Genomic DNA, 72089 nt, shown 5'->3' on the forward strand with positions numbered 1-72089 from the left:
CATTCCTGAGCAGCAGTGTGAAGACTCTTGCGTTTTGGGTTGTGGGTGTCTGTTTTTCTAGAACCTATGTGTAAGGAGAACCATGACAGGAGAACGTCGTGCCTTTGGGTGGCGTTACCGGAAGACTTTGTATTTAATAACTAAGTCTGTGCCATCTTGTAGACACAGGATTTTACATGTATTTGATGCAATAATATATATACATAGACCAGTATCCCCTGGATGAGCCCCTAAGTTCTTTTTCCCAGACGCAGTGTCTAGCACCAGCTTGAGAGATGATCGTTTAATTCATGGGATTTGGTCATGGTCACTGGTTAAGAATCTCCAGGACTGCAAATATTTTCTCTACCCTTCCCATATTTTTGACCATCACAAAGACTCTATAATGAATAGAAGACACAAAATCTGGAGATCGTTTGCTGATTTTTTTTTTTTTAAGATTTTCTTTGAGAGAGAGTAAGAGAGCACAAGCAAGTCCAGTCTCAGACTTTATCACATCTATGGGGAGAACTTACAAATCTTTAAGTCTAGCACTGACTTTTCCTCTTGAGAACCCCCTGAAACTACATAAAATGGAATGCTGAACATCTCCACTTGGAAATCTCACACATACCTCAAATTAGCATTTTCAAAACTTACCTTATTTTCACGCTGTGTAATCCCAAACCCCTTCGATTCTAGAAAACAAACCCTGGGGTGCTCTCCCCCTCTGTTTCATATGTGAATTCATGATACTGCCATCCACTTGAACACCCAAACCAGAATGTGGGTATCCCTCCTAGCCTTCTATCTCCCTTAACGAAGCTTCCTTTTGACATCGTGTGTCCGAACATTAAATCCTGATGCTATTTGAATCTGAAATGTTTCTTTTGCACTACAGTAATTCATAATTATCTTTTCTTTTGGACTATAACCTCCTACCTGCCTCTGGATTAGTTCCTTCTTGAAATCATACTGATTTCAGAAATCATGCTGGAGTGGCAAAACCAAATTTGCCCTGTCATTCTCTTGCTTTAAAAACTCAGATGACTCCCTTTTACCCAGGAGATTCAAGGTTCTCCTTGATGTAACCCTTATCTATTTCTCCAGCCATCCCGTAACTTAAATGTGTTATTCCCACAACCCAGCATGCTAATTCTCTTCTCTGTGCCCTGGGTTATGCTGGGAATGTTCTGCACATCTCTGTTTATCTGCAAAACTTTACTCAGCCTTTTAAGATATGACACAGTTGTTATCCTCTCTGAGTATCCTCCTCTGGACCCTCAGGGTGGGCTGTGGCTCCCTAGTGTCATACCCGGTTACCACGTGTCCTGGGGAATAACGGGAAAGATTAGTGGTCTCCGGGGATGTCCCTTTGGTGAGGGTACCAGTCCCAGCTCTGGTAGGAGTCCTCGACCCAGCAGATCCTGAAACCTGATTTTTATCAGCATGTTGAGAACAGAGCCATCGCTAAGTGGCTGAGTCGAATTAACTAACTTCCTGAAAAATGCATAAAGTCAAAGTATCAACAGATCAACTACAATAAGAACTAGAATGTTCGTAAGGAATGGTTTCCCCGGAGTGTGAGAGACCAGTGTCTTCTTTCCCTGCAAAGACACCTGCCCCTGGAGGTGCATGAGAATCGGAACAACGGCAGCTGGATAAATCAAGCAACTCATGGAATCAGGCTAAAAAAAAAAAAAATGCCATGCCTCTATCCCCACATCAGGAATGAGCTTGCCAGCAAGAAGTCTGTTCATGATTCCATGATTCCATGATTCCATGGAATGGAATCATGTTCAGTCTGTTCATTAATGTTCGCTCTCCCCAGGCCGAAACCAGGGTAGTCACTGCCCAAGCTAGTCTCTGTCATTCCCTTTTAACTTTCCTGGCTGACCACCCCCCACCCCCCACCCCCGCCTCCTGGTCTGGGTGCTTTCTCTCATTAAGCTTTTAATGAAGTGACTGAAGAGGGCTGTTAGCAAAGGCCATCCTTTTAGCTTCGGCGTTGATCCTTTAAGTGCGGATTTCAGACTTTCAGAACGCAACCTTATTTCCAGGTACTTGAGGAGGCCTCCCTATAGCAGCCAAATAGAAACTGGAAATCTTTATCTGTCATCATGAGAAGCAGGGGCCCAGGCCTGGCATAGGAGGCAGGCGAGGGGATAAAGAGACTGGGGAGAGATGGGGGGGGCTCCCCTCCTCCACCTCTCTTCTGGCACCATATCAGAAGCCCCGCAGACTTTCAGACCATGTTTTAGAGTTAGAAGCTGCAACAGCAGTTGTTAACATTATGGTGAGAAGCCTAGAGAGCAAGTGATGGAACGTTCACCCACGGTCAGGCCTAGGGAATCATAGAGCAGGAAGGAGAAGGGGAGCACTGGTTTTCCCATGCTCCTACACCGCCAGCCCCACACCATCGCCTCAGGCCGTAGTTCTCAGTCCCGGAACCAGCAGCATCAGCATCACCTGGAGCTTCCTAGAAACGCAGATTCCCAGGCCCGGCTTTGCTAAGTCAAACTCTAGGGGTGTGGCCCAGGAATAGGAGTTTTAACAAGCCCTCGGAATTTGAGAACTCCTGTCCTGTGGCCCTCTGGCCAGCAGCCGCCCACGCCCACCCCACCTGCCCATTTCCTGGACGGATTCCCCAACATTAGAAAGTAGGTGGCCTGGGGATAGCCTCAGGCTATCTCTGTTCTGTGGGTCTAGGACACCAGGGATGTTTAATACGGGGCTGATGAACTACGCTGAGCTGAGTAAACCGGATCAGATATGTTGGGATCATTTCATTGATTCTTAGGTCTCTGCAGTTAGGCACTCTCCCAGATCTCCTCTCTCTCAGGCCATTTCTCTCCATTTTCCTCAGAGGTCCTTCTCCCTTCCCCCATCTCACTCAGCCATGCAGAACTCTCAAAGTCCCATGCAGCAGTCTGTTCTGTCCTCTCCAGGTTCTCTCCCTCAGAAGCATTCACACCATCTCCCACCCCATCGCTGGGCCATCTCCTCAGGCTGCAGCCCTCCCCTCTGAAGGCTCCAGACTCGACTCGACCACCCCACGCTCTCTACGCCCTTCATTCCTTCCTGCACAGCCACCCCCCAATTGTTTGACCTCCTTCTGTCTGTGCATGGTCTCACCGGCCTTTCTCAGTTTGGCTCCCACTTCTGCTCTTATAGGCACCCCTGAGTCTCTCATGCTTCTCCTGCTTCCATCCATTCCAGTCAACACCTCACTCGTGTTTAACATCTCTGTTCCTGGGTGGTTGGGATGGGCTCCCAACTCTTCTCTACCTCAGTCTCTCCTAGCTCTGATCCACCACAGCTCAGGTTAATTCTCCTGGACAGCACTAGGGTCCTGACCGAGGAGAACGCCGCAGAAGGATCTGCCGAGAACATCACATCTCCCTGTTCCACTGGTCCAGGCACTATTCCCAATGACGGGGAGTTTTCACAGGCCTCTCCCCACAGGGTCCGCCCACCCACCTCGTCCTTACCCTTGAGCTCAGCTCCTCTCTCTCCATTTGCCTTGATTTTTCTCTCCTCCCCTCTCAGGCTGCCTTCTGGAATTCAAGTTTTATTCTTCATAGGTCATGTCAAGCCATTTGACTCCTAATTCATTCTTGCTATGCCGTCAGGGCTACCTTTTGACACTCAAAATTGCCTGAGAAAGTGCTGTGCTGAGTCCAGGTCTTTAGCCAGAGGCAGTTTTTTCTCCTAAAAGAAGTTCTGTTGACTGCTTTTAATCTTAACTATGTATTTTTTCTTCCCACTACAGGGTGATGAAAGATCAAAGAGGTTCAGACAGGAGTGGGTTATCAAGGAGAGCAGGCCTGGTGCAGGCCTATAGGCAGGAGGTTAGGGCCTCCAGACACTCCCTGGGTACGTGGGAATCCTGAGAGAGGGAAAGCACCAGCTTTGAAGCAGGTGGCAAGAAGAAAGCATATAGAACTGAAATCTGGCTGGCTGCCCTCCCAGAGTGAAAGCTGAACCCTGCCTTTTGGGTGCCACTAGAGAGAACGCATGAATTGAAGACCCAGAGAACAAGAGACACTCTGATCATAGAGAACCCTCCCAACTAAGAAGGTAAACCCAGACATTTCTTGGGAAAGTATTCCTAGATTTGCTTGGGATAACATAATTGTTTTCTTAATGAATGCATCTCTCAATCCTGGAGAAATTTCAAATTAAATAGAGAAATGATGAAGGAAATAATATGTGTGTGTGTGTGTATGTGTGTCTATTAATCTGCATATTTGGTATTTTAAATGTCTCTAATGTTTGATGTTTTAATTACTCCTTATATTTAATAGAATTTAATAGAAACATTCTTAATGTTTAATAAAGTATCTGAAAATTAACCTTGCAACATGGATTTAAAGGGTGTAACTAATTTATTAAGACTTCTGATTTTAAGTTAAAAATCCTTTTAAAGTTTATACACCTTAAGAAAACTTACCACTTACCGGATGTGTTTATTAGTTTTGTGAGAATTACTTAAGAATTTGGGAGGCTTTGTTAATCAGAAAATTGATGTGCTTGGAAAAAAATATTCAAATTATTAAATTAATAAGTGTAGTTTAAAATGATTAACAAAGTGAGGCAGACATCAATTTACTAGCTTTAAAAATCAAATAATAAATGGGTATATTTAGGGGTGCCTGGGTGGCTCGGTGTGTTAAAGCCTCTGCCTTGGGCTCGGGTCATGATCTCAGGATCCTGGGATCAAGCCCCGCATCGCATCGGGCTTTCTGCTCAGCAGGGAGCCTGCTTCCCCCTCTCTCTCTGCCTGCCTCTCTGCCACTTGTGATCTCTCTTTCTCTGTGTCAAATAAATAAATAAAATAAAATAAAAAAGAAGTTACTTTGTTTTTTTAAAATTTAATATTCATTACTTTCAAATTCAAAATTTGTGCTTAAGCTTTCACATTAAATATACCCATTTATTTTTTTTAAAGATTTTATTTATTTATTTGACAGACAGAGATCACAAGTAGACAGAGAGGCAGGCAGAGGGAGAGGGGGAAGCAGGCTCCCTGCTGAACAGAGAGCCCGATGCGGGGCTCAATCCCAGGACCCTGAGATCATGACCCGAGCTGAAGGCAGAGGCTTAACCCACTGAACCACCCAGGTACCCTACCAAAGTAACTTCTAAATAATCATTTCAGGGTAAAAAGTCTTAATGCATTTTTAAAGTCCTTTCCTTTTCCTTTTCCTTTGTTGTGAACTTTCCTTTTCTTTTGTTAAGATACCCATAGAGAAAGTTCACAAAGAAATATTCCAATCTATAAATGTGAACTTTTCTCCATAGTGAATTGCCAAGGAAAGAGCCCTCGAGGCCATAGGAGTAGGCAGCCAGGGTACAGTTTGGGAAATGGTCAGGGGTCAATAAAAATGACACAACATGCATCCTGACTTCTCACCTTCTTTCCAGACTTGTTTCTTGGGTTGTCTACAGGCCTTCAGCTAAACTTCCTTGCACCACCTTTATTCAACTTTGCATTTCCAGAATTAGCTCATCCTTTCTTTATCCTCTCTTGCCTACTCTTGGCCTCAGCCAAAAGGCTTCCCTTCAGGAATAACATGTTAATTGCACCACCAACAGTCCAGCTCAGCAGGCTAGAAACCTCGCAATAGCTTCTCATTCTTTCCACTCCTTCCCGGCTTCTCTAATCAACCATTCAGTCCCAATAACCCTTTCTCTGCAAGGTCCACTTTTCCTTCCCATTTCCTCAGCCACCACTTCAGTCTCTGACTCTTGTCACCTCATGACAGGATTACCATGCTGGCCTTCAGTCAGTTTCCCCTGCTGCAATTCATGCTACACACAACTGCCAGAAGAGTCATCAGGCTTTGTTTTCATCCTGAATATTTTGTTTGCATGAGCTTTTGCCAGTTTCTCAATATCTGTCAAATAAAATCCAAGTTCTCCTTGACACCTGTCTTCTAACAACTGGGAATACTCCTCTTCCTAGCATCCTTGGCTTTCCTGGTTTCTGGATGGGACGACTTATTTTTGTCCGGCTAATTTGCTTGCCATGTTGCCCACACAACGTTGTGTCTATAGGCATATCTTTGCATGCATAGCTCATTGCCTCTGTATGGAAGGCTAAGATCCCTCCTGTTTTCTCACCCCGTGAATCTGATTTCTTCTTCTCCTTCCAAATCCAGTCAGCACCCACCTATATACAATTCTCAATCTCCTTGGCATCTGTATGCATTTCCATAATTAATTTCCATGTCTTTATGTTACTTTATACCAATGTCTTCAGTTTTGCATGTGTAGCATTTTCTTAAAGATACTCCATAAGTTCCCCAGGGCAAGAATTTTACCAGCCTGTCAACCATGGAGGATTAAATGAGATACATGATGCAGAAGTACTTTTTAAACTACCAAGTTTTATCAAATATAGTGTTAGGATAGCTGTGCTATGGCTGAAAAAGCCAGAGATTCCAACTTGGAAGTTTGACTTAGAAGAGTTGAGTGCACTTAACTAGCTCTAGCTTTCGCCAGTCATGTTGTTTTAAGCAAAATGTAATCTTTTCTGAGTTCTGGTAACCTCGCCAGTAAAAATGGACATAGGATGCCTTACGGGGTAGAGGTAGTTGTAAAGATCAAATAAACTGGCATCAATAAAAAATGTTTTGCAAACTTTAAAGCCCCACATGAATGTGGATTTTTCAGTAATGACAAGTTAACACTAATAAATGTTGACATAATGACCAATACATGTTGATGTAGTGACTCAAACAGATTGTCAGATGGGGAACACGTACCACTTTGGCATAAGCAGTAACACTTCATAGATGACATGTCATAGCAGATGCAAATGGCTTTAGTAATTAAAACATAGTAAACATCTCTGACTTACAAAAGAAGTAAGTAGGACTACAGATAGGTATTAATGGAATCAAAAGCGTATAAAAACGTATTTGTTTTAGAGTAATTTACTATGTTTATTCAATTACAAGGGACTGTTTGGAAGACATGACACTTGTCCAAATGCTCTCAAGTTCTGGATACTATGTTTGAAGTGTATTCAGTACCTGCTTACTCAACATATTTTGTTTTAGCAGGTATTAATTGTATACCAACTGTATGCCACACACTGTTTTAGGTCCTGGAGATATATCTGTGAAGACAGTTCAAGTTCCTGTTCTCAGGGATCTTACCTTCCAATGGTAGAGAGATAAAATGCAAATCAACAAAATAATTATAGATTATAGTAAGGGCCATGATGAAAGTAATGTGGGGGAGGGAGTGAAGGAGTGCTATAGATAGCTTACTGGGAAAAGACATCAAGAAAACAATGACATTTAAGCTGAGGCTGGAGAATGAAGTAGAGAGCCACAAGAGCCCAGAAAAGAGCATGTTAGACTGAGAGAAGAGTGAGAGCAAAGGCCCTGAGGCAGGAAAGGACTGGCCCTGTTAAGAGGCCAGTGATTAAGAAGTCTGGCATCAGATCACACAGAGCCTGGCAGGCCTTGGTGTGGAGTTTGGATTTTATTCTATATGCAATGGAAAGTCACTAAAGAAGCTTATGTATGATTAACATTGTAATCATACTATCTAAAAAATATCATAGTCCGTGTTTTTCATAATATAACATCTTGGGTCCCTTCACAAAATTTACCATGATTTGGCTCGAAGTATAGGTTTAAAAAGAAAAGGACTAGGCATTTTAAAATTTGGGACTCCTCTACATGGTTGGGGTGCACTCACTAGGGGCTGCCATAGGTTCTACCTGCTGTTATCCTCATCTGTCTTGTGAAATTAAGATTCTTCACATTCCAAATGCAAGTTGTCTGATCATTTGTCAAGATAGCAGACAGGCCACCTTCTGGGATTCTCTAAAATAGATTGTTAAAACCATGTCATAAGGAGGCTGTTGATATACTGATACAGAATGACCCCTAAAATATGTTAAGAGGAAAAAGCCTTGTATACAACAAAAGCGTGCTATCATTATTCTTGTATGTATAAGATATCTCTGAGATACATAAGAAACTGACATTAGTCTTACCAATGGGGAAGAGACCCCAGTAGCTGGAGGATAGAATGGGAGAGAATTCTTGCTGTATACCTTTTTATATTTTTTAATGGTTTAACCAACATTTATGAATGCATCATTACTTATTCAAAAAAATTAAAATCCTACTTTTTTGCCATATAGATGCTTATCTTAAAGAAAATGGACAGTGTTCCAGAACTGGTGAGAATGAATTTGCCTTGTTGGGTACACATAAAGTTATTCTATGTAACTACAAGGAGATTTAAAATCTAGACCTAAAATCTAGTCATCACAAGCCACAGGTCTATTTAATTTTAAACTTAAATTAATTTAAACAAAATCACATTTCAAAGTCAATACCTTGGTTACACTAGCCACATTTCAAGTGCTCAGTAGACATTAGTTGTGTGGGACTAATGGCCATATGGACAGCACAGACATAGAACATTTCCACATCATGGAAAGTTCTTTCAGATGGGCTGCTGTAGACTTATGCAAGAGGCCACCAGGGTTATGAACTAGCTCTTCAAACTTAGCTGATCAAGACAAAGAGACTCAGTAGTACAATAACACCAATATATTCCAATGCTAATTTTCCCAAGATGACTCAGTAGAACAGCACTTAGAGGTGTAATCAAAACTCCCTGCATTAGGTTTCTAAGGCAGACTGGTATATAATTTTGTCACAGAAAAATCAGTCTGCCCTAGGATAGCACGGGCAGTTACTGTGTAAGAGTCAAGAATTATTTTTCTAAATGTAAACTGAGATTAAATAAAACTAATATAGTTGATATTTACTGAATTTGATATTGCGCATTGATTCAGCGAATGAGTCAACAGCACTAGCACGATAAGAGTGAGTAATGAGATTCAATTATTTTCAACTTCTTTAGTACAATTTATCAACTTTTGTCATCTTTGCTATCATTATGAACTCAGCTTTTCACAAATAAACACATTTTAACTAACCCTAGTCATCATTTTCCTTTTGAAATTCAAATTGACAGAATTTAGCCAGTGAGTGCCCCCGTGTTCTTCCTTGCAACACCATTGTTTTTTAAAGCATTCTCGCTTTCTGGCCTAATAAAATATTCCAAGACTTACCTGTATCTTCCCAGACCCAGACATGAATCAGCCATTTTTCCAAGTTATACTATGTTTCTTTTGAGTGGAAAACAGTATTAAATCCAAGAATGTAGGCCTTAGGAGTGTTTATCATCAGGCTGAGTGGTGGAGTAATATTTTTCCTTGGCCATTTCATTGAACACAGCTAGAAAAGACATATTTATTATATGGTATTAGTTTATATTGATATTTCCAACTTCATTCTCACATTACAATATGACTATTTCAATTTCTTAAAATCCTTCATCCAAATTATATCCCTTTTTTACAATTCAATGAAACATTCAATTATCGCTCTAAATAAAGATGTTGGATTCTTGACAAAGTTAGCATAATCACTCATTTCTCTTATCTGATGTTAAAAGGATCCAATAGTAATGTGAATATTAATATTAACAGTGAAACTACTACATAACTTTCAATTTTTTTCTTGCTTTTCTCTTAGAATGCTTCTCACAAAAGCTATCCAGACCAATTATTTTGCCACTGAATAGAACTTCATTTTGCTTGCTTGGGTAATACTTAGGAGTGTACAGTTTGGTCCTCGTGTCTTTGCCCATGAACAGGCAGGCAACTCACTCTTCTGAGTTCTCAGTGATAGTGGTTTTCAGCTTCTTACTTTTTCCTCTTGGGAAGCTAGGATTTTTGTTTTGAAATGCAAGTTGCTTAGCTTAGCAATAGTTAAATGCAGATAGGCTCTCTTCATGTTATCTTTTAAAAATAGGTTTTTGTATGGAAAGAAATGGACAGTGTTCCAAAATTATTAGTGAAAAGGAAATGGTATCATCTGGCTATCCTAAAGTAATTCTAACCGATTAAAATCCAGACTTACAACTATAGGGTTTCCAAGTCAGAGACACACCGGACAGGTACCCACACTCAATATTCTGTAACTATGATCATTCAGAGTATACTTATGAAGACATAAGCAGTTATCCATCAGTTAGCCAAAGTATATTTTCTTGCTGAACCTACAAATGAGCCCAAAAGAAGATTTCTAGAGGGAAGTTGTTTATAACTTGTTGGTATCCTTGAAGAAAAAGCAAACCAGTGAACCATTGTTACAGGAGCTGCCTAATGATGAACAATACAAACCTGGAATGGAATTTATTTAATCTGACAGGTAGGTGACTTATGACTCAGAGGAGAGCTGCCACAGTGCTCTATCAGGGCCTAACCCAGAAGAAGTGGCACCATCACGAGTACATTGCTCATAGGCCTGGACATAGGGTTTAGCTGCAGGCTCTGAGTCTCCCTTTGCCCTCCCTTTGACCTGTGTGTTGAGTTTTTGGGCTTGCTAAATGGTGGCTATTATTAAATTAGGGAAACTCAGCCTGATTGCTCTTCTCACCTCTAGTCTCAAGCACCCAAAGCTGAGTTTAATGCACTTGCTTTGTGTACCCAGAGTACCTTGTGCTCACCCTACCAGTATACCATGAATTGTGTTGCATTGTCATGGGTGGTCATTATGTCTGTCACCCCATTAGACTATCTACATCCTTTATGTAATATTTTACAATTATAGAAGTCTCCAGAAAGTATAAGTCTTCAGTTGGGGGTTGCTATAGTCTCTCACTATTCACATCAAGCCAGGGCTTTTAATAGTAGACTTAAAACCCTCATGAAACCAGCCAACTCTAATTTATCTAATATAATGAGATATAAATTATTCTATGTATATCCTAGATAACTGTACCCTGAAATTATTTATAAATCTCTAGGAAAGTTCAAATGGTCAGGTTTTCCAGAGAACCTTGCAATTCATTCACTGAGATTAAAAGTACATCCATACACAGCGGTGAAGTCAATGGTGTTAACGTTGTTACATATTCTTAAAGGTAGAGATTTCTCTTGCCCAGTTCTATACCTGCAGCGTTTCAAGGTTCTTAACATACCACTCAGTAAATATATACTGAATGAGTAAAGTACATACATGGAAATATATACACACTTTTGTAATCACCAACACAAATACCTCTCCTTTAGTCACCTACCAGAGAACCTCAGTTTGGCAGTGACTTCAGATCTACCTATTTTAAAAAGTCCACTGATATTTGAGATACGTTGGCTAAAAGCTACCCAACGACCCTCAAGAAGTTTGGCAAGTTTAATGCCAAATTTAGCTCTCAACAGACATAATCTTGTCAAATGGTAATTAGTCATTGTGAAGAGTTGACGAAAGAAAAACATCCACATAAAAATTGTTCCTGCAGTTTTTGTAAAATCACTAAGACAGTTGCCTGATTTTCTAGAAAGTTAAGCTCCAGGAAGGCAGAGAGTTTACTGGTTTTGATGACCTTAAACAATACATGCTATAGGCCTAAATGAATACTTGACTTGTAGTGAATGAATGAATGAATGAATTCTATAATCTGATGTCTTTTATATAAAGAGTTATACAGTAAATTCTTTCTAGGATTGACTCCAGGAATGAAGTTTGTCTTCCTGAATAAACTGGTGTGCTTTTTTTCATTGGACCATAAGAGCACGTTTTCTTCCACCTCACTTCCAGGAAGATTAAAGTAGGACCCTTCCAAGAATATCCTTGGTCTGTCCTCTTTCAAATTTAACATCTTTACTCCCCCATGCAAGTTGCCTTCTGATAAACCACAAGGTCACAAGATTGGATCCTGCGCTCCTTTTTCATCTAAGCCTCAGTCTCTATTTCCTCATACTTGCTCCCCTCTCTCATGCTCTCACTTGCCTTTACCCACCTCTGTCTGCCATGTTTCAGCCATTGGATTTTGTCATATCCTCAGCACCTCTTGTCATCCCGCCTCATGGCATTCTTGATGTTATTTCCTCCACTGGCAATGCTCCTTCCTGTCATTATTCCAAGTACTGGCCCCTTGAATTCCCAGATCAGAGACCTCGCCGTTTGAACTTGCACTGCCTGTGTTTGAATCAAAGTTGTTCTTTAAGCCTTAGTTTCTTCATTGACAGTACTGTTGCCTTCTCATACCTCAAAGGGTGATTGTGAAGAGGCATGTAAGTACTCAATGTATATTAGTGCTTAGTATTAACATAACTTCTTTATTTTCCTAAAATGCATTTTTCTCATGCTTTATACCTGAATTTACATACTTAGGTTATTTGTGCCTTAGGAACCAAGGTCCATTTCAAAATTCTCACATTGACCCTCCCCACAAAATCCACAACCTGGATAGGCAATAGATAGGTTTTTTGGCTGCTCATCTAATAGTTAGCATGGTCTCGATGTAGCCATTGTACTTTTCTGCTCTGCGCTAGTTTTAGGACAGTGACAGTTGTATTTTTTGTATGTCTGTCTACGTGTGTCCGTCTCTGTTTAAGAGTTACATTTATAGAGACAAGAGTTGCTCCGTAAATGGTAGCACTGAACATTCTGTAATTTAGACTCACAAGTAACACTTTCTGCAGGTGTCACCCAAATCCTATTAGGTGGGTAGTGGTATTGCTGTTGTGGTAGCGTCCCTGCTGTTAGAACTGGCTTAACACAGAGGCTATGCCTTGGAAGGGCACTTTGTAAGGAGACCTAAATATCCTGAGATTTCTCTGAGTTTCTTCTTCTTTCCTACAACAAAGCCATTAATTGCCTTTTTCTCCCAATATTATGTTGGTGTTTCTGAGCCTGTGTTTATGACCCTAAGTGGGTCTATGTCAGAATCTACCGACTTGGCAGCATTTCCTCACAATGAACGTCATGTACATCATCTGACACACAACGTCAGAACCAATTTCAAACTCTTTTATAAATCTTTTTCTGTATTTTTGATTGGCATCAGGGAAACAGGTAATGCCTGTGGAAGAAAACATAAAATCATGATAATTTACAAATCTGAGTAGGTGTTATGCCCCTCACCAACCCAGCAAAGCAAGGAAGCACATAGCTAATCCTCTTAAACATTATAGAATGTGTAAGTCAGTCATATGGTATAATGTCCTCAGCTTTGGAGGTCCAGAAAGTTCTTTGGGTCTTATCATGGACGTTGGTTAATATTTTTCTCTTTCAAGGATCTACAGAAAACTATCCCTGCAGTTGGGAAAGGGCTGCTGTACATCCTTCTTATTCATTTCAACTATATCTCTCAGTAATACCTAAAGACATTATAAGGCCAGTCAACTTTAATTGGTCATATGTTACATGGAATACTATAAATTATTCTGGATATATTCTGAATATATCTTGGACATAGCTGAAAATTATTTATGAATTTCTGGTGTAGTTCAAGTGAACCAGTTCTCTGGAGTACTTTATATTTTATTTTATTTTATTTTTATAGGTTAATTGAATGATGTTGATGTCATTAGACATTCTCAGGCATCCACAGTGAGATGCTGCACATATAAAGACATTATTCTGTCCTACAGCTTGCAATCTAAAATTAGATATACACAGGCAAGCCAGATAAACATAGCACATTTTTTTAAGACCAAAAAGAAATGATGGGAGAGAAAAATGAGAGTAGTGAATCAAAGAGTCAAAGGGAATTGACAAATATGCTATCTTCTGCCCTTCACTCGTAGCCATAATTTCCTCTATCAGAAGCGATCATACTGTTAAAAGTCAGTCATACCGTATAATGTCCTCAGCTTTGGAGGTCCAGAAAGTTCTTTCATCTAGTAATCATTGTTTGTCCCCACTTGCCTGACTCTGGGTACTAAAAGTCTACTGCCTTAAGCTCAGCCCTGGACACGAGTACCCAGCCAGTATGTTAGGATATATTGCCTCTAGTAGCCTATGGAGTTTGAAAGTGGCTCACTGCAGGAGGCCAAATGATCTGGACTTGAACACAGCCCTAGGTGTCCATGCCATGTGAACTTCAGGGTGAGATCTCCCTATTAGCCTCCATCCTACGTGCTCTGTCCACAAACCTGGCTGGTCTTTTCCCTGAATTTAGGATATAAAAAACACCCCCCACAAACCCAAAAAGTCACCTCCAATGTGCCTGGCTTCCTGCTCCCTGATAGGAATATGGATTAATAGAACATAGGCTCTCTTTTGGAACTTACAACTTATTTTGGAGTGTACAACTTATTTGGGGAGACAGCTCATAGAAAGGCTCTTTTTAATAGAACATGTAGTGTTCTAGTACTATTACTATTAGAACATGTAATAGATCAATGTAGTGGCAGAGCGCTGGTCAGGCGAAAGTCTAGAGGAAGAGTATCCAACCCAATCTGGTGGTCAGGGAAGGGTAATGATGAGATGAGAGATGAGTGAGAGCAGGGAAAATCTCCTGAGAACCAGGAGAGTTGCAGCCCAGGAGCCAAGAGAGTGTGTTTACAAAAAGAGAGGGAGGAAAATAAGGTCAGATTCTGCAGATGTCAAGCAAAATGGGACTTGAAGAGAGTCCGCTGGATTTGTCAAATAGAGGAGAAATCATCCGCAGGTCAGTTTAAGTAGAGGTAGAGGTGGGAGAAATATCACAGCGGATTAAACAATTGAAAAACAAGAAGTAGAAATATGAAGCTTGGCTGTGAAAAGAGTGAATTAGAGAGGAATAGGTCATTAAGGGAAAGTTTATTTTGATTTTTGATCTGAAAAACAGGTTTCTAATCTGAGAGAAAGGAGCTTCACAGAAGTCCTGACTGACCAGCTTCCTTCTCACAGTATTTATTAAGCCACAAAGCATTGATATATTTTTCCAGTGACTAGAATACTTCTGCCTACCATCTAAGGGTATCCATTTCCTATGTCAGAGTGCCCTGGAGGCTCAGCTGTTAATTGGACTTATCAATTAGGAAGTTGCTTGTTCAAAATAGCTTTGTAACAAAGAGAAGTCTTTTCAGAGTTATTTAATCCAGGCTCTAGTGAAACCAGAGAGTGAGCCCTTTCTAATGACTAAGGTACTCAAACCTAACCTCGACAAACTCCACTCATGTCAAACTATTGTTCTCTGACAAAATTTTCTAGACTCCAAGCAGACCATTTTTATCATCTTTGTTATTTACAATCATGTTTTAGTGAGTTCTACCAAACAGTACCCTCATCTTCCTCCACCAGAAATATATGTAAGCCCCTGGATAATCTTGGTAACTATGTTTGGTTTTGGATAGTTTTAATTCTTGCTGTAATTTCCAAGTTATTGGAGGTGATCTCCCTTCACTCTCCTTTACTGAGTATACCTCTTCTTTACCCATTTGTTTTCTCATATTACCTGTTTTAGTAACTGAATAAAAATGCTAAAATGAAATCGTTTTCTTTCAAAGTACAATAATGGAATTTCCGCCCTCCTATTTTTTTAAGAAAATATGGAATCTAATAGAAAATTGTCACAGCCAGATAAAATGCTACGATTGGATGTTGATTGTATTGATTTTAATGCTGATATTTATGATTGTCAGAGAGCTCCTCCTAAGCCTCTTGAGGACAGGAATTTGTTTTTGTCGTTTGTCTTCCTTACTCATAGTACTCTCCACTTGGTAGACATTCAGTAAATATATTGATGGATTGATTTTTAACCACAAAGTTCTAACAGATGGAATGGTGATTTATCATTTAGTAATAGATGTGTCTTCCTAATGCACAAAGTTTTGCCCTTTTCCCTAATAAATCACATGAGACAGTATGTTCTTCAAAAATATTATCTTTTTTCTACCAAGATGGGGGCAAAATAGCACTTATGTGGGATTCTGGTGGTTTAAATTTTAATTAAATGACAATAAAGCACCCAGTCCACAGCTGGCAATGTATCTGACATGCATTTAAGTTTATTGAATTAAAGAATGAATTGGGCAATCATTTAGCTTGAGACTGTTCCCTTAACAGTAAAATAAAGTTATTACTAGGTGCTCCACCACCCACACAAGATTGCGGTAGGGAACAAATGATAGGATGTTTATGCAAGTGCTTTAAAAACTGTAAAGTACATTACTACTTTAAAGTGGGGTTTTGTATGCTGACTTGATATCATTCCTATAAACTGGTATTTTCTAATGGCCATCAATTTATTAAATTTAGCATTTCTGCTGAAGTCCACAACTAATGTATAAAATTGTTTTAAACATTTGTAATACTGCATTGAAACTATTCCTAATTTGCCTGCTTGCAGGTCCGTGGTGCTATGTACAACTGTGAGACTCATACTTTAAGGAAAACGAATTTTTTTGAGTCCCGTTTTCTACCTCAGAGAAATCTCAAGTAGAAATAGCACGAATCAAAGATTCCAACCTAACAGCTTAAGTTAATAGTGATCACGATACTTTAAAAAGGGAAGCGTACAAAGACCCCGAAACAACCTTCCCTATTAAAGCCACTTTGACTAACGACAGGGTCCGGTGGAGACCGAGAAGAGTGCAGGTCTCGGAAACCTTGGGAGAGAAGCCCAAGGATTCCTCCCCTCCCCCTTCTACTGGAAGCACCGCGGGGCGGCGACCGGGGTCCAGCGCCGGGACGGTTGGGGGTCCCCGAGCCAGCAGCCAGGACCCGCGGCCAGTTGGGGTGAGCTAGCGCCGCGGCCGTTGGGGACTCCAGCTCCCAGCAGGCACCGCTTCTGCGGCCGACGCGCGTGGCGGCGCTGCCCGCTGGGAGTCGTAGTGCGGTCCGGGTAGGAGAAAAAGGAGCCAACCCGGCTCCTTTCACGCACATTTCGGAAACTGGGCCTGGAAGGAACCACGCCAGCCCACCCGTGCCCAGGGTCCCTAAGGGACAGGGGCGAGTAGAGCAAGGCAGGCCGTGGCGGGAAGAGGCCCGGACGGCCGTGCACGTGGGGGGTGGTTAGCGCCGAGGAACCCGGAAGCCCCGCGCGCCGCCCACCGCCGCGGTGACGGGTTAACGCTTCTCCAGGGTGGAGGTGGGGGCGGGGTGTGTGGAAGGAGAGGCCGTCCCACCCGACTCCTCTCAGACCCACTAGCTAGCCAGCCCTCCCCTCCCCCCGACGAGCTCTACGCAGCGCAGACCCGGCCCCCCGGCCGCGGCGCGTGCGCAGGAGCCCCGCCCCTCCGCCCCAGCCCACCCCCACACCCGCTGCAGCCGCCGCCGCCACCTCTCCCTTCCTCTCTGCTCTTTCCTCCTCCTGTTTTCTCTTCCCTCCTCCCACTCGCCTCCTTTTCTCCTCCTCCTCCGGCGCTGACGCTCGCGTAGGGCCCTGGCGTCAGACGCGCGGGGGCGGAGCGAGTGCGGCGGGGGGTATAAGTAGAGGGTGCAGGAGGCGGTGCTTCCCCTTCTCCCCGGCGGTTAGTGCTGAGAGTGCGGAGTGTGTGCTCCGGGCTCGGAACACACATTTATTATTAAAAAAATCCAAAAAAAATCTAAAAAAATCTTTTAAAAAACCCAAAAAAAATTTACAAAAAATCCGCGTCTCCCCCGCCGGAGACTTTTATTTTTTTTTCTTCCTCTTTTATAAAATAACCCGGTGAAGCAGCCGAGACCGACCCGCCCGCCCGCCCGCGGCCCCGCAGCAGCTCCAAGAAGGAACCAAGAGACCGAGGCCTTCCCCCTGCCCGGACCCGACACCGCCACCGCCACCCTTGCTTCCCAGCCGGCAGCCAGCAGCCAGCAGCCAGCGGCAGCCGATCGACCCCGTTCTGCGGCCGTTGAGTAGTTTTCGATTCCGGTTGATTTTTGTCCCTCTGCGCTTGCCCCCGCTCCCCTCCCCCCGGCTCCGGCCCCCGGCCCCAGCACTCGCTCTCCTCCTCTCACGGAAAGGTCGCGGCCTGTGGCCCTGCGGGCAGCCGTGCCGAGATGAACCCCAGCGCCCCCAGCTACCCCATGGCCTCGCTCTACGTGGGGGACCTACACCCCGACGTGACCGAGGCGATGCTCTACGAGAAGTTCAGCCCGGCCGGGCCCATCCTCTCCATCCGGGTCTGCAGGGACATGATCACCCGCCGCTCCTTGGGCTACGCGTATGTGAACTTCCAACAACCGGCGGACGGTGAGAGCCGGGCCCGGCGGGCTGGCGGGCGGGCGGCCATGAGGCGCAGGCGGCGGCGGGCGGGCTAGGCCGGCGGGCCCGGGGGAGGGGACGGGCGGGCATGTCACCCCCTGAGGGCCGGCGGGAAGAGGCTTGGGCGCCGGGACCGCTGCTCCCGGTGCCCGCGGGGACCCGCGCTGCCGGCAGCCGCACGCCTGGCCACTTCCTCCTTTGCGACCATTTTCTCGGCCTCAGCCGCTCTCAAACTTTAGGGTGATGACGCGCCGGGAGGGTTGGTGAGATTGGGTTCTTCCACCGCGCTCCCGCCAGTAGCCGCGGGCTTCTGGGGCGTCGGGAGCCGAGCCCCCTTCTCTGGTAATAGGTGGAGGCGCTCCCACCACCCCGGGCTCCTGCCGGCGCCCCAGGACGCGGAGGAAGTGCGATTCGGTGCTCGAAAAATACCACGTGTTGAACCCTGTAACCTCACAGGCCCGAGGCCTGTCTCTGCTACTGGCCCAATCGCCTGGGGGAGCCACAGGGCCTTAGGATAAAGTTAATTTGGTGATGTGGTGGTCCTCGGGTTTCTGATTCCATTCTTAATTTGTCAGTAACTGATGGCTCTAGAAATGTAGATTACCGCTGAGACGCGCATTTGGGGTTTTCCCCGAGTTCAGGCATTTCTCACTAATACTAACAGCAAGTTGGTGGGAGCAGAAGATGTGGAGGATGACCCTTTGGAAATGCACTGTTTTCTCAGGCATTGTAGGTTATTTGAGGTTTTTTTTATCCAAATTAGATTCGTAATACTGGTAATACAGAATGTTTCTTCCCTTCTGAAATAGTTCTGTGCTTTCGAGAGGTTTTCCTCCCTCCCCCCCCCCAAAATGTAATCAAATTTTGGCTGTAAACTTCGAGTGTAGTGTGGACTGGACCATTATACTTATTGGCCTTCAGTAGTAAAGGTTTCTTTATTTTTTAAAGTGGTCCGAATATCCGTATGTCATGGGTAATTGAACAAAATAACAGTACTAATTCACGGAGGAAAAAATGTGGCTAAAACTTATCTTTTTATTTTGAAGTTAAACAGTTCACAAAACAAAATTTGGCAAACAGATTAAGATATGTGGCATGATGAGTCCCCAGGATTTTCTTTATATTTGGATCAGTTAATTTCCAAAAGTTAGATTCACTCAATTTTACGGCCTAGTTTTGCTTTTATCCCCTCAAGCAGCTCGAATACATGTCAGCTAATATGGAATATAAAGAATTTACTTTTAAATTTTTAATTAAATTAACTCAATAGGACTGGAAGTTATTTAATGTTCAGCTTTTTGCTAGGTGAAGTTACTGTCACGATTTGGGTAGACACACTACTATTGAGTGACACAGCCAGAAGTTGTAAAACTGCACTGCAGGTTTCCTGCCCTTTTGCTCCGTAAGCAGTGGCTCCAAATGTCAGTCCTTAACAATTTTTCCAAACTCTGTACAAGATTTACCGCTGAATGAATAGATTAGGGAAGATAACTTTGGGGCAGGTAATCACAATCTAAAGTTAACAGAAAACTTGAACAAATCCTAAAGACTATAAAATGTAACTTTTGGAAGTGGCTGTTATTCTTTCCAAGCTTAACAATTTTAAAACAAACCCAATTTTTAAAATATCTTGTGATTTGAAAAGTTGAACTTCAGGTTACCATGGTTACCGTACACTGTTTGTATTCTCAGTCTATACCGGTGGGCCCGTACTGTAACTGCTCAAAAGAAGATAGCATTTGTTCATCTCACATTTGTTTGGTTTCTATATGTACAACTTACCGTTTTTCCAAATATTTTTTCAGTGGTTTTCTCTTTTTCTATTTACTGCAACATCGATGGGCTGGTAGGATAGCTTCTGAAAGTGACCAGTTTCCAATTTAACAGGAAGAGGTGACTCATTCAAAAGACGCTCAAGCAAAGTCAGCTAAAAAACTAGGGGAGCTGAGTAGGTGTGGTCAATTGATAATGAGCTGACAGCTGATTGTCACTATCTTCTAGAAACTGGAGCTTTCATTTATAAAAAGAAGTGGCCGGAAAATTTGTCCTCTCAATAAATTTACAGTTATATTGGATGGAATTTGTGGAAATTGGTGTTTCAGAACTTCAAATGGACTATGTTTTTTCCCTCTTGAGGACTAATGTTTTTTACTTAAGAATATCTTTCTCCATGAAAAGTCTCAGTTTATTTAATAAATGCTTCATGGTAGAGATGCACTTAATTCAGTATTTCATAGACTCTGAAATCAGGGTTGATTCTGAAATTTTTCTAGCACTATGCAGAAATAATAGATTAAATGATCAGTTATTAAGTAAATCAATGACTGAAGATAAAATTGGTTTTATATGTCAAGAAAGATTTAATGAGTGAATTGTGAATCTTACAGACCTGGCATTAAAAATTTTGTATTCATTATATAGCTAAGTATGCCAACCTCACATTAGTTTTTGAGGGCCTAATTCAAATCTTAATCTGAACAGATATAACTTTTTTTTTTTTTTTAAACATAGTAATACGAAGTTTGTGCCACGAGTCCCTGAAATCACCCAGCTCCCAAAATCCAGGGACTTTATTATTATTTTTTTAATGGACTAATTTTTGTATAATATTGGCTGTGGTAAGCAAAGAAGAGGCTGATTCTGACAAGAAATAAGGGAAGAAGTTAAAATGTTTGAAAAAACTAAAAACTTTTAAGTCTGGGTAATTTACAGTTACCTAGTATCTTTTATATTGCTCATTAAGCAGATTGTATGTGAAGGGGTATCTTGGTTTTATGTTGAACCAAAAGGGGATTTTAAATATATGGTAGTTAAAGGAAAAAATGTTTCAGAAATACATTGGTGATACGTCATCTGTTAAGATGGGAAATTGGGGTTTCTGATAATTGTCTTCTTTTTTAGCATTATACAATTTAAATCTAGACTAGTGTGAGGTGTAAGGCCCAGCAATTTTGAAATTTAGATAGGGAGAGAGGGACTATGCCCAACTACTTTCCCCATAATTTATATAATTCTTAGTGGTCTAGAAATGTTTTGAAGTAATACTCTGAACATGTCTTTTCACAGCGGAGCGTGCTTTGGACACCATGAATTTTGATGTTATAAAGGGCAAGCCAGTACGCATCATGTGGTCTCAGCGTGATCCATCACTTCGCAAAAGTGGAGTGGGCAACATATTCATTAAAAATTTGGACAAATCCATTGATAATAAAGCACTGTATGATACATTTTCTGCTTTTGGTAACATCCTTTCATGTAAGGTAAGCAAAAATGTGACAGGTAAACATAGTGTTTTACCTTCTTGTAGTTTATTCCTTAAAAGAGTAACCATGCTATCTGTTAATGGGTAGCTTTATTTCCCAAATACCCAGGCTAGGAGGCCGACAAGTTCTTTCTGAACCCTGGAAAAAATGGTAAATCAATAGCAAGTAATGAAAAATTGGTATCTGTTTTTCCCTAGGTGGTTTGTGATGAAAATGGCTCCAAAGGTTATGGATTTGTACATTTTGAGACACAGGAAGCAGCTGAAAGAGCTATTGAAAAAATGAATGGGATGCTACTAAATGATCGCAAAGTGTAAGTATAAATAGTTAATCATATTTCAGATCTGTTTTTAATAGTCCAAATCATTTCATTTTACAAGTTAATACATTTGTGCTCTTAAAGAGATTCAACTGGAGTGAAAATAATGAACCACATCTTGGTAGATTTTATCATTGTGTTTTTTCCTTGTTTGTTGTGACAAATGAGTAACAGTGAATTAATGTAATTAATTGGTCAACATTCAAGTCAGAAAGCAAAAGAAGATAGGTATACTGAGATACAAAGCTTTTTCAAAAGTGCATAGTTGAAAAACTAGGAATCCAGACAGAAACTTAATTCCTAAGGTAGTCATTGACCTGTTTTACATATGAGGAAACTGAGTTTAAAATAATTTGCCTGTATTTACCTGCTGGTTCAACAGATAAGCTGGGATACAAACCCAGTGATCTAAATTCAGAGTCTAAGTTGGCTCTTTACTTGGCCATACTACTACAGTTTATTGATGGGAGTAGTTGTTCTTTTACCTTTTCACCTTTCTTCACCCATTTAAAGGTAAAGTAGAATTAAACCAGCAATCTTCATAATTAATCTTTTCTGAGATAAACTTGTTTTTAAAAGTTGCAGACTTTTTATATAATGGCACTGATAAAACCTCTGAGACTATTCTGCTGCAGGTTATAAAACTGCAGATTTTATGAGCCCAAAGAAGTAACATCTCTAGTTTTTTATTGTTCGTGCCAGTGGTTTTTGTTTAATTATCTGAGCAAATTCAGCCTTAAGGTCATCTTATAAATGAGCTGAGTTCATGTTGCTGTGTAAACTGCAGTGATGACGTACAAATTGGGCTTAGTTCTAACAACTCCACTGCATCACTCTTAAGGTGTGGTTCCTATAAATCACTTCATGAAGTGCTGTGGTCATTCTGTACATGAAGAGATTGTTAGGTACATGGTGTTACGTCTTTGAATTTTGTGTCACTACATGATTAAGGAAAGACTGTAACGTATAAAGAACCCATATGTCTAAGAAACCAGCAGTTCCTCAATGCAAACAATGTTTACAAAGGCTAGTTGTTAGAATCCTTATTTTTTTGAAATAGCACATTTTTAAATGAGAGAAATATTTAGCATCATTAGTATTAGAAGATGAAACTATCTTAACAGTTTGCCTATCAACATGCTTGGAGGCAGGGGAAGAATGTCCAGTAATGGTGGGGGTCTAGATTAAATAAAGACTTAATTTATTGCTGTTTTGAGTATAAAATGGTGTAACCCTTTTGGAAAAGTCTGTATATATAAACTTAAGGTCATTTATATGCCTTTTGAACTATCATGATTTCTGCAACTCTATCATAAGAACATATAACAGAAAGGCTCATTAAGCTCCAGCATTATTAACAAAAAGCATGAAGTTGTGATATCCACAGTGGAAAATTATGTTCCTGTTGAGAATGTTCCTAAGGCTAATAGCTTGGAGAAGCACCACAGTATGGGTGGGGTGGGGAAGGTTAAGGAAAAGACCTAGGGAAAATCGTCACGATTTGGGTGGTATCATGGAAGATGGTTTTTTACTTTATTTTACAATAGTCTTAAATGACATGTATTACTATTATATTAGGGGAAAACTAAATTTTTAAAACATTTAGTTGATAATGCTGCAAAGAAAATTTGCCAAGCTGTTATGTGTTAGAGTACAGAATTCAGAAGTTTAAATTTCCATTTTAGAGAGCACAAACAATGTGCAAGGACCACTTTGAAATAGCAACGATAAAAGTCTTTTCTTTGGCATGGTTCATGTGTTACTCCCACTCATTTATATTGATAGGCATGATCTCTTTAACCCTGGGTTAGCTAGAAGGAAGGGAGGGAAGTGTGTATGAAGAAAAAATGCTTCCTTTTTTCTTATAGTTAAGAAGTTTGTTCTTATTTTATGCTTCCATTTTTTTCACTTAAGGCACTTGTTTTTAGTGTGCTCTTTATTCGAGATTCTGAAATTAACAGTAACAATTACAAAATCAACCATCAGCCTTAATTAATCTGAACTTAATAAAATAGAACCTAATTTTATAGTCCTTACATATTTTATTAGATTTGTTGGACGATTTAAGTCTCGTAAAGAACGAGAAGCAGAACTCGGAGCTAGGGCAAAAGAGTTCACCAATGTTTACATCAAGAATTTTGGAGAAGATATGGATGATGAGCGCCTTAAGGATCTCTTTGGCAAGTTTGGTAATGTGTCTGAATTAAATTTTTACACTCAAAGTTCTGAGTAATTGCTCAACATTAGTTTTGGCTAATACTTTATTCTAAAGTGAATGAAATGAAACTTAATATGGTACTTAAAAATAATTGTCGTTATCTGGATTAAACTACTGATAGTCCATTATACTACAAAGTAGTATATAAATAAAGGTTAATAGTGTTGTATTAGCACAGTAAGGTGTGACTGCCTAATTGGAACAGATTTTAAAAGGTTATGCTACAGTAAGAAATTGTGCTGGATTTCTGCCCGTACAGATCCCATCTCATCAGAGGCATGCACATGATAACAGCCAACTTAGGGTGGAATGCAGTCTTTAGTTATGGGACAGGAAAGCTGGCCAGCTTTAGGATATTTGGCCAGTCCTATTAAAAGCCTCATGTTTGAGCAATTTGAAACAATGACATTCAAAGACAAAGCCAGAGATCCTGATTCCCGTGATATCTCCTTGGGATGGCCTTCTGAATCCATGGGATCTTAATTTGTTCCTTGAATTTCAAATTAACTTGATTAAATTTTAAATCTGGAAAGTGTAACCAGCCTCACTTTAGATAGTTGTAACTGATCAGAAGATGAACTGTAAATTGAACGCTTTTGCAGGTGATTTGCTTGTCCCTTATCATTTGTTGATCTAATAAGTTCAGCAGGTGGCTTTTTTTTTTTTTTGAGCACCTCAAATGATACAGAATTAGGAAATCTAATACTTTCTTATTGCTGAACTAGTAGGCCACATTGAACCCTCTACTCCTTTGAGCAAAAAACTTGTCCTTTTGACAAAGATTGTGTCTTGCATCTTACTCCAAATTCTCTTTAGTGACTGGTTTTGTATATTTCATCGCCTTTTTTAATTAGAAGCTGTTGCTGAAGTTGAATATTGTTTACCAATTACCCCAAATGAATAATGTTATGAGAGGTGACCAATATGTAAATTTGTCAAATATTTTCTTGGCTGTTTGTCTCATAAAGATTGGAAGTACAGCTTAGGACCAGAGGTACATTCAAAAGAAACAATCTACCTGTGCCCATACATCTTCCATATTTTCTATAATCAAATGTGATTTTTAATCTTTTCTGGCCCCATCTGCCTGAGATAATGCCCACCTCAGTTAAGTGTCTTTTTCACTTGGGAGAACTGGGGCCACACGTCTCCAAATATGTGCTACTTCCTCAGAGTGATACTGTGTCTTTCCGCGGGTCAAACCCTGTATTCCCTCCACTCAGTTGAAAATCAAGTGGGCCAAGGGTTAAGAAAATCTTATTTCTTAATTCTGACGTCAAGAAATAAAATTGTTGGCCAATAAAAGGCAAATCTGGTTTGAACTAAGAATAAAATCTCATCTTTTAACAATTGTCTAAAACATATACCTCCTTAAATGAAGGGAGGGCTGTTTTAGTGAATAGAGTATTTAGCTTCTTAGTAGAAATACAAGGTCTTTGAAGAGACTGTTTTTTAATTTTTATTTTTTTCATGACTTGGTGTTGAAATTTGAAATGTATAAATGTTGTGTGGAATATGTTTGAATCATTTAAAAAATTTTTTTAGGACCTGCCTTAAGTGTGAAAGTAATGACTGATGAAAGTGGAAAATCCAAAGGTTTTGGATTTGTAAGCTTCGAAAGGCATGAAGATGCACAGAAAGTAAGACTCAAATATACTAACTAAAGATAGTATGGATTTCCTGTATTTTATAATAGGAAGGGAGATCATAGAAGGTTTCCTTGTTCTCATACTGAAAAGTACATGCATTACATTGGCTATTTTACATGTATTGTTTTTGAATTACTTGAATTTTTTGTATTAGTTTTGAGGGTATAAACTGGGAACCTGTATTCCCAAAACATTGAAGCCCAGTTACTGTGATGGGTCCACTTTAGCATGCGTAACCTGAAAATTTTTCTTGATTGTTAAAGCAGTGAACTTCTCTATTGCAAGTTAGTAATTAAAATTTCTGTGATTTCTGTAAGGCTGTGGATGAGATGAATGGAAAGGAGCTCAATGGAAAACAAATTTACGTTGGTCGAGCTCAGAAAAAAGTGGAACGGCAGACGGAACTTAAGCGCAAATTTGAACAGATGAAGCAAGATAGGATCACCAGATACCAGGTTCATTTTTAATTGACAAGCAAAATAAGACAGGGATGAGGAAACCTATTTTACATTCATTTCAGTTACTGCCAGGTAACTGGAGGGTTTGTGAGGGGGAAAGGAGAAGAAACATGGGCTAAAATACTAGGAAGTGTGCTTGAGTTCCACTGTGGATTTCTTTTTCCTTTTTCGATAGTTTGTTTTTTTGTTTTTTAGGGTGTTAACCTTTATGTGAAAAATCTTGATGATGGTATTGATGACGAACGTCTCCGGAAAGAGTTTTCTCCTTTTGGTACAATCACTAGTGCAAAGGTAAACTTACATACTTTAAGATTTGGGGACAATCCATGCACGTTGATAATATGTATGTAAGTTTCACATTTATACGCCTGAGTGTTTTTCTTATTTTATAAATGAAGAGTCACATAGGGGTTTTTGTTGTTACTGTTTTCCAAAAAGTCAGTCCTTTTTTTCTTCTTTTCTGGTAATCAGGTTTTTGCCTCATTGCTTCACAGACATTCAAATTTGAAATAGATGTAGTAGCCTTGATGGTTTATTTTTGTAGGGGACAAGTTCTGAATTCTTCCTGAGGTTGCATTCGTTGACCATAGCAATTGACCCTTACATAATATGCATTGTGCTATTCTCTTTAGTTATTTTTCTGGTTAAAGTGGCAACTTATTAGGGAACTATAATTGTTAATCAGGCAAAATTTATATTCACTTACACAATTCATTCTGGGGAGTCAAACTTTAAGTCCCCTAGTAAAGATAGATTTTCTTCCACTCAAAATCAGAAATGAAGAATTTCTATTCTAAATTCTGGGAATTTGATTTAATTAAGAACCTCTGTTCCAGGTGTTTTTTCTGATGTCCATGGTCCAAGAATTCCTCTGTATGTAAAGTTTTGTGCATATGTATTTTGGGATATGGGAGGAGTGTCTAAAACTTTAGTCAGATTCTCAAGAGTTCAAGAAACATTAAAATTCAGTGCTCTGGAATGACCTCGTGGCTGATCTTCCTAACTCATCTTTTCCTGTTAACTTCATTGATCAAAGGAGCTTCTATGATAGGAAATGTTAGGGCCCTACTAGATGAATACAAATAAAAATGAAGAGATGGAGTTGTCTTGCATTTTAGCCTGTGCTTTTGAGTACTTGGAGTGTGCTAGAATCCACTTCTGGGTATCTTTACCCGTTGTATGTTCCCTGAAAGTTGCTGAAGTTGAATATTATGCATGTTTTTAAAGTCCTTTGTCGATCATAATATCACTCGGTGGCAGAGATGTGAAAATTTGGCAAGTTTATTCTGGAGGAGGAGCTCATGTGTTAATGCTTGCTAAAAAAAAAAAAATAAAGCAGAAAGGTAAAAAGTGAAAAGTGATTTCCTTCCTCCATCCCATTTGGGTGTCCCTCCCAGATAATCTTCATGTTTGTCCAAATAGTTTTTGTAGATGTATAAACAATAATTTAGAAGACCAGGATGGTACTATACAGATTCTAGGACTTGCAGTTTCACTTAACAGGTCTGGATAGATATTTGCATATTCATTTCAGGGTTTTTTTCCCCCCCTAAGAGCTGAATATTCATTGTATAGATATACCGTAACTTATTTTACTGTACTTACATTGATAAACATTTCGGTTGCTTTATGTGTTTCCACTGTTAGACCCACCATTGTAATAAACGTGTATCTTTGCAAAAATGTATTTCTAAAGTTCCAGAATTAAAATACCTGGTTAGTGGGTATATTTAAAATGGATACAACCAACTTGTCCCAAAAGGTTAGACACATTCCTACTAGTCTTCTCCATTTAGTAGAAGTTGATATTACATCTTTTCCATTAGTGACATGCCTTTCATATGTTGACAGTTTTTCCTCTTTGCATATTTTTACATTGGATTGGTTGTCTTTTTATTGATTAGAGAGAATTTTATGTCAGCCCTTTGTTTTATATTGCAAATACTTTCTCCCAGTCTTTAACTTAGGACTTTGGGGGTTTTTTCATCTTTCCTCATATTTTTGCATTTTATATTCAGATTTAGAATCTTTGGCAGTTTGATTTTTCAGTGTGCTATAAATAAGAGATGTGACTTAATTCTTCTAGGTTGTCTCAATGTACCACACACATACTATATAATGCAAAGTCCATTTTTTCTGTTATTTTGAAATGTTAACTTTAATGCAGTAAATTCCCATAACTGCATGGGTGTGTCTCAGGGTCTTGTTCTAGGTACAGTTGACATACTCAGATGTATAGCATAATGACTTGATGTTCGTGTTGTATATGTTGTCAGAGGCTAATTTAGTTTAATATCCATCACTGTGCATAGTTAACAAAAATTTATTTTCCTTGTGATGAGAACTTTAAAGATCTACTCTTCAGGAACTTTTAGATATGTAGTACAGTAGTCTAATCTCTATGCTGTGCCTTAATTGCATTCCCAGGACTTAATTTGTAGCTGGGAATTTGTACCTTTTTAAAACCTTGATTTCCCCTACCCACTTTCCTCTGCCTTCAGCAACCATGAGGTCAGGGTGTTTTTTTGTTGTCTGGTTGGGTTTTGGTGTTTTGTTTTGATTCCACATACAAGTGAGGTCACTGGACTGTTTCATTGCTATTCTGTTTGTACCTATGCTACACCATACCAGTGAATATAGCTGTAGAACATGCTTATGTGTATTGCAGGCTAGTGAGGAGTTCTTTGCACCTCCTCATTGCGCCTTTAGAAGATCTTTTAAGTGTTTGGAAGCTTATTTATGGCCCTTTTGGTCTTGAATGTGAAATTTTTATTTTGAAATGTGGATATTCAGAAATTCAGCTGCTCCCCCTTCCCCACCAAAGAATAGTAAAGCATCTTGTCAACTTGCATTGCTAAGTCAAATTTTAATTTTAGTAGGCCTTGATTGGATCATGCAGATACTTAAACCTTAATATTCTGTTGACAGATCTAAAATCTGAGCACATTTACTGTCTTACCTCTACCTGTCTACTTTCTCTTGCTTGGCTGAGATAATGCATGTACATTGCTTGCCCTTAATATTGAGGTATTGAGGAAAAATTGTGGAAAAAAATGAAAGCATTAACAGTGTTTGCTTATTTGAGTCAGTAGCTATAATTATAATGTAATGCCTTCAGAGCCACATTCTATCATTGAATTAACTTTTTTTTTGTCTTTTAATAGGTTATGATGGAGGGTGGTCGCAGCAAAGGGTTTGGTTTTGTATGTTTCTCCTCCCCAGAAGAAGCCACAAAAGCAGTTACAGAAATGAATGGTAGAATTGTGGCCACCAAGCCATTGTATGTAGCTTTAGCTCAGCGCAAAGAAGAGCGCCAGGCTCACCTCACTAACCAGTATATGCAGAGAATGGCAAGTGTAAGAGCTGTGCCCAATCCTGTAATCAACCCCTACCAGCCAGCACCTCCTTCAGGTTACTTCATGGCAGCTATCCCACAGGTATGTTTCAGAAGAGAATAAAAACCTTATGCAGGTTTTCAAATTTGGTCATTTTTAGTTGTCTGTGCCCTACAGTAGACCTAAGATTAAAACATTTGAATTATGATTAAATTTGAAAAAGCTATGTAAGAGTATAAGGACTTGGCTGAATGTTTTGAGACCATAGAGCTAGCTGCATTATTGCTTTTCTTCACCTGATACATGGTTTGCTCTCTGCAGACTCAGAACCGTGCTGCATACTATCCTCCTAGCCAAATTGCTCAACTAAGACCAAGTCCTCGCTGGACTGCTCAGGGTGCCAGACCTCATCGTAAGCCTTTTGTTTTTAATTAAGGTTGTGAATTATTTGGACTAAAAATGTACTGGCTAAATTAGCTATATTTCAGCAGTATATTAATTGTTGCTTTTCATAATTTAGGGTTATGGGTGTTCATTTTGAGGATCCTAGTATTTTTTAAGAAGAATCCTAAAATGCCTCATCCTTCTTGTCTTACTGACAGAGTAATTTCTGTGCTGGTTTGATTTTATGATATATTTGGGAATGGATCCAACTTTTAACTTCATATTTGGATAGGCAGTAATTTTAAAAAATCTTGTTCCGTGTGTGAGGATCAGAGTCCTGGCCTTTTGCACCTTGCCTTGTGGCCCTGTGCTATATTGTAGGAGCACTTGCAACCAGGTTTGTGTATCATGTTCAGATAGTAATAAGTCCTTGTTCTTCTGAATGAATGTTTTATGTTTCATTCTCTGATCTGGGAATTCTGGGAAAATGGCAGGTGAGAGACTAAGCTTTAAGATACTATTTGCGTTTAGTCACTTTGGTTCCTTTGTTCGAACCTCAGCCCTAACAAAGCATTGAACACTTCCAGTGAGTTTTTTCCCAGGTAATGTGTGTTCTTATGTTTTTCAATGTAGCATTCCAAAATATGCCCGGTGCTATCCGCCCAGCCGCCCCTAGACCACCATTTAGTACTATGAGACCAGCTTCTTCACAGGTTCCGCGAGTCATGTCAACACAGCGTGTTGGTAAGTCTTAAAATACTTTCTGTAAAAATTGATTTCCAGTTTGAAAAAATCATGATAAAAGTATGCAACCACATGTTTGTTTTTTAGCTAACACATCAACACAGACAATGGGTCCACGTCCCGCAGCTGCCGCTGCCGCAGCTACTCCTGCTGTCCGCACCGTTCCGCAGTATAAGTACGCTGCAGGAGTCCGCAATCCTCAGCAACATCTTAATGCACAGCCACAAGTTACCATGCAGCAGGTAGGACTTACTCTTTATAAAGATGGCAGGCCTTGGTTGCAGTTAAAGAAGCTAAAAAGACAATTAGGAGAGCTTAAGCTATCTAGAACATTCTGCTCATTGACGTCCCATTAATTGTACGTAAAGGTGTCTGTGGGAATTAGACAAAGCACACAAGGACACTTAACTGACTGAACCACCCAGGCACCCCTACTTCTGTACTTTAAACTTAGAAAAATTCCCGTTTTTTTCTAGCCTGCTGTTCATGTACAAGGTCAGGAGCCTTTGACTGCTTCCATGTTGGCATCTGCCCCTCCTCAAGAGCAAAAGCAAATGTTGGGTAAGTGCCTCTGTCCTACCTAGTCAGTTACAGAGCAAGACTGACTACAAAATGGGGAAGATACTTAGCTTGTCATTTTTTAGTGCAAAGGCAGGTCTCAGGTTCCAGGATTGGTCTGAATTGACATGTCTGCTGAACATGTTAATAGTGTTCCAGGCTTTTAATGAAATACTTTGCTTTTGATGACTAGAATAATAGGGCATTATTTGCCATGGATCCCACTACAGTTTTGGAAGAGGGAATTTGAAGTAAATGAAAAAGAAACTTCAAGCACAGAATTAACACAGAATTAACGTTGCCTTGTGGTAGATCGTAATCGGTTTTTAACTATCAGAATGGTGGGTTTGGGCTTAGCATCTGTATGCTATATACAAAAGTGAGGTTCTTCAATTCAGTTTTTATCACGGTGGCTGCCTTTACACTTTTGACTGAAGGAATTTGTGTTTGTTTTTGATTCTAGGTGAACGGCTCTTTCCTCTAATTCAAGCCATGCACCCTACTCTTGCTGGTAAAATCACTGGCATGTTGTTGGAGATTGATAATTCAGAACTTCTTCATATGCTTGAGTCTCCGGAGTCTCTCCGTTCTAAAGTAATTTAAATTTGTCACTTACCTAACAGCCACTTACACTATGTATTCCAGGACCTTTCGTAGAAACTTGAACATCACTGAGTGCTTTATATAAGTCATGTGCAGTTCTAAGTTTTAGAACTCTCAGGTATAAACTTACCACCACATACGGTGCTTTTATCCCCATTTTGTAATATATGTGGGGAAACAAGCAATTGGGGGTCAGAAATTGGCCGTCTGCTCACACAGCTCGTCAAGGACAGAGCTTGGTTTCACCTCCAGTCAGTTTAACTCCAGCATCAGTGCTGTCTTAGCTGTGCTGCTGCTTTAGTGAAGAAAGAGATGTTTGCCATTGTTTCTCAACTTCGGGGGGAGTTATGGTGACAAGAGAGTAAGAAGTAAATGCAAGAGGGTTCATAACTGTAGAATAGTGCTGGAACGGAACCCAAAAGGATATGGCTACAGTTGAAATGGGTTTTTTTGAAAGTGGTTCTTGCCACTTGCATCTAGGGAAAGGAGTTTAGTTTGCCTTTTTTGGGCATTTATATGTTGTGAATTTGAAATTCTTCTAGTTTCTGCTTTTCAGAGCCAGTTTGTTCTTTTTTTAGGTTGATGAAGCTGTAGCTGTACTACAAGCCCACCAAGCTAAAGAGGCTGCCCAGAAAGCAGTGAACAGCGCCACTGGCGTTCCGGCTGTTTAACGTGAGCAGTCCTTCCTGGGGTTATTGGTTTAAGCTTGTTTTTTATCAGTTCGAGCATATTTTACAAGAAATCATTTTACCATTAATCCAAATGTATTGCTAACTTTTCAAAGAGAAGTAGAAATAGAAATTAAAGGAAATTTTACCTGTTAGCCTGGTATTGACTTGAATTTTGAAATCCAAGCGCTTTTAAATGTTTTAGGTTATAATTTGTGTAAGTGGGCTTGGCTGTTTGTGTACTTACTCTCCAAGGACTTTCATAGCTTCTACCTTTCCTTGGGGTGCAGTACTAACAGTTGCCCAGGGTCTGCATTCTTGCCTTTCATTACTTTCATGAAATGGGGTAATGTAGCAGCATAGCCCAGACCAGAGATTGCCAGAGCTTTTCTGTAAAGGACCAGATAGGAAATATTTTAGGATTTGTGGGCCATGACTGTAGTTTTAGGATGAAAGGACTCCTAGACATTACATAAATGAATAGTCATGTCTATGTACCAATAAAACTTTACAGAAACAGGCCGCAGACTAAATTTGGCCATGGGCTTTAAATTTGCTACTGACAAGTGCCAGAATTGGTCCTCTTGTTTTGTTGTTGGTACCTGACCATTTGCATTTATGCATTTTAAATTTGCACAGTGTTACATTTGATATATTTAATGTAATATGATTGCCAATATAGCAATAACTAGTAGTTCTATCACTCATTATTTTTAGCAGTTAGAATTATGAAGTGCTAGCCTCTTAGCAAGTTTGATGATTACATTTTTTTCTCCCTGCATTCACAGATTGATCAGGGACCACGAAAAGAAACTCGTGCTTCACCGAAGAAAAATATCTAAACATCGAAAAACTTAAACATTATGGAAAAAAAACATTGCAAAATATAAAATAAATAAAAAAAGGAAAGGAAACTTTGAACCTTATGTACCGAGCAAATGCCAGGTCTAGCAAACATAATGCTAGTCCTAGATTACTTATTGATTTAAAAACAACAAAAAAAGCCACAAAAAAATAGTAAAATATAAAAACAAATTAATGTTTTATAGACCCTGGGAAAAAGAGTTTTCAGCAAAGTACAAAAATTTAAAGCATTCCTTTCTTTAATTTTGTAATTCTTTACTGTGGAATAGCTCAGAATGTCACTTCTGTTTTAAATAACAGAATTGATAACTGAGCAAGGAAACATAATTTGGATTATAAAATTCTTGCTTTAATAAAAATTCCTTAAACAGTGCAGTGTTGTTACGCTGTTTCATTTCTCTTTGTAATTGGTTTTCCACAAATAGGTGATAAGCTGGAATTGGCAGAAGAACCTCTTCATGATGAAGGTGATGTTAAGTTCAAGGATATCATAGTTTTATGGAAAAGGGGGCACAAGAATTGATCCAGTTTGTTTTATGAATTTAGATTTCTTGAATTTTCTTGAATTTCTTAGAATTTCTTGAATTCTTGAACCAAGGTATATCTGTATTGTTTAATATTTTTTGAAATGATGCCAGTTTGACTATATTAAGTTTTCTTAGCTGGAAGTTAATTAGCTTAAACCCTCATTCTATGGTGTGAAACAGTAACAGCAGTGAGTCCTAAAGTTAGGATTAGTTTTAAGCCTTATTCTTGAAAAGATCTTTAATTTGATAGGAAATGAAGTCACAATCATCAACTAATACCTTGTCCCCTAAAATACTTGTGAAAAAGTATGTGGGGCTTCTCCATCTAGAGGACAGATTTAGAAGATGTGGGCCAGGGTCCAGTCACCTAAATAAAAATCCTTGGTAGTTTGAATACACTGTTCAGAGAATGGCCTAGTTTTAATTTCTGTTCCATCCTCCACATATACTACTAGCAAAGTTAAGCTTTCTGAGTTGTACATCTGATTATCTAAGACCAGGCTAAAATAATTTCAACACAAACTCTTCAGGAGCAAATAATGAATCCAGAAAAAACCATGATTATGACAGTGTTATCCTCTGCATAATGAAGCTTCAATCTCAGCTTCTCATGAAACTCCAGGAGCACATGTTAACCCCCACATACCCAATGGCTTAAATAATGTATTTTGCCTGACTGTACACTTACCTCTTACAGGCTGACAGAACACGTAGATGAAAACAATTTCTCTTAGTCAAAATGCTTTAAGGCAGAAAAGTATATACCATTTTTGTTAAATTTGAATACAAAATGGCTCAAGCTTTGAGACACCTTAAAAGTTATATCCATAAAATTCCGTGCTTACATTCCAAGATCTAAAGTAGCAGATAGGATTTGCATAGAGAATAGGTCTCTATACACTGCATCGTTGGGATTTCTTTTGTGAGACCACCTATCACCCCCATCTGTTCTTGAAAGGTCTTTATTAGATGTAGCAAACTTTCCATGACTGTTGAGAGGAACCAATAAAAGTGTAAAGTATTTAGACCTTTGTGATCTGCTTGTAGGAATTAAGAAAAAAATCCACATTTGGTTATTTGATGATATATTTGCAAATTCATCTACTCACCAGAAGTTAACTTATAGCCCAAAAGTATTTATTTGCCTTTACAGTCATTTCCCAACATGGCACGGAAAATCTGGTATGAAACACGTTCCAACTGAAGTTGAATAAACAAGTATCCTTTGTGAGGTTTGTCAAGCTAGGGCCATGTTCTTGACATTTCTGTGCTTATTGGTGATTGTGCTGTTTAAATCATTCCTAAGCATAATGCTTAGGTGCTGTCTGGTGTCCCTAGGTTCGGGAAGATAGATGAGCTTCATTCAGGCATAAGTTATAGAGCTGTTGGCTGAGTTCAAGGTTAACTATATATTAAGTAAGGTGTCTTTAAACAGGAACACATAAAGCAAGGATATATTGATGGAAATGGGGCTGGCTTACAGGTACCTGTTTCCTCTAGGAGCAATGTTTCAATATTTGCCAATACATTGTTAGTAAGACTTCATAGACCATAATAACAGCCACAATTAATGAAGGCTGGTTGTAGCTCCTAGAAAGCTTATAATCTACAGTTGTTTATTTTGAAGCGCCTAATTTCATGTGTGATTTGAAGTGAAGCAGAATAAGATGACTAGCGTGCTCCTGCACATCTTTCTAAAGCCTGTTGTGGGGGCTTTGGAAGTTTTCAGACAAATTGATAGGTGGCATTTTTCTCTGGATACTGGATGTATAATCTAGGCTAACTGGAAACTTTTTAGCCTAGAATCTTCATTTTCTTTAGCATGTACCTGAAGACTTAATGGGTAAAATAAGCAAAGGTAATGTATCTTGTTTTAATGCATGCCATCTTTGAGTCTATTTCTTACCCTCCCATCAAAGTAATGGATCCCAAGTGGTTGACACTGTAGAGAGTACTTAGAAATTTTCTTAATCTTTTGATGTAAAACCATGGTCCCAGATTATTTGCAGTGAGTAAATGACTTTGAAGAAGACTGGATACTTGGGTTTAATGAGTGCATTCTCCCTATAAAATAGTTCTCATGGGAAGGAGGTGAATCAGAAGTTTGGTTGAAGTTGGAACAAGCAAAACGGGTGGTTAGATCAGTGCACTGGCCAATATCATCAGTGCACACCACTTTGCTAGGAGACCAGATGGTCATGAGGACATCTGAGTCTGCTGGACAGGACAGCCACCCCTTTGGACAATGCCAAGGCTACACTGGATTTCTGTTGCCCTTTTTCTGGGCTTCATATGGACTCTTGTGTAAATCTAACCTCTTCAGGTAGATAATATGATTGGTTAGATTTAAGGGTTCTTCCTTACCACTTTGATAGCTTTTAGATGTTGCTGAGTCTTTTTTTTAAAACCATCGAGTTAGGAATATTAAGCATTTACATGGCAGGATTTGAGGGTAACCCCATTTCAAATTTTAGGTGTTAATCCTAGCTTTTTATCAAATCCAATCACAATCATGGCAAATTTAGGGGGGAAGAAAAGATGGTCTTCCCCACAAAGGCAGAAAAACATGCAATTTACTTACTTTGTTATTGACATTGTCCCCAGAAAACGAAAAAACATGGGATACTAGTCTAAATTAATATTCTTTCTGTAGAGAAAAAGCCCTTCACATTAGATGTCAAGAATATTTGTATTTTTTTGAAATGATCTCAAATTACATAATAACTGTTGATAAGGTATATATGAGCAGATGGACTTACGGTTGATGATGGGGTTTTTTTCAGTGCAACCCCCCAAGTAAAAAATAACTATACATTTGTAATATAGAATGAGTTGATGCTAAATTGAATGCCAAAGGCATGTCCTTCCAATTTTTCAATTCGAGTAGGCTTTATAAGTAACATTAGTGATGTAATTTACAATACCAACTGTGATGCACTGGTAATTAGAAGAGTGAGCCTTCTGGCAGGGGCGTGGAAAGTCATGGAATCTTTTCTCCTAATGAAAGATGTCTGCTTTGGAATCAATAAGGGTAACTGCTAATACTGAACATGTACAGCATGTTTACTTACCAAATGAATTCTTTACATGCACTATTATTGTTAAGACCACTCTGAGATTCAGTAATACATTCCCATCTTCAGGAAACTGAAGCTTTAAGTTTCATGATTTGCCCAAAAGCACATAGTAAGTGATGGTGAAGCTGGTATTTGAATCTAGACCCTTAGGCCTAGAGTTCATGCCAAAACTCTGGGTAAATGGTCTATAAGTTACCAAAAAAAAAAAAAAAAAAAAAACCTTCCAAAAAAAAGCAAGTATGTATTTGGGCTTACCTTCAGCCTCAGGGCGGTGGGGGGTGGTGAGAGGCAGCATGACATGACACAGGTCTATCAAAGCACATGGTAAGAAGCAAAAACAAAGATGCTTTTCTCTTGACACGATTTAGGGCAGCCAAAAAAAACAAAAGGAGTCATTATTTAGAAGAAAAAGGTCTTTACCAAAGCTGGGCTTAAAATTCTAAATCAGAATATTTTCTTTTCTTCTGAACATCTTGGACTGCCTGGGACTCTCAAACATTTCCTTTAGCAACCCTGTGATGGTTTTTCTGTGCTTGTTCATATTTCCATTCTTCTAGGTTCTCTTGGAATTGGTAAATGGATTTAGTCAAAACTTTTTAATTATGAGTTTTTTTTAAAACCTGTGAAATTAACCTTCTGACCCCTGTATTGCATTTCTGTGCCAGTTAGGAAAGTATGAACATTTTCTCAACAGTTTCTAAGAAATGTGTTTGATATGATGTGAAGTGCTGCTGCTAAAGAAGAAATTGCAAACAAATTAGGTATGTTTTAAGTAACACATACTGCTAGTAAGTGGCAAAGCCAAATCCAGAACTCTAAGACTCTGACTTGAGTCTATGCTATTATTAGCTTTTACTTTAATTTAGCTTTTATTTCTCTTGTTAATCCTTTATGCTGAAAAAATTCAACAGACAGGAATTCTGTGTATTTCCTTTATCAATATATGAATAACTAGTAACTTTTTAAAGATAGAATTTTTTTTCTGTTGTCATTTAAACTTTGTCTCAGAGATCACAGTCTCAAAGTGATGTCAGAATCATGGTAATGTTAAGTCATTTCTCTTTTTTCTCTCCCCTTTTATGACCAGTAGACATCCATAACTGGGCAAAAGTGCCTCTGCTGGTTACCCCAAGGGACACACCAGTCCACCTGTGCCCTCAGAAATAGGTCCTTTCTAGTAAGGGCTACAGATCCAAGAGATTTGGTGAGCCTCCCATCCCCTGTGATGGGAGGTAAAATGAGCTTGGAGAATGCAAAACTGGGCAGATACCAGCTGAGATCATGTGGAGTCCAAGCTCTGGAGGGGAAACTTCAGCATGCCAACAGAATGGGGCAGAGATGGGTAGAGACAGATTTAGATGCAAAGGAGCGGGAGGAACTCAAGCAGGGTGGCCCATCTCTGCAGGTTGATACTGCAAGGGTCTGGGCTTTGAGCCACCTTTATGGCAGAGGAGATGGAAAGTGAAAATGGTGAGTGAATGCCTGGCTACCACAGTTGTGTGAGACAAACCTGTTTCTCTCCCAGCAGCACCCAGATTTCTTAGGAAGAACTTCTATGACTTGTGGACCAGAAGGAGAAAGGGAAGGAGGCAGGTAAGGATATCAAAGGGCATTACATTATCTGGTGTGTTTGTCAGGACTTCAACAGCAAGTCCACCCACAAACCTCTGGGAATATCCCCACTCTGGGGTCCTCCCACACTAGGCTGTGGGCACCTTCAATACTTCTAAGTACCAAACCCATACCTCCCTACCTCTGCTGTCAGCTCCTTGTGTGCACTCCCAAGTACACCCCAAGAGCCAGCTCTCCAGCAGACATAGAAGATGCCCAGATAATAGGCCAAGGTCAGTGCACAAGGGAGAAACCACAAAATGAGCTATAGCACTACAGTCTGGAAGACAAAAGCAAGGTTTCTAATAGCCAGCCTGTTGAAATGTAAGAACCAAAGAGGAGATAATACATAAGTTAAAGCGCTTGCTACTTCAAATGTGAAGGCAGAAATGCATACTATAAACAGCATCAAGGAGATACAGTATCGGGGGCACCTGGGTGGCTCAGTCTGTTAAGCATCTGCTTTCTGCTCAGGTCTTGATCCCAGGGCCCTGGGATGGAGCCCTGTGTCAGGCTCTGCTCAGGGAGGAGCCTGCTTCTCCCTCTCCCTGTGCCTACTGCTCCACCTGCTTGTGTGTTCTCTCTCTCTCCCCCTCAAATAAATAGATAAAATCTTAAAAAAAAAAAATACTATCACAAAAAGAAAATAATTCTCCAGGGAATACAAAGGACCAGAATAGTAAGATCTAACTGATAAAGAATTCACAATATCTTTTATGAGGAAATTCAACAAGCTACAAAAAAACCCAATGAACTCAGGAATAAAACATGAACAGAAAGAGTTCTTTACCAAAGAGATTAAAATTATTTTGAAAAACTAATAAATTCTGGGCTCAAAAATTTAATGAATGAATGGAAGAATGTACTAGAGCATCAGTAACAGGACAGAGGAGATGGAAGAATAAATGACTTGAAGAGCAGGAGTATAGAGAAAATTCCAGAGGAGAGGGAACTAGGATCTAAAAGGAGTGAAGAAATGCTAAAGGAGTTACTGAATTCCATCAGGAAGGCAAGTAACAGAAAAACTATCGTACCAGAAAGAGAAGAGAGGAAAGAAGGCAGATTATATGAGGAAATAACAGCTGAGAATTTTCCAAACCCAGGAAAGGGCTTGGATATAACACGTCTGCAAAGCTAACAACGCCTTATAATTTCGATGCAAAAAGACCTTCCCCAAGACAAATACTACAACTCAAAAATCAATGATAAAGAATCTTAAAGGCAGCCAGGGTGAAAAAAAGTAACCTCCAAAGCAATTATATTAGGCTATCAACAGATTTCTTCCAGAAACTACAAGCCAGGGGAGAGTAGAAGGACATATTCCAAGTGTTAAAAGATTTAAAAAAAAAAAAAAAATGCTAGCCAGGAATACTTTTATCAGGCACAATTATTCTTCAGATACAAAGGAGAAATAACTCCCTCACACAAAAGTTGAGGGAGTTCACACCACTAGACCTGCCTTGTAATAAAGGCTGAAAGGAATTCTTTAAGCTGAAAGGAAAATATGCTAATCAGAGACATGAAAACACGAAAGTACACAACATTCTGGTAAAGGTGAAAAATAGGAAGTGTAACTCTATTAGAATGGTGTGCTAACCACTATAGTATAAAAGTTGAAAAAGGTATCAAAAGTATAACTAATATGATTTGCTAAAAAATATACAGCATAAAAATAAGTAAATTGTGACACCAAAAATATAAAAAGGGAGTAAAAGTGTGGATCCTTTGAGGCAAATAAATGCAAGTTGCTATCAGCATAAAATGAACTATTTTCTCTATGAGATGTTACATGTAAGCCTCATGGTAATCACAAAGTGAAAAGTCGAGAGTAGATTTATGGGGGGTTGGGGGGGTGGCAGGGAGAGAACAGAGCATACCACCTTGGAAAACCACCAATTTACAAAGAAACAGATGGAAAAAGAAACAATGGAGATACAGGATAACTAGAAGTGAAGAGGTGGCATTAATAATCTTTACATATCAATAATCACTCTAAATGTGAATAGGTTGGATTCACCACTCAAGAGGCAGATTGGTTGGATAGAATAACAAGCCACAAATATATGCTTCCTAAAGGAGAGTCAGCTCAGCCCTAAAGACACACACAGGTTCAAACTGAAGGGACAGAAGAAGATATTCTAGGTGAATGGAAACCAAAAGAAAGTAGAGATAGCCATATTTATTTCAGACAACTAGACTTTAACCCAAAAAAGGGTAATGAGACAAAGAAGGTCATTATATAATGATAAAGTTGTCTTTACATCCAGAAGATAAAACAATCATAAGTATATATGCACCCAACATTGGAGCACCTAAATGTATTAAGCAAATAGTAACAGATCTGAAAGGAGAAATAGACAATACCATAATAGTGGGGGGACTTCAATACTAGTTAGGGACTCTCAGCAATTGATTGATCATCCACACAAAAAAATTAACAGGGAAACGTTGGAATTTTTTTTTAAAGATTTTATTATTTATTTGACAGAGATCACAGGTAGGCAGAGAGGCAGGCAGAGAGAGAGGAGGAAGCAGGCTCCCTGCTGAGCAGAGAGCCAGATGCGGGGCTCGATCCCAGGACTCTGGGACCATGACTCTGGGATCTAAGCCAAAGGCAAAGGCTTTAACCCACTGAGCCATCCAGGCACCCCAAAACGTTGGAATTTAACCATACTTTAGACCAGGTTGACTTAACAGACATGTGGAACATTCCATCCAACAGCAGAATACACATTCTTCTGAAGTACACGTGGTAACATTCTCTAGGATAGATCATATGATAGGACATTAAACCAGTCTTAGCACATTTAAGAAGATAGAAATCATACCAACTATCTTTTGGGACCACAATAATATGGAACTAGAGATAAACAGGAACAAAGTTGGAAAATCAACAAACATGGAAACTAAACACACTTCTGAACAACAAATGGGTCAAAGATAAAAGAGACATTATTTTAAAACAAATGGAAATGGAAACAAATAGCAAAGTCTATGGAATGGTATTTGGAGAAGTTTAAAGCAATGAATATTTTAAGAAATTAGATCTCTGATAAGCAATCTAACTTCATACCTCGAGGAACTAGAAAAATTAAGCCCAAAGTTAACAGAAGGAAAAGAGTGTGGAAGTTCCACAAAAAATTAAAAATGCAATTACTATATGATCCAGTAATTCCACTCCTGGGTATTTACCCAAGAAAATAAAAACACTAATTTGAGAAGATATGTGCACCCCTGTGTTTATTACAGCATTTCTTACAATAGCCAAAATATGGAAGCAACCAAAGTGTCCACTATAGATCTATAGATGAATGGATAAAAGAATAAAAAAGGGGTGTGTGTGTGTGTGTGTGTGTGTGTGTGTGTGTGTATTTGTAATGGAATACTAATGAACCATAAAAAAGAATGAAATCTTGTCATTTGCAACAAATGGAAAGACCTAGAGGGTATAATGTTAAGTGAAATAAGTCAGAGAAAAACAAAGACCATATGACTTTACTCATGTGGAATTTAAGAAACAAAACAAATAAAAAAAGGCATACACACAAAGCAAAATAAAACCAAAAAACCCACCCCAGACTCTTAAATATAGAGAACAAACTGGTTGCTACCAGAGGGGAGGTGAGTGGGGGCATGGGTGGAATAGATAAAGGGGAGTAAGAGTACTTATCTTCATGAGCACTCAGAAATGTGTAGAATTGTTAAATCACTATATTGTACACCGAAAAGTAATATAACACTGTACATTAATTATAATTGAATTTAAATAAAAAAACAACCTGAGCAAATGAGATTAATCATGGAGATGAAAAGATGGTTCGACATATGGAAATCAATAAATGCAATGCATTACATCAATAGAATGAAAGCTAAAAATCACATGGTTATCAAAATGGATGCAGAAAAAAGCACTTAACAAAACACAGTATCACTTTCATGATAAAAACCCTCAACAGATTAAGTATAGGAGGAAGATACCTAACATAATAAAAGCCATAAATGGAAAGCCCATAGCTGATATTATATTCAACAGTGAAAAATTGAGAACTTCCTCTAAGATCAGAAACAAGCTAAATATAACCACTCTCACCACTCTTATTCAATATAATACTGGAAGTCCTAGCTGGAGCAATTAGGCAATACAAACAAATGAAAGGCATCCAAATTGGAAAGGAAGAGGTAAGTGGCACCTGGCTGGCTCATCCAAAGAGCATGCAACTGTTGATGTTGGGGTCATGAGTTTGAACTCCATGTTGGGTGTAGAGATTGCTTAAAATAAATTTTAAAAAAAAATTTTAAAAAGGAAAGAAGTAAAATGGTCATTGTATTCAGATGACAAATTTATATAGAGAAAATCCAAAAGACTAACCAAAAAATTGGGAGGAAGTAACCAATGAATTCAGTAAAGTTGCAGATATAAAATTGACCTACAGAAGTTGGTTGCATTTCTATATGCTAATAATGAAATATTTGAAAAAGTAATAAAACTGTCCCAATAACAACAGAATCAAAACCAGTAAAATACCTAGTAATAAATTTAACCAAGGAAGTGGTAGATGTGGTACAACTACCACAAGACTTTTTAAACAAATGAAAAAGACACAAATAGACATCCTATACTTATAGATCGAAAGACTTAATATTGTTAAAATGTCCATACTACCCAAAGCCATCTATAGATTCAACTCAATCCCTATCAAAATTTCAATGGCATTTTTCACAGAAATAGAACAAAAAATCCTAAAATTTGTATGGAACCACAAAAAACCCTAAGTAGCCAAAGCAATCTTGAGAAAGAAGAACAACGCTGGAGTCAATACTTACTGATTTCAAACTATACTGCAAACCTATAATAATTAAATGGTATAAAACTAGACATAGACCAGTGGAACAAAATAGCCTAAAATTAACCCCTGCATCTACAGTCAAATAATATTTGATAAGGGAGCCGAGAACACCCAATGGTAAAGGATGGTCTCTTCAACAAATGGTGCTGGGAAGACTGAATAATACATGCAGAAAAATGAAACTGGACCCATCTTACACCACTCACAAAAATTAACTTGAAATGGGTCAAATTAAACATAAATCTTGATAACAAACTTCCCAGAAGAAAATATAAGAACTCTTCAACTTTGGTTTTGGCAATGATTTTTTGATAGGATGCCAAAAGCAAAAATCAACAAATATGACTACATGAATCTTAAAATCTTCCTCACAATAAAAGATACAATCAACAAAATGAAAAGCCAACCTACAAAATGGGAGAAAATATTTGCAAACCACATATTAGGTAAGGGATTAATACTCAAACTATATAAGGAACTCATAACAACAAAACAAACAATCCAGTTAAAAATGGGCAGATATTTTTTCCAAAGAAGACATCCAGATTGCTAATAGGTCCATGAAAAGATACTCAACATCACTAATTATCAGGGAAATGCAAATACTAACCACAATGAGATTATCACTTCACACTTTATGCTGTTTTCAAGAAGACAAGAGATAATGAATGTTGGTGAGGATGTGAAAAAAGGGAACTGTTGTACACTGGTGGTGGGAATGAAATTTCTTCAGCCACTATGGAAAACAATATGGAGTTTCCTCAAAAAATTAAAAATAGATCTATCTGGTTCATCAGTTCCACTTCTGGGTATACACACAAAGGAAATGAAAATTTGGTATCAAAAAGATATATGCAGTTCCATGTTTATTGCAGTATTAGTCACAGTAGCCAAGATATGGAGACAACCTAAATACCCATCAACAGGTGAATGGATAAAGAAAAGATGTCCTGTGTGTGTGTATGTGTGTGTGTGTGTGTGTGTGTAATTGAATATTATTTAGCCATGAGAAAGAATGACATTTTGCCATGTGTGACAACACATATGGACCTTGAGGACATTATGCTAAGTGAGATAGACAGAAAAACCAAATACTATATGGTATAGCTTATATGTGGAATTTACAAAAGAGAAGCTCATGGGCTTCCAGTTCAAAACAGTGATGGAGAAAGATCCTAAACTCATCTCCTCCCATGACACACCAAATCTACAGTTACATCACTTTCTTCTGGGAAAAAACCACAAACCTACCTGAGTCCTACACATCAGGCAAATGAAAAAAATAACATATCAAAGCAGGAAGGAGAGGTTGAAACAAAATATTACCACAAACCCCACCCCTGCTGCAGAGACCCTGAATCAGGAGTATACTTAATTAAATTCAGAGCTTCTTTGTGAAGAGTTTGAGGCTCACATCTAGCACCCCAACTTTTAAGACCTGCACCTGACAGACGAGCCCCCCATAATACCTAGCTGTGAAAACCAACAGGGCTTGTGTCCACAATACCCCACAGATACAGCAAAGTGAGAAAGGATTCCTATAGGGCTGTCCCAGGGACACAGCAGACTGAGAGGTGCCCAGATTTCCTGCAAATGAAGCTTATTTGCTTATCTTAAAGAATTGGCCTAAGAGGGAGTCATCTAATTTAACACACATCTGGGAGCTTGCTGGGGTACTCTTTAGGGATGGAGGCAGATGGATGCTATCTTTGCACCTTCCCTCTGCCTTGCTCCAGCTTGCTGGTGTTTCCAGAAAAAAGAGTTGGAACTTCTTTCAGTGCTCTGATTTTTGTGGCAGCTATCAGGGGACACCTTTAGAAGTCCTTTAGATGGCCTTGTTGGTTGGTGAGGCTTATATTCCTGGGTTTTATAAGACTGTAAGTAATGGGGAAAGTATGCTTAACAGGCTACCACCCCGGGGCCACAACAAAAGGGGCAGACTGAACCCAATCATACTATGGAAAGACCTAAATGAAATAGAAATACATAATATGCCTGATAGAGAATTTAAAGTAATGATCATAAAGATACTCATGGGACTTGAGAAAAGAGTGGAAGATCTCAGTGAGACCCTTAACAAAGAGATAAAAATAACACATCAGAGGAAGAGCTCAATAAATGAAATTAAAAATACAATAGATTAAATAAATAGTGGGCTAAAGAAAGCAGAGGAATTTGTCAGTGACCTGGTTGATAGAGTAATGGAAAGCAATCAAGCTGAGCTGGTGAAAGACAAACATAATGGATAATGAGAATAGAACTTAGAGAACTCAGTTCACCATCAAACATACAACATTTGCATTATAGGGATCCCAGAATGAGAAGAGGGAGAAAGAGGGGCAAAAAATGTATTTGAAGAAATAACAGTTGGAAACTTCCTAAATCTGGGGAGGGAAACAGAGATCCAGATTCAGAAGGCACAGAAATCCCCCAACAGATTCAACCCAAGAAGGTCCACACCAAGACACATAGTAATTAAAATGGCAATAAAAATAGTGATAACAAAACGTTGCAAGAGAAAAGAGAAGTTACATACAAAGGCAACCCTGTAAGTTTATCAGCTGATTTTTCTGCAGGAACCTTGCAGACCAGAAGGAAGTGGCACAATATATTCAAAGCGATGAAAGGGAAAAATTGCAACCAAGACTATTCTATCCAGCAAGGTGATCATTCAGAATAAAAGGACAGGTAAATAGTTTCCCAGGAAAACAAAAGTTAAAAGAATTCCTGACCACTAAGTCAGCCCTATAAGAAATGTCAAAGGGAACTCTGTGAGTGGAAAATAAAACCATAAGTAAGAGAAAAAAAAAAAAATATATATATATATATATGTATATATACATGCTAAATTTTTATTTTTGTGATATATATATATTTATATATATAATATATATAAATATACATATAATATATATAAATATATATATATCACAAAAATAAAAATTTAGTTTGTAAAAATCAGTGAAAAGCACAAAATTAAAGGATGCAAAATATGATACCAAATATCTGAAATATGGAGGGGAAAGGAGTAAAGAATGGGTTCAAGATTAAGTGACCATCAGGGTGCCTGGGTGGTTCAGTGGGTTAAAGCCTCTGCTTTTGGCTCAGGTTGTGATCTCAGGGTCCTGGGATCGAGCCCCGCATCAGGCTCTCTGCTCAGCAGGGAGTCTGCTTCCCCCCCCCACCCCCGCCTACCTCTCTGCCTACTTGTGATCTCTCTCTGTCAAATAAATAAATAAAATCTTAAAAAAAAAAATTAAGTGACCATCAACTTAATATAAACTGCTATATGCTGAAAGTGTTATGTATAAACCAAATGGTAACCACAAATCAAAAAAACAGTAATAAGCAAAAAAAAAAAAAAAAAAAAGGAGTAAGGAATCCAAGAGTTTTGCTAAAGGAAACCAACTATGCTGGAGAAATCAGGGCAAGAAAAGAAAAGAAAGGAATGGAGAGGATCTACAAAAAACGACTACAATACAAGTAACAAAATGGCAATAAGTACACACCTATCAATAATCACTTTGAATGTAAATGGACTAAACACTCAAAAGACATGGGGTGATAGAATGGATAAAAAAACAAGACCTATCTATATGCTGCCTATGAGAGACCAAAAGACACTTGCAGATTGAAAGTGAAGGGATAGAGATACATTCATCAGGCAAATGGAAGTGGAAAGAAAGCTAGAGTAGCAATATTTAATATCGGACAAACTAGACACTATATAAAGAAGATATAACAAATGTAAATATTTATGCACCCAGCATGGTAGTGCCCAAATACACAAAGCATAACAAACCTAAAGAAATAACCTATAGTAATACAACAATAGTAGAAGACCTTAACATCCTACTTACAACAATGGATAGATCACCAAAACAGAAAATCAACAAGAAAACAGTGGCTTTGAATGACACATTGGACCAGATGGATATACCAGATATATTCAGAACTTTCCATCCTAAAATAGCAGCATACACATTGTTTTCAAGTGCGCATGGAACATTCTCCACAATAGATCATGTAACAGGCCACAAAACAAGTCTCAACAAATTCAAAAAGACTGAAGTCATGCCATGCATCTTTTCTGACCACAATGCTATGAAACTAGAAGTCAACCACAAGAAGAAATCTGAAAAGCACACAAATACATGGAGGTTATAGGACATGCTACTAAACGATGAGTGGGTCAACCAAGAAATCAAAGATGAAATAAAAAAATACATGTAGACAAATGAAAATGAAAACACAACAGTTCAAAAATCTATGGGGTACAGCAAAACAATTCTGTGAGGGATATTTATAGCAATATAGGTCTACCTCAAGAAGCAAGAAAAATCTCAAATAAACAACCTAAACTTAAATCCAAAGGAACTAGCCAAAAAACAAAAACAAAAAACAAACAAAAAAAAACAAGACCCAAAACCAGTAGAAAGAAGGAAATAATAAAGATCATGGCAGAAATAAACAAAATAGAAACTAAAAACTAAACAAAAGAAAATAATAGAATAGATCAATGAAGCCAGAAGTCTTTTCTCTGAAAAGATCAACAAAATTGATACACCTTTAACCAGGTTCATTATAAAAAGAGAGAGGGAGAGAAGGAGGACTCAAAATCAGACATGAAAGGGGAGAAAAAACTGACACCAGAGGTACAAAAGATTATAAGAGAATATTACCAAAAATTATATGCCAACAGATTGGATAACCTAAAAGAAAAAGATAAACTCCTGGAAACATAGAACCTCTCAAAACTGAACTAGGAAAAAAAAAAATTTGAACAGATTACCAGCAATGAAACTGGCCATATGGCTTCGTAGGTGAATTTTAGCAAACATCTAAAGGCGAGTTAATACCTATTTTTCTTAAACTATCAAAAAAATAGAAGAGGCAGGAAACTTCCTAATTCATTCTAGAAAGCATCGCCCTGATGCCAAAACCAGAAAAGTCACTACAAAAAAAAACTATAGGCCGGTATCTCTGAGAAAACATAGATGCAAAAATCCTCAAAAAATATTAGCAAACCGAGTCCAACAATACATTAAAAAGATCACTAATCATGATCAAGTGGGATTTATCCCTGGGATGCAAGGATGGTTCAATATTCATAAGTCAATCAATATGATACATCACATCAACAAGAGAAAGGATAAGCACTGTATGATCATTTCAATAGATGCAGAAAAAGCATTTGCCAAAGCGTAAGATCCATTCATTATAAAGACCCTCAACAAAGTAGGATTGGAGGGAACATACCTCAATATAATAAGGGCCCTTTATGAAAAGCCCACAGCTAACATATTCAACAGTGAAAAACTGAGACCATTTCCTCTAAGGTCAGAAACAAGGCAGGGATGTCCTCTCTCACCACTATTACTTAAAATAACTGGAAGTCTTAGCCACAGCAATCAGACAGGAGGAAGGAATAAAGGGTATCCATAATGTGAGGGAGAAGTAAAACTTTCTTTCTTTTTTTTATAAAAGATTTAATTAATTTATTTGACAGACAGATTACAAGTAGGCAGATACACAGGCAGAGAGAGAGGGGGAGGCAGGCTCCCTGCTGAGCAGAGAGCCCGATGTGGGGCTCGATCTCAGGACCTTGGGATCATGACCTGAGCCGAAGGCAGAGGCTTTAACCCACTGAGCCACCCAAGTGCCCCAGAAGTAGAACTTTCATTATTTGAATATAACATAATACTACGTATAGCAAATCCTAAAGATTCCACCAAAAAACTACTAGAACTGATAAATGAATTCAATAAGGTTACAGGATACAAAAATCAACATACAGAAATCTGTTGCAGTTTTGTATACTAATAATTAAGAAACAGAAAGAGAAACTAAGAACACAATCCTGTTTACAATTGCACCAAAAATAATAAAATACATAGGAATAAACTTAATAAAGGAAGTGAAAGACCTGTACTCTGAAAACTACAAACCGTTGATGAAAGATATTGAAGATCACAAACAAGTGGAAGGATATTCTATGCTTATGGATTGGAAGAACAAGTATTGTTAAAATATCCATACTACCTGAAATAATCTACACATTTAATACAATCCCTATCAAAATATCAATGACATTCCTCACAAAACGAGAACCAAACAGTCCTAAAATTTGTAGGGAACCTCAGAGGACACTGAGTAGCCAAAGCAATCTTGAAAAAGCAACAAAACAAAACAAAAACAATTCCAGATTTCAAGTTATACTACAAAACTATAGTCATGAAAACAGTATGGTTTTGGCACAAAAATAGGCACTAAATCAATGGAATAGAATAGAAAGCCCAGAAAAGCCATGTCTATACGGTCAATTAATCCTTGACAAAGGAGGACAGAATATGCAGTGGGAAAAGGATAGCCTTTCCAACAAATAGTGTTGAGAGAACTGCATGACTACATGCAAAAGAATGAAACCAGGCCCCTTCCTTAAAGCATACACAAAGATAAACTCAAAATGGATTAAAGACCTAAATGTGAGACCTGACACCATAAAAATCCTAGAAGAAAGCACAGTCAGTAATTTGTCTGACGAGCTAGCAACTCTTTTCTAGATATGTCTCCTGAGGCAAGGGTATAATAGCAAAAATAAACCACTGGGACTATATCAAAATAAAAAGCTTTTGCACAGCGAAGAAAAACAATCAACAAAACTAAAAGGCAACCTATTGAATGGGATACATTTGCAAATGACATATATGATAAAGGGTTAGTATCCCAAATATATAAAGAACTGATCTAATTCAATACTTAAAAAACAAATAATCCAATTTAAAAATGGGCAGAAGACAGAAACAGACATTTCTTCAGACACAGCCATATGGTCAACAAACACATGAAAAGATGTTCAACATCACACTGATCATCAGGGAAATGCAAATTGAAACTATAATGGGATATCACCTCACACCTGTCAGAATGGCTAAAATCAATAACACAGGAAACAAGAGATACTGAGAGGATGTGGAGAAAGGGGACCCCTCTTGCACTCTTGGTGGGAGTACAAACTGGTGCAGCCACTCTGGAAAACAGTATGGAAGTTACTCAAAAAGTTAAAATGGAACTACACTACAATCCAGTAATTGCACTATTGGCTTTTTACCCCAAAATACAAAAACACTAATTCAAAGGGATTCATGCACCTGTATGTTCATTACAGCATTATTTACAATAGCTAAACTATGAAAGCAACACTAGTGTCCAGTGATAGACAAATGGATAAAGAAGATGTGGTCTATATAACACGGAATATTATTTAGCCGTAAGAAAGAATGAAATCCTGCCATTTGCAACATGTCTGGAGCTAGAGAGTAGTATGCTAAGTAAAATCAGTCATTTAGAGAAAGATAATACCATATGATTTCACTCACATGAGGAACTTAAGAAACAAACCAAACTAGCAAAGGAAAAAATGAGAGACAAACTCAGAAACAGACTCTTAACTACAGAGAACAAATTGACGGTTATTATAGGGGAAGTGGGTGGGGGGGATGGGTGAAACTGGTGATGGGAATTGAAGAGTATACTCATGATAAGCATGGAGTAATGTATAGAATTGTTGAAATACTGTAACATACACCTGAAACCAATATAATACTGTATGTAAGCTATACTGGAATTTAAAAAAAATAATAATAGAGAAAAAAATACCTAGGAGTAAATTTAACCCAGGAGGTGAAAGATCTGAACACTAAGAACCATAGGACATTGATGAAAGAAAGAGGAGACACAAATAAATGGAGAGATATTCTGTACTCAGATATTGGGAGAATTTAGGTCATTAAAATATTCATACTACCCAAAGCCATTTACAAATTTAAAGCATTCCCTATATCACAATTCCAGTGGCATTTTTTCACAGCAATAGACCAAACAATCCTAAAATGTGTAAGGAACCACAAATGACCCCAAATTACCAAGGCAATCTTGAGAAAGAAGAACAAAGCCAGTGGCATCACACTGACTTCAAACCACAGGTGACCCTGAACAACACAGAGGTTAGAGACTTTGAGCCACCTATGTAGTAAAAAATCTGCATATACCTGTGACTCCCCCCAAACATAATTACTAATCACCTACTTTCAACTAGAAGTCTTCCCAATTACATAACAGTTGATTAACGCATATTTATATGTTATGTGTATTACAAGCTGTATCTTTACAATAAACTAAGCCAGAGAAAAGAAAATGTTAAGAAAATCATAAAAAAGGAAATATTTTTTTATAAAACTCTTCTGTATTTTTTAAAAAATCCACTTTTAAGTGGACCCATGCAGTTCAATCCTATGTGGTTCCAAAGTCAGCTATTACAAAGCACTATAGTAAAAATAGTATGGTTTTGGCATAAAAATGACTCAGAAAAATTAAACAGAACAGAAATAAACCCAGGCATATATGGTCAATTAATTTGTGATAAAGGAATTAGGAATATATAATAGAAAACTCTTAGAAGAAAACATAGGCAGTAAACTCCTTTGACATCGGTCTTAATTATTTTTTTGAATTGACACCAACAGCAAAGGCAACAAAAGCAAAAACCAACAACTGGGACTACATCAAATTAAAAAGCTTTCAGTAGAGGAAAGCATCAATGAAATGAAAAGGCAACCTACAAAATGGGAGAAGATATTTATAAATCATGTATCTGATAAGAGGTTAATATCCAAAATATATGAAGAACTCAATGGCAAAAACAAAAAACAAATGCTTCCCCCTGCTCAGAACCAGTGAGATTTCACCCAAGACCTGTTAGAATGGCTATTATCAAAAAGACAAGAAATGACAAGCAAATGTTGGTGAGCATATAGAGAAAATTGAACACTTATACATTGTTGGGGGGAGTATAAATTGGTACAGCCACTATGGAAAACAGCATGGAGTTTCCTCAAAAAACTAGGAATAGACCTACCATATAATCCAGCACAATTACTTCTGGGTAGAAGGTAATGAAATACATCAAAGAGATACTTGCATCTCAATGTTCTTTGCAGGATTATTTATAATAGTCAAGATATGGAAACAACCTAAGTGCCCATCAGTGGATGAATGGATAAAGGAATGTGATAAAGCACACACACACACACACGCACGCACACAAAGGAATATTACTCAGCCATAAAAAAGGAAGGAAATCTTGCCATTTGTGACATGGATGGACCTTGAGGGCATTATGCCAAATGAAATTAGTTTAACCCTAATCCAAGCAAGGCCCTAACTCTCTTCAATTCTATGGAAGCTGAGAAAAGTGAAGAAGCTAAAGAAAAGTTTGAACGTAGCAGAGGCTGGTTCATGAGGTTGAAGGAAAGAAGCCGTCTCCACAGAATGAAAGTGCAAGGTGAGGCAGCACGTGCTGATGTAGAAGCTACAGAAAGTTCTCAGATCTTCCAGTTGGGCCCGTGGCCACTTGGAATCAAACTGGAGCCCTGTTTCTAACGATCGAAGGGCATGATGGATATTGGGTAGGTTACAGGATCTCTGCCCCGCAGGCCTTGTTTGGTAATCCTTCTCTGTCCTCTTAGCATGCTGGAAAGTTGTGGGCAGAAGCAGCCACACCGGGCACAGCTACCAATCACCCAGACGTAGGCAGCAGGGAGTCCCCATGGTCAACCCGGTACTGAAGCACAGAGGCAAAATCCGCCTTTCATGGAGACTCTGTTACCGTCATGCCCACCCACCCCACTTTCGGCCTGGCCCTGGACTGGAGGGAGGGCCAGAATTCAAGGAGAAACAAGGTAGGGCAGAAACTATGGAAGGCACAGTTCAGCACAGTGGCTCAGCTGGCCAGGTCTAGAAACAGACCCCCAGGACTATCACTTACCAGCAACAGGGCTCCAGTAAGTTACAGCTCCCGCCAGGTCTCCACATCATCCTGTTAAAATCGGGATGAGAACAGGGCTACCTCGCAGGTTGTCGTGAAGGAAATACCCCATGCAAAGCCCTTGGAGACCTGGCCTGTGGTGAGCTTCCGCAGACAGTAGTCATTATTCCTGAGCAGAATCGGCAACGAGAATAGCCTCCTTGGCGACAGCCACCAACCCTGAGGGCGGGCTTGGGCCCAGCGACCTGTCTCATGGCAAGGACAGAAACCACAAACTTGGAAGTTACTTCATACTTTCAGCCCAGTTCTCCCACCCATTTAGAAAAGACTGCCTTTTCTATTTAACACCCTTGTGACAAAGACCCAGGAGTTTCCCGTTTGGTGTTATTTTACAACACACCCTCTTTTCTTTCCTTGAGTTTGGTTTTCCCTTCTTGACCACTTAAATGACTTCAACACAAAACAAAAAAAGTCCTACCTGCTAGACAGAGCTTCTCACTTCACACACAGCCTTTCCACAGTAAAGCCTGCAGCTGACACTGACCCTTTACAAGGACTTAGCAAATGCTGGTGGATCCACACCCATTGTTGGATACAGGAAAAGCAACACTAGCATTTTCTTAGACAAACATCCTGGGTAATTTGGCTTCTTCCATTTTGTCATTAAACAACCGGTTTTGTGGAGTACCTTAGGGGACCTTGAAAGGCCAGTTCTTGTTATTTTAACCTCCTCACTGGCTCATCATTTGGGTTTCTAATTCTAACATCGTTGCCAGTGGCTTCTAGGTATCACCAAAAGAAATACCAAAGAAAAGGAAAGAGCATTATTTTCTTCTGAAGATTCGGGTTTCCGTGACCTGATGGGAAAAGATTTAAGGAACACCCCAGTACATGTGAGCACATGTGTGTTTATGCAAAACAAGGATGAAGGGTTCCCACGGAGCCCACTCTGGCTCCTTTGCCATGCCCCATTTTGGCGGAGAGTGTCGAAACCAATGTCCCTACTTTCTTTTTCTTTTTCTTTTTTTTTTTTTTATAAGTAAACAGAGAGGCAGGCAGAGAGAGAGAGGAGGAAGCAGGCTCCCCACTGAGCAGAGAACCCGATGTGGGACTTGATCCCAGGACCCTGAGATCATGACCTGAGCCGAAGGCAGAGGCTTTAACCCACTGAGCCACCCAGGCGCCCCCCGATGTCCCTACTTTCTTAACCTCTGATTTGAGCTGGAGCCTGAAGGACACCCAGTTGGCCACCTCGGGGACCAGGGAAGTAAGTGGGAAGAGGAACAGCGCCCCTTCCAGGTCCGTGCCAGGGCCATGAACTAGACCATGGGAATTCTCACTCAGGGTCCTTCCGAAGCCACAGGCCTGTGTTCCATGGTATCTGGCCTGATAGCAGCACACTGGTGATGAATGGTGACTGCAGGTGTGGCACTTGTGGCCCGTCTCTCATGGAGGCCAGAGACTGGCCCTTCCAGGTGATCTCTGCAGTAGGCCATGGTAGCCGCAGCTGGGGTCTGTAGGCCAGTTTCACCATTCCTTTTGTCCTGGTAACAGTATCCCCTTTCCTTCAAGAACTTTCTCACCCACTCCAGGTGAATAGTGGGGTTTGACAAACCACAGTGCCTGATCCTGTCTGGGGCTGAGACAATGATCCAGAGCGGGCCAGTGTTTGTCCCGCACCCCTTGGGCAGTGTTGACTAAGCTAGGAGGCTGGAGGTCATCCTGGACCCCAGCCTCTCCACCACCTGCCACACCCAAGCTGTCATGGCCTGCCAGTGTTATCTTCTGCATTTCTTTCCTGTCCATCTCTCCAATCACTCTAATCCCAGCTGGGACCATCTCCATCCCAAACCACTACATGTCTTCTGAAAGGACATTCCCAAAGCCAGCCCCAGGTGGCCTCCGTCCAGCCTACTGCGGCTGGAGTCATTCTTTCCAGGACAGATAGAGTCACGTCACCCTGCCCCTTCCCCATATCTAGACTGGCTTCCTGCAGTCTTAGGAGAAAGAGAAAATTCCTTATCGTGGCCCAAAGGCACTGTGCAGACTGTCCACCCCACACCACCACCCTTGCCCTGCCGTTTCTCCATTCTCATGTGCACAGCTTTCTACCCAGTGTGGTCCCTGTAGCTACTCACGGGTTAATGCGCTGCTTGGTACAGTGTTCCTTCCGCCCTCACTGCCCTTGTCCTAACTCTTCCACCTAGGTTACTCATCCTTTTGAGCCTCACTCAAACATCCTTTACCTAGGGACACTTTCCCTGACCTCCAAGGTCAAGTCCTCATGCATTCTTACAGCACCATCTAGCTCTTTCTGCATGCACTTGCCACAAGGCAATTTTGTACTCAGCCAGTTGATTAAGGTTTGTCTCCCCCACTGATTATGGCTTCGTGAGCCTCAGTATGGGGTCATTTTGCTCACAATATTTGTTGAACACCTGACAGTGAGTGAATTGGTCCAAGTGGTGGGCACCCAACAGGCCAGGCCCACTGGAGCCTTCTCAGAATTTCCCAAATCAGAGGCAGAGGACAATTGCTCTCTTTTCCTCTGGGCTCAGGAGAAACAGCCCCCCTCCTCATCGGGGGGGGGGGGGTTGCAGAGGACTCTCTTTCCTGCCTTATTGTGCTCACCTGCCTACAATGAGATTTGGCAAGCGCAAAGGAGAGACAGTCCTGCCAGAGCGGCATCCCTTGTCCCATCTCCCCATACCCCGAGGCTCAGCAACCCTTCCCTCCATTTTCTCGTGCTCCCCAAGCTATCCCCAGCTGCAAAAGCCAAACATCCCCAGTTTGTGTAAGCTGGTCTCGACTGTGGTGTTGTCAGCTGCCGCAGAAAGGTCCTTGGCTAAGACAGGTTAGCCACGTGATGTGAGCCTAGAGACTGGAGAGACATGGGGTTGGGGCTTAAAAAACACCAAAGGCAAGTTAAAATTGCATCTGAGACAGCACATTTTGCCTGCTACAATTAGAGAGCACGGATGCCCATCACCACCTGCCCTTTGAATAATGGCTCTAACCCACTGGCAAACATTTGTGGCAGAAGTTCAAGTATTTCATTCAAAGGCTGGGTTCATCTCAGCAGCAAACAAATAGCAACATGTTGAATGAGCTATACATTCCTGCAACAAGAATGTGTTGCACACCTGCTGTGTACACCCCAGACTAAATAAGATCCAGTCTCCCCAAGAGGTTGAGTGCCTGCTTTGCTAGGGGGATACCGCAGAAGCATTAATGACAAGATAGTGCTCCGAATTCCTCTCAGGTAGCTACTAACTGCTGAAGGCTGCATGAGGGCAAAGGGCCACCTGCCATTAAGAGCCAGAAAGATCTGGCTGTGAAGGTTGGCTCTTCTGCTCACAGGCTCGGAGGCTTAAGGAGTCTCCTCTGCTGTTAGTGGGGCTCATAACACCCTTGCAACTTATAAAGAGAATCAAAACAGATACGATATAGGAAGCACAAAGCAGAAAGGTTTCTAGCCAATTGGAGTTAACGTTATTATGTGCCCAGATGGTACTTGGAGAGCCATGTGGAAAGAGCCCTCGCCCCATGTTATCCCCTCGCCCATCAGCCAGAGCACTTGAAATCCTAGCATGAGGGATTCGGGTTTTGGGCTTATGGGTTGACTGCTAGAAGGTCCCTGTTAAAACACGAAGGTGTGACTTGAAAGTGCTAGCACACTGAGTCTTAGAAGATGTGAATACATATCAAGAAGGGGTTCAATTGATCCAAGACAGAGGAGGACTTGGGCTATAAGGCACATGATAGTATGATCCAGCCACATGCCACACAGTGACTGCATGGCCTTCATGGTCTTCATGATCAAGTAACTGACCTCAGCTCTTGGCGCTCAGTTTCCTCATCTGAAGGCCCTAATAATAACAGTACCTCTCTCATAGGACTATCCTGATAATTACGATAATGCAGGAAAAGCACAAGCCTCAGGGCCTGGGCCAAGTGAGAATCAGAGCCCAGGCCCAAAGGTTTAGGAAGCACTTGGAACCACAACCCATCTAGCAAAAAGGAGGCAGCAAAAGAAGACATATTGAGGTCCATCAGTCACCGGGTACAGGGAAGGATGCTGTGGTAACATGACCATGTCACACTGTTTCAGCAGCTGATTTCATTTATCTTCGGATGTATCACCAGGAGTGAGATTACTGGTTCATTTGGTTCTATTTTTTATTTTGGGGGGAACATCCATGTAGCATTCCATAATGGCAGTACCGATTTACATTCTCATCAAGAGTGCATAGGGATTCCCTTTCCTCCACGTCATCACCAACATATGTTATCACCACCTCAAAATGGCCAGTGGAGGGAAGAAAGATGAACGAGTGCTGGAGCTGGATCCTCTCCTGGGGCAACCCAAAAGCAAAAGAGGGCATCAGATCTCACTTCCCTTGAGGAAGTTTCTTCCTGAACCTCCACTGATTCCACAAATACTTACTTAAATGGGTGTTCTCTCTTCTCATACATTCCAAGGCCTGAGATACGCTCTGTGTCTAATATTATAAGACAGGTGAACTGACAAGTGATACAGACAGGAAAGAATAGAGGTATTTGGTTAAAAGCTGTAAAAGCAATGTAAACACTGAGACTTTGTGTTGCAATTGTCCCCAGGCATCATTGCATGTCAACTCATAAATTATGTATTTCCTCTTCCATCACTAGACACTTGAAGACAAACAACTCCTATACACAAATGACAACTCTTAGTGGGCATCTTTTCTGGTCTTTGTGAATTCATATTCCTCCTCTGACTGGAAGGCAAGGGTTGATTTTTTTTTTTTTAAGTTCAAAGGCAACAAAAGCAAAAACAAGTGGGACTCCGTCAAACTAAAAAGTTTCTGCACAACAAAGGAAACCATCAACAATATGAAAAGGCAATCTACCAAATGGGAGAAAAATACTTGAAATCATATGTGATAAGGGGTTAATACCCAAAATATATAAAGAATTCCTAGAACTCAATGGCGAAAAAAAATAGAATTAAAAAATGGGCAGAGTGGGCTGCCTGGGTGGCTCAGTGGGTTAAGCCTCTGCCTTCGGCTCAGGTCATGATCTCAGGGTCCTGGAATCGAGTCCCACATCAGGCTCTCTGCTAGGCAGGGAGCCTGCTTCCTCCTCTCTCTCTCTCTACTTGTGATCTCTCTCTCTGTCAAATAAATAAAATCTTTAAAAAAAAAAATGGGCAGAGGACAGCAAAGGAAACAGTCAACAAAACCAAAAGAAAACCAATAGAATGGGAGAAGATATTTGCAAATGACATATCAGATAAAGGGCTAGTACCCAAAATCTACAAAGAACTTATCAAACTCAACACCTAAAGAACAAATAATCCAATCAAGAAATGGGCAGAAGACATGAACAGACATTTCTGCAAAGACAACCAAATGGCCAATGGACACATGAAAAAGTGCTCCACATCACTTGGCATCAGGGAAAAACAAATCAAAACCTCAATGAGATATCACCTCACACCAGTCAGAATGGCTAAAATTATCAAGTCAGGAAATGACAGGTTTTGGTGAGAATGTGGAGATAAGGGAACCCGCCTACATTGTTGGTGGGAATGCAAGCTGTGGCAGCCACTCTGGAAAACAGTGTGGAGGCTCCTCAAAAAGTTGAAAATAGAGCTACCCTATGACCCAGCAATTGTACTACTGGGTATTTACCCAAAAAATACAAACATAGTGATCCAAATGGGCACCTGCACCCCAATGTTTATAGCAACAATGTCCACAATAGCTAAATTATGGAAGAAGCCTAGATGTCCATCAACAGATGAATGGATAAAGAAGATGTGGTACATATATACAATGGAATGTTACACAGCCACAAAAAAGAAATTGAAATCTTGCCATTTGCAATGACATGGATGAAACTAGAGGATATTATGCTAAACTAAATAAGTCAGAAAAAGACAATTATCATATGATCTCACTGATATGTGGAATTTGAGAAACAAGGCAGAAGATCATACGGGAAGAGAGAAAAAATGAAACAAGATGAGGGAGACAAACCATAAAAGACTCTTAATGTCAGGAAACAAACTGAGGGTTGCTGCAGTGGAAGGAAGTGGGAGGAATGGGGTGGCTGGGGGGTGGACATTGGGGAGAGTATGTGCTATGGTGAGTGCTGTGAATTGCATAAGACTGAGGAATCACAGATCCCTGAAACAAATAATACATTATATGTTAATAAAAAAGATGGGCAGAGGATCTATATAGACATTTTCCCAAAGAAGACAACAGGTAGATCAAAAAGTGCTCTACATCACTGATCATCAGGGAAATGCAAATCAAAGCCTCAGGTTAGGGTCCCATTCACAAGCAGATTCACAGTGGGCCATCACAACTTAGATTTTGTGGAATCTAAAAAACAAAACAAAACAGAAAGCTGAGCCCATGGATACAGAGAATAGACTGGTAGTTGCCAAAAGTAGGGATTTTGGGGGGTTGGGCAAAATGGGTGAAAGGGGTTGAAAGGTACAAACTTCCAGCTATAAAGTAGGTCCTGCGGATGTAAGGTACAGCATGGTGACTATAGCTAATAATACGGTGTCAAAGATTTCACAGCTGCCAGGAGAGTAGATCTTAAAAGTTCTGTTATAGGAAAAAAGATTGAAACTATGTATAGTGATGGATATTGACTAGACTTACGGTAGTGACCATTTCCAATATATACAAATATAGAATCATTATGTTGTACAACTGAAACTAATAAAAAACATTATATGCCAACTGTAGCTCAATAAAAAATATACGTTAATTTTAAAAAAGGGGAGTGGTCACTCAGCCTAAGGTTTGGAGAGAACCAGGAGGTTGTTGGAGATTTCCAAACACTGGCCAGCCAGCCAGTTGCACAGGACCACCTGGGGAGCCTCTTACATGCCCAGTTCTCTGCCCCTTGGAGCACCTGCTTCAGTCTATAGGTCTGGGGTAGGCGGTGAGATAAAGGGGGTGGCAGAGAATGTATTTTTGTTGTTAATCACTTTATCAAGATATAATTCACATACAATCCACCCATTTAAAGTATACAATCCAAGGGTGGCTGGGTGGCTGGGTGGCTCAGTCGGTTAAGCATCTGCCTTCCGCTCAGTTTATGATCTCAGGGTCCTGGGACTGAGCCCCAAGTCAGTCTCCCTGCTCAGCAGGGAGTCTGCTTTTCCCTCTCATTCTCTGTGAGAGCTCTCTCTCTCAAATAAATAGAATCTTTTAAAAAATTTAAAAAAATAATGTATATAATCCAATAGTTTTTAGTATGTTCATAGTTAGGTAACTGCACCCGTGATTAATTTTAGAATATTTTTCATCACCCCTCCCCAAAACACCTGTGCCTCTTAGCCATCACTCCTCAGTCTATTACCCCAACCCTAGGTAGCCACTAATTACTTTCTGTCTCTATGGATTTACCTATTCTAGACATTTTATAAAAATACATTAATATAATTTGCATTTTTTTGTGACTGGTTTCTTTCACTTGGTGTAAGGTCTTCTGGGCTCATCTGTATTGGAGGAGGTATCAATATTGTTTTTAGGGCCAAATAATATACCTTTATATGGCTATACCACATTTATCAATTCATCACTTGATGGATATTTAGGTTGTTTGCAGGGTTAGGCTACTATGCATAATGCTGTGCACGTTCATGTACAAGTGTTTGTGAGGACAAGACTTATTTTTAAACTGAGCCAGGTTGGTGGTTCTCAAATGGGGTGATTTTTCCACCCAGGGGAAATGTGGCAATGTAGCGAGAGAGTATTGGTTGTCACACCTGGAGGAGGGAGACTCTTGGCATCAATAGGAGAGATTTCAGGGGGCTAGTAAACATCTTACAATGCACAGGGCAGCCCCACAACAAAGAATTATCCCCTTGAAGATGTCAATAGTGACCACGTTGAGAAATCCCTGCCTGAGGGGATGGAGGAACAGAGAGAGGAAGTTCGGGAAACCCTGAGGATTCTCATTCTTCCTCCTGATTTAACTATATCTGGACAATTCCAAACTTCTAAAGCCCAGCTTTATTTTTAAAAAGAGGGCTCATGTTCCTTCAGAATGGTCTGAGATTTCTTATTTGTAGCAGGGGAGCTTCATCTGGCATCTGGGGCTCTGGAGAATTCATGGGCCACCTGACATGGTCTACAAGATTGCATGTGCAGTTAGCGTATCCGGACAAAGGGTCTCATTCTAAGTGGGCCCAGGAGCCCGATCTTAACGTCTTCTAAACCAGTCTCCTCCTATTTGGTTCTCTGGAGCAACACCTCACAGTAGAAAATTGTGTCGTCTCAGGCTTAGAGGAGAACACGAGCTTCTGTGCAGATATGATGGAAGGTAAGCTGCTCATCTAGTCACCGTCAACTGGTGGCAGACAAAGCCTAGACCTTCCATCTCTCTGATCCTCATGGGGAAAGAGGCTTCAAGAAAATCTAGCAAAGCAGTTAAGAGTACAGGGCTTGGGGGGTGCCTGGGTGGCTCAGTGGGTTAAGCCGCTGCCTTCAGCTCAGGTCATGATTTCAGGGTCCTGGGATCGAGCCCCACATCGGGCTCTCTGCTCAGTGGGGAGCCTGCTTCCCCATCTCTTTCTCTGCCTGCTGCTCTTCCTACTTGTGATCTCTCTCTCTCTCTCTCTCTCTCTCAAATTAAAAAATAAAATCTTTAAAAAAAAAAAAAGGAGCACTCCATGGGCTTGGAGCCACATGACCTGGTCTGGAATCCCTGCTCACCATGACAGGTTTTTAAGATCTTAGAGAAGACACTTAACCTTTTTGGACTGCAACTTTTCTTTTTTCTTTTTCTTTTCTTTTCTTTTCTTTTCTTTTTTTTTTAAGGATTGTATTTATTTATTTGATGGAGAGAGAGCAAGGGAGAGAGGGAGAGCATGAGAGAAAGAGAGCATGAGCGGGGTGGGGTGGGGGAAATGGCAGAGGGAGAGGGAGAAACAGGCTCCCAGGCTGAGCAGGGAGCTGGACATGGGGCTCCATCCCAGGGACCTGGGATTGTGACCTGAGCCTAAGGCAGACACTTAGCTGACTGAGCCACCTAGGTGCCCCATGTACTTCAACCTTCTTATCTGAAAAATGAGGACAGTAATAGCAACCACGATGGTGAAAGAACTTAGCATGATGCCTCTTATTTACACAATGCTGCTCCTTATTTCTTAACATAAGAGTATCATTGTTACAATTAAAAAAAAAAAAGTTTCCAGCTGTTGATTATAAGACTATTTGAGAGAGTGAGCTAGCATGAGAGGAGGAAGGGGCAGAGGGAGAAGGAGAAGCAGGCTCCCTGCCATGAAGGGAGCCAGCCAAAGCCCTGGGGCTCCATCCCAGGACCTGAGACAAAGATAGATGCTTAAGTGACATCAGAGCCACCCAGGTGCTCCCATCTGAAACCATTCTAAATGTCAATAATCTTCCTTCCACATGTCAGTGTGAGGTGTTCTAGTTTTTGTTTTTTTGCTGCCTGCGAAGATACTTTTTGTGCCCAAAATTAAAAAATTTATACACACACACACATACATTCAATGTATATTCAGTATCTAATCTGTTGGATGGTGATAAGTGCTTTGAAGAAAAATGAAGCAGGGCAAGGAAGATAGTGAGGGCAAGGATGGGAGGAGGGCAGGAAGGGTTTTGCCCAGGATGGTCAGGGAAGACATCTCTGCAAAGGGGATCTGTTAACAGAAGAAAGTGAGGGATGAGCCAGGGAGCCATCCGGAAAAAGAGCATTTCTGGCAGAAGGAGCAGTGAGTGCAGGGGCCTAGACCTGCGGCACCTGGATCCACCATGAATCCAGAGACAGCAGAGGAGAGAGCAGTGGGTGCAAGTGTCCTGAGGGAGAAGGGAAACTGCTGAAGCTGGAAGCGGGAGTGGCAGGAGCTGGCTTACAGGAGAGGAGCAGGGAGCAGCAGGGGGCAGTTGGGAACCTCCATTTTTAAAATCCAGGTGAGAGATCATGGTGGTTAGACCAGAGTGGAAGTAGTCAAGAGGATGAGAAGGGTGGGATCCTGGATATATTTTAAAGGAAGAGCCAGCAGGCTTTGTGGATGGGTCAAAATGGGATGTGAGAGAGAGTAAAGGCTCCAAAGTACACACCAACCCCTTCCACAACTTAGTTCAATTCCTATAAATGGGGCGCCTGGGTGGCTCAGTGGGTTAAAGCCTCTGCCTTCAGCTCAGGTCATGATCCCAGGGTCCTGGGATCGAGCCCCACATCAGGCTCTCTGCTCAGCAGGGAGCCTGCTTCCCACCCACTCTCTCTGCCTGCTTCTCTGCCTACTTGTAATCTCTGTCAAATAAATAAATAAAATCTTTAAAAAAAATTCCTATAAATGTTTTAAGCTTTGTATCCACATTTCATATAATCAGTTGTAAGCATTTCCAAAGCTGGACTAACAAGAATAACCTTCCACAGCACATAAGCAACCACAGAAAATCGGATGAATCACATGAATAATGACAGTGTTTCGCCTGTCACTTTAAACGTGGCAGTATTATTAATAAACATGGATAAATTCTACCGTACTTTTCAACTTAAAATCTAAAGACTACAATTGATAATTCAGTTATACATTTTACATTAACATCCACGAGGCTAATATGTTGGATCCCCTACAATGCTAGGTCCTTTCAAATGTGACCAACATGCTAGGTCCCGATGGAAAAATATTACATAAGCCATTTTTAAAATTTAACACAAAAATATTAACACAATGGGTTTAACTCCATTGTCTCTAAAATTAAGCCCACGACCTTCCCAGAATAAAGTCACACACTCAGTAAGAAAACAGTTATCAGCCCCAGTGAAATGGGGAGGGGATGCCTTCTCTTTGACTGGGCTGAGACTGCTGATGGATCAGATAGTGTTGGCCAGGACCCAAGTTCTAAAGAGGCAGAGGTCCAGGGAGAGTCACAGGTGTGTGTTTAATGGTAAGGAAGAGCATGTGACGCTTACACGGAAGGACTCCTTGCCTTCCCAGGAAGCTGTGGTAGGCTGGGAGTCTAATGTCTCGCATCTCCTAGACTCAAATTACTCATTCCGAATTCTTTTGTAATCTCCTCTACTTTACCCCCAGATTGGATGAGATAATATCTTAGAACCTCCACCCTGTTTGCCTTACCCCTTGATCAGGTTCAACCATGGGCATGGTTCTCAAACTTGGCTGCCCAGGAGAAATCAGCAGTGGAGTTTTATCAGCTCTGAGGCCAGGGTCCAATGCAGAGACCCTGGTTTAATGGGTCTGGTGGGAGCCCTGGGCATCCAAATTTCAGTAGCTCCCAGGGGACTGCACAGTGCAGCCAGCATGGAGATCTGTTGCTGGAAGGTCAGATTCTTATCCAGTGTGGGTGCTATTGGCCACAACTTCTCAAGTCCTTCTAAACTTGTGAGGATGCGAATTCTTGCAGTGCTCGGGGACGAGGGTGGGAATTCTAGCATGAATCATCATTCGTGCCTCTAGTGTTTGTTGCTTGCTTACCTTATGCGAGTCATCCTTCTAGGCCCTGGAGGTACGGTGGCTGCTCAGCCAAATCTCTGTCCTGCTCAAGCTTATGTTCCAGAAGAGAGATAGTGGATTGTCAAAGAAGAAAACAGATCGACCACAGTATGGAGAGCAGCCACATAATGTACTGGTTAAGTCTGTCGTCTTGGGTTGGCTGGAGTCTAAATCCTAGCTCTGTGGGACTTTGGGCAAGTTACTTGACATCTCTTGCCTCAGTTTACTCATGTACAAGAAGGGGATGATAATAGTAACTTTGCTATCAAATCATAGGTTAGAATGAAAAGAATTAATCCATGTAAAGTGCTTAGACCAATTTCACAGGAACAGAAACTATTCAATAAGAATTAACTATTATTTAACATCAGATACTGTTAATGTTAAGAAGACAAATCCAACTAATGGAGGATAGTTGAAAGAAAGGCAAGCAGGGCCAAGGGGCCCCCTAAGAGGAAACTTTTCTTAAAGGAAAAAGCCCCCCATCCTGTTAACTACACCACCCTGAAAGGAGCCCTCCACCCTTACCCCTGAACAACTACCTGATAGATAGATGAGCACACGGATAAAAATCTGAATGGGTGACAGGCGCCTGGAGGGTTATTCAGATTAAAAGAGCATGCCAATAATCTCATAAAAACCCCTAGACTTAGAAACTTCGAAGGCAACCCTCTTGGATCTCATCCCTCTTCAGGAGCTTTGGACTAAGGCTCAATAAACTTTGCTTTGCTGCCCACCACTCTTTGTCTGGTCTACCTCTTCATTCTTTGAAGCAGCATGACCAAGAACCATGGGCACTAATGGCAGAGAAATCCTGAAACACAGCTGGGTTAGGGGATAGAGGAGGTGGGAGTGAAGGCATAAAAGGCTGGGAGGGAAGAGGGAGGATTTTTATTTCCGTTGAGGGGGTCAGGAAAGTCCTCTCCAAGGAGTTGCCATTGGTGTAGAGTCCTGAATGGAGAACGAGATTTGCCAAATACCTGGGTTCAAGAGAATAGGAAAACACAAGGTCCTGTGGCAGAGAACTGCTGTGTAGATCTAGGAAGAAGAAAAGAGCTGGGATGCATGGAGTGAACAGGAAAAACAGCCCATGGGTCACTCAGCATATCTCTTTGTGGACTGTGATCTCTCATTAGACTATAAGTTGCAAGTCTTTGTGTCTTTGTACCATGCTGGGCCATGGAATAGGTTCTATGAATAGGTTCTGTGAATGAATGTTTGTTGAATAAAGACAAATTTTTAGCCATGTATAGCCAATTAGAAGGATTCTAGTCTCAATATTTCACTCTCGAGTTCCATGCAAAACCCAGCTACAAGGTATGACACAAATGGTGATCTCCTAAGGCTTTGTTTTATAAAAAATATGGTCAGCAGCCCTTGAGAAGGAACATCAGATGGGCCACTACTTGATTGGAACACTGCAAGTCCTTTCCTTGGTTCTCGTAAGTGAGTGCATATAATTCCCTAGAGGACCATTATTACATACAACTGCTTATATGCAGTCAAGGATTACCAAAATTAGTGCTTTGCTAGTGTTTCCTAGGGACTGATTTAACATTCAGCTGATGAGCCTGGCTGCCAAGCCCTGCTCTTGGGTGTTCCCACCTCCCACTGTATGTGCCCAGCATTGCTGGAATTCCTGCCAATTTTAGGTTTGTTATTATAAGCTTTGTTATTATTGCATCACCAGTGTTGTTTAGAGTGGGATCATGGCTCTTTCTTCCAGTTTTTCCCACATTTTAGCGATAACTCTCTGTATCTGTCCATCCTTCACAATATGGTATGATGCAGGTTTGTTTTGTGAGCCCTGAAGGCCTGCAGGCTGTAGTATAAATTGGTTCCATGAAAATTTTTCCATTACTTGGGTTTTAAGTTGTGTATTTAATTGTGCATTTGAGTGTTTAGATTGTGTTTTTGTTGTTTTAGTCTGTTCAGCTTTCCTTCTACTTTTTATTTTTATTTTTTGAGATTTTATTTATTTGAGAGTAGAGTGAGAGAGAGAAAGAGCATGAGTGGGTGGGAGGTGCAGAGGGAGAGGGAGAAGAAGACCTCTGCTGAGCAGGGAGCCTGACACAGGGCTCTATCCCAGGACACTGAGATCAGGACCTGAGCCAAAGGTAGACACTTAACTGACTAGGCTGCCCAGGTGCCCCTTTTAAGAAGGACAAGGTTGAGCATAGGGCTCATCTTCAACGTGAGGCCACTCTTTCAAGAAAGGGAGAGGTGGCTGTTTTATCTAATGCATAGAAACCAATAGACAGCTGAAGAAAATGAAATAGAAATTGTGTTCCAAAAGAAAGAATAAGAAAACCTTAGAAAAAAGACATTAATGAAATGGAAAGAAGTGATTTATCTGATAGAGTTCAAAATAATAATCATAAAGGTACTCGCCAAACTCAGCAAAGAATGGATGAAAAAGGGGAGAATTTCAACAAAAAGATAGAAAATATAACAAAGTACCAAACTGAACTCATGAAACTGAAGAATACAATAGATGAACTGAAAAATACACTAGAGGGATTCAACAGCTATATAAAATAGAAGAAATGATCAGTAAACTGAAGGATAGGGTAGTGGACTCATTCAGTCAGAGCAGCAAAAAGAAAAAAAAGATGAGAAAATGTTAAGATAGCTCAGGGAACTTGTAGGACAGCATTAATCAGACCAAGATTCATATTATAGGGGATTACAAAGAAAAGAGAGATAAAGGGGGCAGAAAATTTATTTTAGGATAATGGCTGAAAACATCTCACACCTGGGGGAGGAAACAGACATCCAGATCCAGGAAGTTGAGTCCCAAAGAAGATGAACCCCAAAAGACCAACATCATCAAGACACATTATAATTGAAGTGTCAAAAGTTTTGTTGTTGTTTAAGATTTTTTAATTTATTTGACAGACAGAGATCACAAGCAGGCAGAGAGAGAGGAGGAAGCAGGCTTCCCACTGAGCAAAGAGACCAATGCGGGGCTTGATCCCAGGACCCTGAGATCATGACCTGAGCTGAAGGCAGAGGCTTTAACCCATTGAGCCACCCAGGCACCCCATGAAGTGTCAAAAGTTAAAGGCCAGGAAAGACTCTTAAAAACAGGAAGAGAAAAACAACTTGTAACATACAAGAGAATGCCCATAAGACTATAAGCAGGTTTTTCAGTGAAGTTTTGTGGACCAAAGGGAGTGGCACCATACATTCAAAGTGCTGAAAGGAAAAAACCTTCCAGGTGCCTAGGTTGCTCAGTTGGTTAAGCATCTGCCTTCGGCTCAGGTCATGATCTCAGGTCCCAGGATCGAGGCCCTCATTGGGCTCCCTGCTCAGTGGGGAGTCTGCTTCTCCCCCTGCCTCTGCCCCTGCTAGTGGTCACTCTCTCAAATAAAAAAATAATCTTTAAAACAAAGCAAAACAAAACAAAATCTGCCAACCAAAAATATTTCACCTGGCAGAGTTTGTCATTCAGAATTGAAGGAGATACAAAGAGTTCTCCAGAAAAGCAGAAGTTAAAGGAGTTCATCATCACTAGACCAGTTTTACAAGATATGTTTAATAGACTTCTTTAAGCTAAAACCAAAAGATGCTAATTGGTAAGCACACACACACACACACACACACACACATTAATCTCACTGGTAAAGGTAAATATATAACAAAATTCAGAATAATCTAATGTTGTAAAGGTAATATTGTAAAGGTTTAACCTAGTATGATGATTAAAAGAGAAGTAGTGAAAAAAACAATAACAATTTGTTAAGAGATATACGAGATAAAAAGATTTAAATTGTGACATCAAAACATAAAACTTTGTGGGAATAAAAATGTGGAGCTTTAGAAGGTGTTATGCTGCTATCAATTTAAAATAAATAAATGTAAGTTGTTTTATGTAAGCATCATGGTAACCATAAGGCAAAAACCTATAGTAAATACACAAAAGATAAGGAGAAAGGAATCTAAGCATACCTCTACAGAAGGATCATGAAATCACAAAGGAAGAAAGTAACACAAGTCTTACAGGACAGCTGGAAAACAGTTAACAATAGGTCAGTAGTACATATCTAACAATGAGTACTTTAAACATAAATGGACTAAATTCTCCACTGAATCTCTAGACTGTGGAATAGATTAAAAAACAAAACCAAAAAAACAAGACTCACTATATGTCAAATACAAGAAACTCACTTCAGATGTAAGGACACACAATCTGAAAATGAAGGGATTGAGGAGGATATTCTATGCAAATGGAAACCAAAAGAAACTTGTGAGAGCTATACTTCTATCACAGAAAATAGACTTCAAGACAAAGAAAATGTTTATATAATGATAAAAGGGTCAATCCAACAGACGGATATAATATTTGTAAGTATTTATGCACCCAACATAGAAACACCTAAATATATACAACAAGTACTAAGCAACCCAAAAGAAGAAATACAGTAATAGTAGGGAACTTCAATACCCCACTTTCATTAATGGACAGATCATCCAGACAGAATATTAAAATGGCCATAAAAATGATATGTTAGACCAGATGGACTTAACAGAGATAAACAGAACATTCCATCCAAAACAACAGAATGCACATTCTTCTCTAGTGCACATGGAATGTCCTCCAGGATAGATCCTATATTAGGCCACAAAACAACTGGTATTAAAAAAAAATATCATTTCAACCATCTTTTCCAACCACAATAGTATGAAAACTCAAAGTCAATTACTAGAAGAAAACGAAAAAAATCCAAAAATATGTCAAAGTTAAGTAACATGTCACTAAACACACAGTAGATCAAAGAAATAAAAATCTTGAGACATCTGAAAATGGAAATACAACATTTAAACTTATGGGATGCAGCAAAAGCAATTCTAAGAGTTCATAATGATAAGGACCTACATCAAGAAACAAGTAGAATCTCAAAAAACCTCAACGCACACTTCAAGAAACCAGGAAAAGAACAAAGCCCAAAGCTAGAAGAAGGAAACAACAAAGATCAGAGCAGAAACAAATTAGAGACAAAAAGGACAACAGAAAAGGTCAGTGAAACTAGGAAATGATTTTTTTGAAAGAAGAAACCAGCCTTTAACTAGACTTATCCAAAAAATTAAATAAATAAAAAGAAGACTCATGTAAATAAAATCAGAAATTCTAAAGGAAATGGTATTACCAATACCACAGAAATACAAAGGCTCATGAGAGACTACTATGAAGAATTAACATGCCAGCAAATTGGACAATGTAGAAAAAAATAGGTAAATTCCTAATAATAGCTACCAAGACTAAATCAATAGTAAATCTGAAAAGATAAACAATAGGAAGAATATTAAATCAATAATCAAAAACCTCGCAACAAACAAAAGTCTAGGACCAGATGGCTTCACTAGTGGATTCTACAAAACATTTAAAGAAGAATTAATTCCAAGCCTTCTCAAACTCTTCCAAGAACAGAGAAGGAAGGAATACTTCCAAGCTCATTTTATGAGGCCAGCATTACTCTGATAACAAAACCGGACAAAGTTGCCACATGAAAAGAAAATTACAGGCCAATATCCTCTATGAACATAACTGCAAAAGCCCTCAACAAGATATTAGCAAACTGAATTCAACAATATATTAAAAGGATTATATACCATGAACAAGTGGGATTTATTCCAGGGATGCAAGGATGCTTTAATATCCACAAAATCAATGTGTATCACATTAACAAAATAAGGGATAAAAATCATATGATTGTCTCAATAAATGCAGAAAACCCACTTGAAAAATATGGCATCCATTTATGATAAAAAAAAAACTCTAAGAAAAAAAAAGTGGGTGTAGGGGAAACGTACACCCAACATAATTAGGGTCACAGCTAACTTCATATCAATAGTGGAAAAACAAAACTTTCCTCTAAGATCAGGAATAAACAAGGATATTTACTCTCCCCACTTTTATTCAACATAACAATCAGGCAAGAAAAAGAAATAAAGAGCATCCAAATCAGAAAGGGAGAAGTAAAACTGTCACTATTTGCAGATGACATAATATTATATATAGAAAATCCTTAATCCAAACACTATTAGAATAAACAAATTGAGTAAAGTTGCAGAATACAAAAATCAACATACAAAGATCTGTTATGATTCTATACACTAATAGCAAACTAGCAGAGATTAAGGAAACAATCCTATTTACAACTGCATCATAAAGAATAAAATATTTATGAATAATTTAGCTAAGGAGGTGAAAGACCTATATACTGAAAACTATCAGACACTGATGAAAGACACTGAACAAAGACAAATAAATGCAAAGATATTCTGTGCTCATGGGTTAGAAAAATTAATATTGTTAAAATGTGTATGGTACCCAAAGCAGTCTACAAATTCAGGTGGATCCCTATTAAAATTCCAATGGCATTTTCCATAGAAATAGAAAAAAAAAAATCCCAAAATTTTCATGGAACCACAAAAGACCCAGAATAACCAAACAATACTTAGAAGAACAAAGATGGAGGGATCGCCTGCCCGGATTTCAAACTACATCACAAAGCTATAGTAATCAAAAGACTATCAGAGTAATCAACAATAGACAGATCAGTAGAACAGAATAGAGTGTCCAGAAATATGACCACACATATCATCAGTTAATTTAAGAGAACAGGAGCCAAGGATATACAATGGGGAAAGGACAGTTTCTTTAATGAATTGTTTTGAGAAAATTGGAAGCCACATGCAAAAGAATCATGGTGGACCCCTAACTCACACCACACACAAAAAACAACTCGAAACAGATTCAAGACTTGAATATAAAACCTGAAATCATGAAACTCTTAGAAGAAAACATAGGCAGTAAGCTCATTGGTCTCAGTGATGATTTTTTGGATTTGACGCCACAAGCAAAGACAACAAAGCAAAAATAAAGAAATGGTACTACACGAAACTAAAAAACTCTGCCCAGCAAAGGAAACCACCAACAAAATGAAAAGGCAACATTACCAAGTGGGAAAAATACTTACAAGTCCTGTATCTGATAAGGGGTTAGTAGCTAAAATATATCAATGATTCACATAACTCAACAGCAAAACAAACACACAACAATAACAACAAAAAACCAACTGATTAGAAAATGGGGTGGGGGTGCCTGGGTGACTCAGTGGGTTAAAGCCTCTGCCTTCGGCTCAGGTCATGATCTCAGGGTCCTGGGATCGAGTCCCGCATCGGGCTCTCTGCTCAGCAGGGAGCCTGCTTCCCCCGCCCCTGCCTGCCTCTCTACCTACTTGTGATTTCTGTCAAATAAATAAAGTCTTTAAAAAAAAAATGGAAAATGGGCAAAGGATTTTTTTTTTTTTCTAAAGACCGCATAACACATGGCCAACAGGTACGGGAAATGTTCTCAACATCACTAATCATCAGGGAAATGGAAGTCAAAACCACAAAGAGATATCACTTCACACTTGTCAGAATGGTTATCCTCAAAAAGGCAAGAAATAACAAGTGTTGGTAAGAATGTAGAGAAAAGGGAACCCTCATGCACTATTAGTGGGAATGCAAATCAGGGTAGTCATTATGGAAAACAGTGTGGAGATGCCTCAAAAACTGAAAATAAAACTACATTTTGATCCAGCAATTCCACTTCTGGATATTTATCCAAAGGGAAAAAAAAACACTAACTCAGAAAGATACACTCACCACCAC

General features: G+C 39.7%; 1 protein-coding gene across 1 annotated transcript; it reads left to right on the forward strand.

Annotated features, from left to right (window-relative positions):
- The first annotated feature begins 17256 nt into the window (after positions 1-17256).
- Positions 17257-33415, forward strand: LOC111146465 (poly(A) binding protein cytoplasmic 1). Its single transcript, XM_022502016.1, has 15 exons — positions 17257-17967; positions 21046-21239; positions 21440-21555; positions 23611-23750; positions 25325-25419; positions 25746-25883; positions 26082-26177; positions 29051-29323; positions 29543-29633; positions 30239-30349; positions 30437-30591; positions 30826-30910; positions 31371-31501; positions 32089-32182; positions 32967-33415. The coding sequence occupies exons 1-14, from the start codon at positions 17775-17777 to the stop codon at positions 32179-32181; spliced, it is 1911 nt and encodes a 636-aa protein (XP_022357724.1). The 5' UTR covers positions 17257-17774; the 3' UTR covers position 32182; positions 32967-33415.
- Positions 33416-72089: the final 38674 nt, after the last annotated feature.

Source organism: Enhydra lutris, unplaced genomic scaffold (genome assembly GCF_002288905.1).
Source record: "Enhydra lutris kenyoni isolate GAN:26980312 unplaced genomic scaffold, ASM228890v2 scaffoldscaffold14, whole genome shotgun sequence".
NCBI classification, from domain to species: Eukaryota; Metazoa; Chordata; class Mammalia; order Carnivora; family Mustelidae; genus Enhydra; species Enhydra lutris.

Excerpts from the sequence above, each read along its gene's own strand:
- LOC111146465 (XM_022502016.1), top strand. The coding sequence starts at position 17,775 with ATGAACCCCAGCGCCCCCAGCTACCCCATGGCCTCGCTCTACGTGGGG. Across the intron at positions 21,240-21,439 it reads GTAACATCCTTTCATGTAAG|GTGGTTTGTGATGAAAATGG; the intron begins GTAAGCAAAAAT and ends GTTTTTCCCTAG. Across the intron at positions 30,592-30,825 it reads CACAAGTTACCATGCAGCAG|CCTGCTGTTCATGTACAAGG; the intron begins GTAGGACTTACT and ends GTTTTTTTCTAG.